General features: G+C 35.1%; 4 protein-coding genes, 1 long non-coding RNA gene and 1 other non-coding gene across 6 annotated transcripts; 2 read left to right on the forward strand and 4 right to left on the reverse strand.

The window, feature by feature from the left end:
• Positions 1-4,511: 4,511 nt before the first annotated feature.
• LOC108325750 (protein MIZU-KUSSEI 1) lies at positions 4,512-5,195 on the reverse strand. The gene has a single exon (XM_017558843.1). It carries the CDS (start codon positions 5,193-5,195, stop codon positions 4,512-4,514), a length of 684 nt encoding a protein of 227 aa, XP_017414332.1.
• A 16,466-nt stretch (positions 5,196-21,661) lies between these two features.
• LOC108324551 (uncharacterized) lies at positions 21,662-27,626 on the forward strand. The gene is made up of 8 exons (XM_017557495.2): positions 21,662-22,102; positions 22,254-22,370; positions 22,669-22,895; positions 23,000-23,211; positions 23,332-23,434; positions 24,487-24,857; positions 25,361-25,847; positions 26,032-27,626. The coding sequence occupies exons 1-8, from the start codon at positions 21,940-21,942 to the stop codon at positions 27,190-27,192; spliced, it is 2,841 nt and encodes a 946-aa protein (XP_017412984.1). The 5' UTR covers positions 21,662-21,939; the 3' UTR covers positions 27,193-27,626.
• A 1,580-nt stretch (positions 27,627-29,206) lies between these two features.
• Positions 29,207-30,698, forward strand: LOC128195019 (uncharacterized). Its single transcript, XR_008246543.1, has 3 exons — positions 29,207-29,279; positions 30,110-30,282; positions 30,380-30,698. It is a non-coding gene; the product is annotated as an uncharacterized LOC128195019 (long non-coding RNA).
• An 8,578-nt stretch (positions 30,699-39,276) lies between these two features.
• Positions 39,277-39,348, reverse strand: TRNAQ-UUG (transfer RNA glutamine (anticodon UUG)). The gene has a single exon. It is a non-coding gene; the product is annotated as a tRNA-Gln (tRNA).
• A 642-nt stretch (positions 39,349-39,990) lies between these two features.
• On the reverse strand, positions 39,991-41,372 carry LOC108335118 (RING-H2 finger protein ATL52). The gene has a single exon (XM_017571061.2). It carries the CDS (start codon positions 41,222-41,224, stop codon positions 40,235-40,237), a length of 990 nt encoding a protein of 329 aa, XP_017426550.1. The 5' UTR covers positions 41,225-41,372; the 3' UTR covers positions 39,991-40,234.
• Positions 41,373-69,517: 28,145 nt separating this feature from the next.
• Positions 69,518-71,401, reverse strand: LOC108325730 (bifunctional riboflavin biosynthesis protein RIBA 1, chloroplastic-like). Its single transcript, XM_052871835.1, has 5 exons — positions 71,085-71,401; positions 70,607-70,929; positions 70,395-70,524; positions 70,034-70,306; positions 69,518-69,730 (listed from the first exon to the last, which is right to left on the reverse strand). The coding sequence occupies exons 1-5, from the start codon at positions 71,253-71,255 to the stop codon at positions 69,686-69,688; spliced, it is 942 nt and encodes a 313-aa protein (XP_052727795.1). The 5' UTR covers positions 71,256-71,401; the 3' UTR covers positions 69,518-69,685.
• Between the last annotated feature and the right edge of the window lie 688 nt (positions 71,402-72,089).

A 72,089-nucleotide genomic window follows, 5' to 3' on the forward strand; every position in this document is an offset into this window, starting at 1 on the left:
TTTGGAGAAATGCTTTAAAATTAAAACTTGTTAGATTACATTGTAAAATAATATTTAAATAAATTATATTAAATTAAAATATTAAAATTTATTTATTATAAAATTTTAGTTAGTGAATTATATCTTAAAATATTTGATAAATAAAATAAAAAATAATATATTATAAAGAAAAAAATCTAAATATAAATATTAAGTAAAGTCTTACAATTTCTAAACACGACTTTATAGATAAATAAGATGAAATGTTACAATAATTTAAATAATTTAATTTAATTATTTTTAAGTGAAATTATAAGTTTAGAAGAATATTTAATTAAATATTATTTTTATTTAAATTTATAAAGAATTTTTTTTTACGTAATTAGTTGAAGTTGGGGGTGGGTGTAAGTACTTTACTACTAAAAAAAAGGTCTATTTTCTTTTTACATAATATGAAGCGTATAATAAAGTACAGTTTCCCAAAAATGCATATATCGTTATGCATCTTGGGAATTCAAAGTTAGTATATTCTTCTGTCCCTGGTTACATGTTATAGTAAACACGTACACTTCAAACTTTATTCTTATCGCGAGGTCCACTCTTAATAATAATAAATAAATGTAATTATTTATTATTGAATTTGTTTGATTAAATTTCTTTACTTTTATCTTTTCCTTAATCCAAATATATTAGACAACAAAAATGATTTGTTTACCATATTTTTCATAATATAGTATAAAATAAAAAGATATTATAATAATAATTAAACATATGGACCAATATATCACTATCACTGATTTAAATAAAAAAAAACCATAAAAAATGAACCAACATATGATTACAAATAAATGAAATACAAAAATAATAAATAAATAAATAAATAAAAATGTCGAGTATGTTACTAACAATAAATTAAAGAACTAAATTTGTTTCTTTTCAAAATTATTATAGAAAATTATTTTTTGTCCTCAAACTATTATAAAAAAAAAATTATGTCTAAATTAAATTACAAAGTATTTTGTAAGAATCTAGAACATTACTTAAGAATAAAGCTGATTTTAATAAAAAAAAGTAAAATTATAATATTTTAATAATAAAATGATTAAACTATAAATAAAATTTTAATAACCAAATCATTTATTTTAAAAAAAACTTCTAAACTTTATTTCTGTCATCTCTTTAAGTTTTTATCTTTACTTTATCATTTTGAAAATTAAGATTTATAAAATCAATTTTGGTAATGAATTCCACGTGTTCATTCGATTAGAAAGTTAAACAAAATAAGTTTTTTTTTGAAGTATTTTAGTTTCTTGGGTTGCATGTTATAGGTTGAAAATTAAGATTTATAAAATCAATTTTGGTAATGAATTCCACGTGTTCATTCGATTAAAAAGTTAAACAAAATAAGATTTATAATTTCACGTGTTCATTTTATATGTATGCTTACAGTTATCGTTAGCTTAACCTCCTTTATTCGTTGGTTGTTTGTATTTTCTTGGTTTAATCATTTTGAACATTTTTGTTTGTGGAGATTTTTCTCAATTAGGTACTCGTATTCTAAAAGTTCTCAATTACATCTTTTTTTTTTGTAAAATTGAGTCAATTTTAATCTTGCCGTTAAATTTATTGGATGACGTTAAAATTTGTGTAGTTTAGTTTGGTTGGCTGACTATGCAATTTTTAATGACGTGGCATAGTGTGGTTGAATTTTTAATAACGTGCTCGGTTACCTCTCACTCTCTCTCGTGTTACATCTTTCACTCTCTCTTGTTACCTCTCTCACTCTCTCTCACTCTCGCAATGTAATTCTCAAAACCCTAATTCCCCTCCATACGCTCTCTCGTCTCTTTCAATTCCTGTGATCAATCGATTGCTTGTCGTTCGTTTGCAGGTAAACAATTTCGGCACAGATGAAAACCAAGCTGATCCGGCAGTTGTGATACCAGGTGGAATCCCAAAGATAGGGGTCGAGATTCTTTTTTTTTCTCACTGTCTTCTTATGTAGTGGTGTTTTTGACTCTCTTTTTTTGTTGACTGAATAATAGATGGTGAGCAAATAAAGGCGGTGAAGCTAGCATTGCACTTGTCTATGGAGAAAGGCCGGGAGTCTGTACATTTGCGGGTGTCCCGGAACCGGGAAATCGTTGTCTATGGAGAAAGCGAAAGAGAAAACAAAGGGAAAAATCTTGAATATGGACAGAAAGTGATGATGGAAAACACTAACTCCCTAGCGTGCACGCAACTGTTAAAGAGAGGAAACCGTTCGTAGAAAAAAAAAATCTGCAGATTGAAATCCTAATTTAAGGAATCAAGGAATTTAATGGAAATCGTCTCACTCCATCCTCGCAGTCGAGGTTGCTGGCCCAGTCCGAGTTTTTAGGAAAGAAGGGTGATGAGGAGGAGGAGGACGATTCGCTTTTGGAAGAAGATCTTCCTGATGAGTTTAAGAAGACTTCTGGGTGAGTTTGATTCTGATCATTGGGTTTTTGATAACCTCCCTTTGCATTCCCTAGAGATATTTTAATTAATTTTTTTTAAATATGCAAATAAAAGAAATTCAACTTAGGCCATGTTAGTAAAATTTGGTAACGTCATTCTGTCACGCACAACAATTTTTAATGCCATCTATCCAAATTAACAGCGAGGATTAAATTGATTCAATTTTACACAATAAAGGACCTAATTAAGACTATTTTGTCATTATTACTTTTGTGGCGTGATATAGATTGATAACTATATCAAAAGTCTTTTATGTTGGATTCATGTATATAAACATATGGTGTACTAATATAGCTTTTTATGTGGTATGAAGAATTGTTGATGAGTTATGTATTTTAAAAAACTTTAAACTCTTCTATACTTATACGTTTTATATTTCTTTCATCCATATGGATAGGTTCTCTTAGTAATTAACTTATATAAATCTAAGATTCTAATAGTATCATATTTGTTTGAGTTATTACATATTTAGTTCTATATGAAAATTATATAAAACATTTTCTATAACAAACAACACAAAGTATTTTAAATAAAGTTTCCCAATGAACTTAATATAATCTCCGACACAATCTTAATGTCTTTATATTTTTCTTGAAATAAATGATCACTTCTATTTTTGTATAAAATTATATACTCAACAAACACAAATTTTGCTAGGATAGATTATAACTCAGGTAGATTTTAAATCTAACTTAATATACACAAAATTTATATATAAGATGAGGTATATACTCACTTTTATAATCTAAATTAACCTATTTCTAATAGTGAGACTCTCAATAAATCTAAATTCTTATCACCGTACATTTAAAACTTTTTTTTCGAAACACGAATAATTAACACCTCAAATTTAAATTCCTCTTCCACGCTTACCAATCCAAATCCTAAAATACTACTTACCTATACTAAAATAAAACGACTGATATCAATGGTAATAAATTAAATAATAATAACATAAAGAAATAAAATGACTAATATTACTAGAAATAACTTTAATATCAGCAATATAAAATAATAACAAAGAATGAAATAAAAAAAACAGTTTATCATTTGAAATAAATTAAATAGAGGAGTATATTGTTAACAATAAATTAAATAGAAATACACCAACTTAAATTCTAAATAATTATTCATTAATTATTACTTCTTCAGCTAATAACTTTATTGTGATAGCTTAAATTTTAAAAAATTATTTAAGTAAGATTTTATTAATAATTATTAGATTATAACAATTTCAGTTTCTCTACCAAATGAATAATTAAATAGCATATAACTATTCATATATATATATATATATATATATATATATATATATATATATATATATATATATATATATATAGAATAAAAAATTTAACTTATAAAACATTATTTTTTTTTCATAACAGTCTAACAGTCACTAATAATTATTCATTATATTCTGTTATAAAAATAGTTCTATAAATATTTTAATTATTACTTTTGTTTAATCCTATTATACTATTTTATTAAAATTTATAGTTCAATTTACTGTGTTTTCAAGACATAACCAAATGAAATACTAAAATTTTAGTATAATAATAATATAAATATAATCATAAAAAATAATTATAATAGTATTTCCTTCTTAGTCTGAATGGTTCAAGCAACTCCATAATAACAGGAATTAAATTAGATTTAGAATAACTTGATCATTAAATATTATATATATCTGTAAAAACATAATTCCCAAAATGGCAACAGTTATGATTAAAATGGAAAAATGCATATATTGTTGAAATTTGATAGAATGACAGATATTCTGCAATTAACAACAGTAAAAGCAAGCACTCAATAGGTTCAGGGAAGGCCAAAAAAACAGTGTATCGAGAATGGCCTTCTCCTCCGAAACCATCACTGGCCAAATATTCAAAAGGAAGTTGGAAGGATAACTAGTTATAATAAAGCCATGCTAGCTAGCTACACGTTCTTGCTCTCTCTGCTCTGCTTCCCCATTATCATCAAACACAGCTCAAGAAGCTAAGCCAAGTGGTGCAAACAAAAAAAACAGAAGTTCACCTGGACCTTAAAAAGAAAACACTAAGCTCCTGATCCATGTCCCCTTCTGGATCATTCAAGTGGAACGATTCACAGTTTTCTGACCCACGAACCCTCTCAAATCTCCCTCTAAGGTACATCACTTCACCATCTTCTTTCTTGCACTTCACCACCCCAGTTCCCACCACAACCGAACGCATCAACCTCAACGCTTCAGAATCACTGTTCGACGGTCTACGCTTAACAGCATACCCCACCTTCCTCCCGTTACAGTGCATAGTCCACAAAGGGGTGGACAAAAGTGTGTTCGTGTTTGTGTTGTTATTATTGTTGTCCTCGCTGTCACCACAACTCTCCAAAGCGATTCTCAGTGTTCCTTCTCTCATTTCCTTGGCCAAGATGGTTGTTGGAACTGCCAACTCCAGGAGGAGAATAGGGTTGGAGTTGGCGTTTGCCTGAATGCAGAACCTCACCTTTCCTCTACGGTATCCGAAGATGGTGCCTGTGATGGTGCTGGAGTTCATCGTGAGTGACGGTGAATAGAATTTGGTGGGATTTTCGAGGCACTCGTTTGTTACATCTTGGTCTTCTATAATGGTGGCACAGTTGCATGTGGGAACTAAGAGTTGCATGAGAGAACGTAGCAGCCTCCATGATCTAACTTGTTTCTCGCAGTCAACTGTAGTGACGCCACTGTCCATGTATATCTAACTTCTTGCTATTGTTTCACTCTAACTCTCCTTGACCCTGGTTTAGGGTTTCTTTATATAATGCATACAGATGATGTAATTAACACACTAAAATAATATCTATCAATGCTATTTTGATAACCAAAAATAATGAATAGTCTGATTCATACATATAAAAAAAGGTATTAATGCCATTAAAGTGGTGGAGATCAAATTTTTACTATTTCAGAATACCAAAAACTCAGGCTCTACTAAAGAACATGCCAGATTGTTTTCTATAAAGGTTGATTCCGACAGATGATACTTATCGATAATGAAAAAGGAAAATATATAGAATATGATGTCTTTTCTTGTTTTTGTTGTTGTTAATATTTAACTGTTGACCTCACAGAGAGATGTTGAAAAGAAACCACAAATTCACGGATCACAGTAACATGTGTCGATTAGTGAGGAGTTAGCCAATGGGGTTGGATATTTTTGGAGTGCCAACTAAAAGGTTTATTTAATGCAACCCCGTTGCTTGATTCTGAAACAACTCATGCACACGCTTTGGATAGTTTTTTTTTTTCTTTTCTCATTCCCTTGTTTATTCTTTGAGGCTTCTTTTCGTTTGAGGACAAAAAACAAGCTGGAGCAGCAGTGTCGGAAAACAATAGTTAATGTGTAAATAATTGAATGTCGTGTTCTTCCTCCATTGTTTTGTGATTAATTAACTTTGATGGAAAAATGCAGGAAGTTTGGGACAGCGATTTCCGTACAGTCATAACACAGCAGTGTGATTCAATGATGAGGGCACTAGATTTCGGACCACAAAACTCCAAACTCATACACACTGTTAAGCTCTTATTTTAACTTAATTTAATCACACACAAGCATCTTTTATGCTTTTGCTCTCGATGACAAGACTTGGCTCACCAAAATAAAATATGTCGGACATATTATAGCACTGAATCTTATTTTCATGTATTATTTGCGTATTGCATGTGAGATGAACTTTGGAGGCAAAGCATGTTGTGTGGAGGCTAAAAAAATGTATATGTTTTTAGCTTTCTAGCCTGGTTGCTCCACTCTTGTCCTCCTCTCTTATTTGTCTGTTACTAAAGAGGCTCACAGGGAAATACTATTCAGTATGAAATTTGATGCAACAAGTAGAAATATTTGGAATTTATCGATGAGTATAAATGCATGATACTTAATAATTTATTCCACCATTGGTGAAACAGTTAGTCAGAACATAAAAATTATTCCTCTATATATGTGGATGAGAATAAACAGCTTTTCTCATGCAAATATATGAAATATATATTAGAAGAATATACTTTCACAAAAATAATTTTTTTTACATTCATTTAATACTATCTTTTCATATTTTTTACCCTTTTACTTTTTTGGAAAAATACAAAAAAATTGTATCCTTATGCTTATAATATGTGTTAAATAAATATAAAAATATATTATTATACCATTATTCTATATATTATATTTGTTCGGTGAGACTTCGTCAAGATTTTATTCATTTTAAAATAAAAAAATTTAAATTATCTTATTTCTTAACTTTTAAACGATTAAGAAATATGGGTTAGAATCAATTATAAATATTTGAATAAGTAATTATCTATTTATGTCAGATGATATGAGTTAAAATTGGCTTAAGTAATTTGACATGAATGATGAGAAGTTTTAAAAGAGAAAATTGAGCGTTAGATGAGGACACAGAAGCAGATACGTGAGATCGTTTACAAAAGAGTGGGGATAGCTTAACACTGCAAAATGACAAATTACGTTCATTTCACTCTGTAAAATAATAATATTTTAATTATAATTTGTATAGTATAAAATATTAACCGAGTGGTTGCAAACAACCAACCGGATATTCAGGTAATCTGTTTATATCTTATTCTGTTTATATTTTATTGGGCTTATATCAGCTTAGGATCCATGAGGTAAATTATAAATACAAAGCCAGGGTCAAAGGCCAGGCACGTTCCACTCACGCATTATTCGATCTACGCTACTCTCAAATACTCAATAGTGAAAATCATTCACAAAACATTCAACTAAGAGCCGAGGCTCCTCAAAATCACACGCCTAACTTGAGCGTCGGAGTACCTTTTGCAGGTACATCCACCCCCGTCCAAAGGAGACCGATCGGCTTGCGTCAACACCGATCGGCCAACAGCTGGAGTTTGGAGGCGAGCGAGCGGCCCAGACGCGTCAGCAGGTTAGTCTCTCGGTCCCCAAAACTTTCCACCGAAACATTTTGGCGCCCACCGTGGGGCCGAGCGTCAAACCCAATGATGACCACGAGGAGCATGGAGAAACAACAAAGCACCAGAGAGATGATTAGAAACCACAAGAAACCAAGACGAGCGTTCGGTCTCGACATCACTATTTCAGATCAACACCAGAAACTTTCGACAATGTAAAAACTACAGTAGATGAATCATCATCTCTACGTGCCACGTCGTCAACAAGATAAGTATTTTTTGAAATATGAATATTTCATAAAATATCTAATTGATAATAGATATTATAACAACTATTTTTATGTTAAATATATAGTATAATCCATAATATATTATATGATATATAATATAGTACATAACTATAAATATAGTTATCTAATTATTATAACCGAAACATTTTTTGGCATGATTAAAATAGTCAAAGAAATTGTTGTGTTAGAGATAATTATCAACAACAATATTATAAAATCTCAAGACGGTTTAGATACCTTGTTTATTATATATGTTATTTATTCGGTGCAATTCATAATATCTGGCAACCGAATCATTTATTATACGGTTATATACCATAATATATATCATCATGAGAATTTTAACAAGACAACATCTTGAAAAAATATATATCAAAATCCACGCCATCAACTATGCGAGTGCAGACTAAGATCTAGTCATAAACGGACTTCATGCTTAAAGCATCATGGAATTCAATTAACGAAGGAGAGGTCTCCTATTGCAAACACTGATTGCCAATTTCGTCAGCAAAGTTCATAATTAACGATCAAGTCCAAGACCGAGCGGACAATCCCTCTCGGGAGAGAGGTAAAGCCCTCTCAAAGCCGAACGGTAAAGCCCGTTCCCTAGGAAGCACTCCTAGGTCGAAGACCGAGCGGTAAATCCCCCTCGGAAGAGAGGTAAAGCCCTCTCAAAGACGAACGGTAAATCCCGTTCACTAGGAAACACTCCTAGGTCAAAGCAGAGGTAAAACCCTCTCAAAGCCGAACGATAAAGCCCGTTCCCTAGGAAGCACTCCTAGGTCGAAGACCGAGCGGTAAATCCCCCTCGGAAGAGAGGTAAAGCCCTCTCAAAGACGAACGGTAAATCCCGTTCACTAGGAAACACTCCTAGATCAAGGCAGAGGTAAAACCCTCTCAAAGCCGAACGGTAAAGCCCGTTCCCTAGGAAACACTCCTAGGTCGAAGACCGAGCGGTAAATCCCCCTCGGGAGAGAGGTAAAGCCCTCTCAACGACGAACGGTAAATCTCGTTCACTAGGAAACACTCCTAGCTCAAAGCAGAGGTAAAACCCTCTCAAAGCCGAACGGTAAAGCCCGTTCCCTAGGAAGCACTCCTAGGTCGAAGACCGAGCGGTAAATCCCCCTCGAGCAAGAGGTAAAGCCCTCTCAACGACAAACGGTAAATCCCGTTCACTAGGAAACACTCCTAGCTCAAAGCAAAGGTAAAACCCTCTCAAAGTCGAACGGTAAAGCCCGTTCCCTAGGAAGCACTCCTAGGTCGAAGACCGAGCGGTAAATCCCTCTCGGGCAAGAGGTAAAGCCCTCTCAACGACGAACGGTAAATCCCGTTCACTAGGAAACACTCCTAGCTCAAAGCAGAGGTAAAACCCTCTCAAAACCGAACGGTAAAGCCCGTTCCCTAGGAAGCACTCCTAGGTCGAAGACCGAGAGGTAAATTCCTCTCAGTTCCGGTTGAAGGACGAGCGGTAAATCCCGCTCGGTTAATGTCGAAGGTCGAGAGGTAAAACCCTCTCGACAAATGTCGAAGACCGAGAGGTAAATTCCTCTCGGTTCCTATTGAAGGACGAGCGGTAAATCCCGCTCGGTTACTTTCGAAGGTCGAGAGGTAAAACCCTCTCGACAAATGTCGAAGACCGAGAGGTAAATTCCTCTCGGTTCCTATTGAAGGACGAGCGGTAAATCCCGCTCGGTTAATGTCGAAGGTCGAGAGGTAAAACCCTCTCGACAAATGTCGAAGACCGAGAGGTAAATTCCTCTCGGTTCCTATTGAAGGACGAGCGGTAAATCCCGCTCGGTTAAATGTCGAAGGTCGAGAGGAAAAACCCTCTCGACAAATGTCGAAGACCGAGAGGTAAATTCCTCTCGGTTCCTATTGAAGGACGAGCGGTAAATCCCGCTCGGTTAAATGTCGAAGGTCGAGAGGTAAAACCCTCTCGACAAATGTCGAAGACCGAGAGGTAAATTCCTCTCGGTTCCTGTTGAAGGACGAGCGGTAAATCCCGCTCGGTTAAATGTCGAAGGTCGAGAGGTAAAACCCTCTCGACAAATGTCGAAGACCGAGAGGTAAATTCCTCTCGGTTCCTGTTGAAGGACGAGCGGTAAATCCCGCTCGGTTAAATGTCGAAGGTCGAGAGGAAAAACCCTTTCGACAAATGTCGAAGACCGAGAGGTAAATTCCTCTCGGTTCCTATTGAAGGACGAGCGGTAAATCCCGCTCGGTTAAATGTCGAAGGTCGAGAGGTAAAACCCTCTCGACAAATGTCGAAGACCGAGAGGTAAATTCCTCTCGGTTCCTGTTGAAGGACGAGCGGTAAATCCCGCTCGGTTAAATGTCGAAGGTCGAGAGGAAAAACCCTCTCGACAAATGTCGAAGACCGAGAGGTAAATTCCTCTCGGTTCCTGTTGAAGGACGAGCGGTAAATCCCGCTCGGTTAAATGTCGAAGGTCGAGAGGAAAAACCCTCTCGACAAATGTCGAAGACCGAGAGGTAAATTCCTCTCGGTTCCTATTGAAGGACGAGCGGTAAATCCCGCTCGGTTAAATGTCGAAGGTCGAGAGGTAAAACCCTCTCGACAAATGTCGAAGACCGAGAGGTAAATTCCTCTCGGTTCCTGTTGAAGGACGAGCGGTAAATCCCGCTCGGTTAAATGTCGAAGGTCGAGAGGAAAAACCCTCTCGACAAATGTCGAAGACCGAGAGGTAAATTCCTCTCGGTTCCTGTTGAAGGACGAGCGGTAAATCCCGCTCGGTTACTTTCGAAGGTCGAGAGGTAAAACCCTCTCGACAAATGTCGAAGACCGAGAGGTAAATTCCTCTCGGTTCTTATTGAAGGACGAGCGGTAAATCCCGCTCGGTTAATGTCGAAGGTCGAGAGGAAAAACCCTTTCGACAAATGTCGAAGACCGAGAGGTAAATTCCTCTCGGTTCCTATTGAAGGACGAGCGGTAAATCCCGCTCGGTTAAATGTCGAAGGTCGAGAGGTAAAACCCTCTCGACAAATGTCGAAGACCGAGAGGTAAATTCCTCTCGGTTCCTGTTGAAGGACGAGCGGTAAATCCCGCTCGGTTAAATGTCGAAGGTCGAGAGGAAAAACCCTCTCGACAAATGTCGAAGACCGAGAGGTAAATTCCTCTCGGTTCCTGTTGAAGGACGAGCGGTAAATCCCGCTCGGTTAAATGTCGAAGGTCGAGAGGAAAAACCCTCTCGACAAATGTCGAAGACCGAGAGGTAAATTCCTCTCGGTTCCTATTGAAGGACGAGCGGTAAATCCCGCTCGGTTAAATGTCGAAGGTCGAGAGGTAAAACCCTCTCGACAAATGTCGAAGACCGAGAGGTAAATTCCTCTCGGTTCCTGTTGAAGGACGAGCGGTAAATCCCGCTCGGTTAAATGTCGAAGGTCGAGAGGAAAAACCCTCTCGACAAATGTCGAAGACCGAGAGGTAAATTCCTCTCGGTTCCTGTTGAAGGACGAGCGGTAAATCCCGCTCGGTTACTTTCGAAGGTCGAGAGGTAAAACCCTCTCGACAAATGTCGAAGACCGAGAGGTAAATTCCTCTCGGTTCTTATTGAAGGACGAGCGGTAAATCCCGCTCGGTTAATGTCGAAGGTCGAGAGGTAAAACCCTCTCGACAAATGTCGAAGACCGAGAGGTAAATTCCTCTCGGTTCCTGTTGAAGGACGAGCGGTAAATCCCGCTCGGTTACTGTCGAAGGTCGAGAGGTAAAACCCTCTCGACAAATGTCGAAGACCGAGCGGTAAATTCCGCTCGGTTACTATTGAAGGTCGAGTGGTAAAACGCTTTCAGTTCCGCCAACGCAGCCTCCCTCAAACTCATCAGTCCTATAGTTAACCACGGCTAAAGCCGACCGCTTAACTCGGTCTTGGGGGGCATAATGTATAGTATAAAATATTAACCGAGTGGTTACAAACAACCAACCGGATATTCAGGTAATCTGTTTATATCTTATTCTGTTTATATTTTATTGGGCTTATATCAGCTTAGGATCCATGAGGTAAATTATAAATACAAAGCCAGGGTCAAAGGCCAGGCACGTTCCACTCACGCATTATTCGATCTACGCTACTCTCAAATACTCAATAGTGAAAATCATTCACAAAACATTCAACTAAGAGCCGAGGCTCCTCAAAATCACAAGCCTAACTTGAGCGTCGGAGTACCTTTTGCAGGTACATCCACCCCCGTCCAAAGGAGACCGATCGGCTTGCGTCAACACCGATCGGCCAACAACTGGAGTTTGGAGGCGAGCGAGCGGCCCAGACGCGTCAGCAGGTTAGTCTCTCGGTCCCCAAAACTTTCCACCGAAACATAATTATATTATTTTTAAAATTATTTTAAAATTATTTTAAAATTATTACTTAATTATTTATAAATTAATTTTATTTTATTTAATAAAATAATTATTATTAATTTTAATTTATGTATTATTATTTAAAGAATAATTAAATTTTTTTTTATAAATATATGAAAACGGATGTGCCACATCCGTTAACGGATGTGGCGACATCCGTTAACGGATGTGGTGACATCCGTTGCCTTTTATGTTTTTTAGTTTTTAGTTTTTTAATTTTTTATATTTTAAATTAATATATAAATATTATTTAATTTTTTAAAAATTATTATTTAATTATTTATAAATTAATTTTATTTTATTTAATAAAATAATTATTATTATTTTAATTTATATATTATTATTTAAATAATAAATAAAAAACTTTTTAAAAATCTATTAAACGGATGTGGCACATCCGTTAACGGATGTGGCCACATCCGTTGAAGGTTTTTTTTTTAAATAAAAATAATAAACTAAAATATAGAATATGTAAATAGATGTTACGGATGTCAACATCCGTTGAAGGTGAAACGGATGTTGACATCCGTTTTATAGAAGGGCAAATAAGGTATGGGGAGGTGCAGGGAGTGGTTGGTGGTGGTGGAGGGAGCAACTCTCATTATTATATTATTAAAAGTACTGTCAAATGAATGTTTTTCTGTCAAAACAAATCTTCTCACTTTCTATATTGGGCCCAACTTTTTTGGAACGATTTGCAAAGAAGTTATGCATAATTTTGTCCACCATTCTTTTCTTTTTTAACTAAAAGATATTCATATTTAAAAAATATATTTAAAACCAATTTTGACATCTATCTATCATACAAATACAAAACCTATCATACAAAATGAAGTAAGAGTCTGGACACGTGCCACAATTTGAAGACACACTTTGGACATGGGACAGCTTTTCAATTTTTCAAAAAATAAACAAAACTATTATTCAAAATTTAGTAACATTTTTATGTTAAATATTAATATTTTCTTAACATAAATCTAGAAAGTTCATATACTTTTTATTAGTAACATTCAGTTTAGAATAACAGTTTTTAGTTATGCATTAAGTATTTTTAACTTTTAAAGTCACATATTAAGGTTTTTGAATTCTAATTTCAATATATTTTACTCTTATAGGTTTTACATGTTTATATATTTGTTTTATAGTTTAAATTTTGACTTGGTTTGGTGAGTCTGTTTTTTTATATCCAGTTTACCTTGATTTTCAGAGTATTTACTCCAAGGTAGTATTTACTACACAAATGCTTTTTTTTATATATATGTTAATTTCATTTTCATTTATATTAATTTATATATATTGTATTTCGTTCTCATTTTTTTAATGTATTTTCATTCCATTACTTGCATATAAAATTCAAGGTTAGATTCAATGACTTTTGTGCCATTTGATAGAAATGTCTCTACATTACTCAAGAAATTATGTGCTGAGGTTTTGGAAGCTAATGATAAGATATATCATTTCCTGAGTTTTTCTACACTTCTGTCCTGAATTTATATTCCAGATTTTGAAATCCACTTCAGTAATGAATTTGATTTTTTGTATATATAGAATACAAATTTTAACAATCTTCTAAAAGAGTTTTGTATCGAATTTACTCACAAGTTCTCAAATGAGTCAAATGATGAAGAAATTCAATGTTTAAGTGTTGACTTGAGTTTTTATGTTACTCTCGCTTCTTTTATGGGAGATGATAAGTACTTTGGATGTCGTAAAACATTATATTAATTAGAAAGAGTATTGAAAAATACTATTAAGATTAAGAAGTGAGTGATTTCAATTCATGATTATTTTAGGATAATCATGAAGTTTGAGAGTATTTAAGAACAATTTATACTGTGATATGCTTATTTATTGCATGTATTTTGTGTTTTGGATTTATGTTCTGCTTAGAATAATATTTTGTTGTTACTTTCAGTTTGAGATTAATTATGAATACATGGTCCTGATCCTGCAATGTTGTTATTGGCATCAAACCATTTTAACTTAAACATTCCATTTCTTATTATCATTACCATTTTACTTTTAATGTTCATGTTAATTTCTTATTAAATTATTAGTTTTTCTTTTTTTTAAAATGGAACATAAACGTTTAATAGAAACAATATATTATATGCCTTATGTATTAGATACTATATACTATATATTATGTAGGCTTAATACCTCTTTTGATTCCTAGAAAGAGGGAGATTGTTCAAAGTGGTCCTACCTTTTTTAAAAAGTTCGAAGTAGTCCCAATCTGTGAAAAATCAGGTCAAGTTAATCTTTTTTGGTTACGGCGTCAAAATTTTCACGGTAGAAGTACCCTCTTGGGCAAAACATAATGAGGTGTCCATTTTTTGTGATTGCGTGGCACTGAAGTTAAATGACGTGTTCAACGAGAGGGAGAGGGAGAGGGAGAGGGAGTGTGCGAGAGGACGGGGACTGGGAGGCTAACGAGCTCTTCGGCGAAGTGAAGAACCCGTTCGGCAACTGTTGCGGAAAGATGATGGAGCTCGTCCTGAGTGGAGATACGCTATGTGTAACCTCCGACGTTGGCAGTGGAATGGATAACAACCTAAATCTTGCAATTTGGGATTAGGGTTTTTGAATTTGGGTTTTTGTTTGATCAGCATTTGGGTTCCTTTGAGAGCTGGAATCCCGGCCGTAGAGCTGTGATCATCGGGGCATGTGGCTACGGTGTCGTAGGCCTTGGCGGCTTCCTCTGAAATGGGCCTCTTTGGGTTGCGGCGGAGCATGGTGAGCAATCGACGGCCATGGGCCACTTGCTTCTGGTAGCATAGGGGGCGATCTTGCCAACAAAGAGAATGACGGAGCCCTCGAAGTGAAAGGAAATCACCATATAGAAATTGCCCATAACCTTCCTGTAAAAGTCACGCATGTGGCGGAGCACGAGAAGACGACACGGAGGAGGTGGCTACGCCACTTGGACCAGGCATTGCGGTGGTAGAGTGGCAGGATACGATGGTAGAGGAGAGGTCGCAGGCACCGCAGCGGGGGACCTCCTCGAGATCGCAGCGGAGAGTCGCATGGCCACCGGGAGGCTTGATCCAGATGTCGCTATGGAGAGCGAGAAGGTGGTTCCCAAGCGCGTTTGATTTCGACGGCGGTGACATCAATGACCGCCATGGCTGTGCGAGATTGAAGATGGAGGTTGGGTTTCCTGATTACACCTGTAATGCTCTTGAGGAGATTCTCCATGGCAAAGTTATCATAAAGCTTGGATCCATGGTCGGGAGCCCCAACGACCTTGATGACCAACCACTGGGGGCTTCTCTTAGCATAGAAGGCCTTGTAATGGACGTCGGGGGAAGCCAACTCTTCGTCAAGCACTACGCCTACATTCAGCAGATTTGGTTTTTGTAGGTTTTCGGTGGATAAGGCTCGATTTGGCCAACCCTTAGTGGTGGTCTGAGGTGTTGACGGCGCCGATCTATGGCTCTAACGTTTCTAGAGATGAAGCTGATGTGGCAAACAATTTGTATTTTTAAAATTCAAAATTGACACGTTATATTCCTCGTATGAGAAAAATAGGACAACTCATTAAGTTTTGGCCAACGAGGCAGCTCTACCGTTAAAATTTTGACGTCGTAACTAAAAAGGATTAACTTGACCCGATTTTTCACAAGTTGGGACCACTTTGAACTTTTTAAAAAAGATAGGACCACTTTGAACAATTCCCCTCTTTCAAGGGACCTAAAGAGGTATTAAGCCTATTATGTATTATATATAATGTATATAAACTTATTGTTTTGATGGTAGCTAATTTGTATGATTAATTGTTTTTTTAATTATTTCAATTGAATTTAATTATATTTTTAAAGTCAAAATATGTATTATTTCATCTTTAAAATGTATATATTAATTGATCGAATTTTACTCAACAATTAATATTAATTAAAAAAACAATTTATTTTTATTGAATTTTTTTATTTTAATCTTTATATGTTAAATATTTACAGAAATTATACATAGTTACATAAACAATATAATATGTATATTATCTATTATCTATTGTTTCGGTAAATATTTTTTGGGACCGAGACACTCACCTTCTGATGCTTGAATTATGTTCTCCACCTGCTTCTTACGCTTAGTCCGTTCAGTTTCTACAGACTGACCCTTCGGTTGGCTTCTGTCTAAGCCGTCCGGTCACGCTGATCCTGTCCGGCCGGTTGTCTGAGGCTAGTTGTTTGGTCTTTGACGCCGACCGATCGGTTTCCTTCTTTGTCGAGAGGGGGGTACCTGCAAAGACACTTCGACGCTCTCAAGTTAGGCGTGTGATAGTGTAGAGGTATCAATATTTGAGTATTGAAGAATGGGTTGAGTATGAGTAGAATGTATTGGATTATGAATTGAGCGTGAATCCAACCTCCCTGGCTTGTGGCCCTAGCTCTCTATTTATAAGTTGTCTCATGGACTTTAAGCTGATATAAGCCCAATAAAATATAAACAGAATATAAACAGACTTACCTTTAGATTCGATCAGTTGCTCGTAAACAACTTATCAATATCTTTAATCAGATGTCTTTGGTTATTTTATTATCTACTGGACTATTGACCCAATAACTTAAATGTTGACCCAATTATGGCCCAACATCCATAGAATCCATTTGACCTCGTTGAGACCTGGTTGACCATTATTATGGAGGTGACCTGGCGGCCTTGAGTGGATGAACCGAACGGTCTTGGATGGTAATCATTCGGTCCTGAATTTATACGATACATTATGCCCCCCAAGTCCGAGTTAATCGTTTGACTTTAGCCATGATTAATTATAGGACTTATGAGTTTTAGGGAGACTGTTTTTGCTGCGTTGGGGAGTGTGCTTATGTTGCTCATCTATGGACCGAACGGTGAGCTTTATGAGTTGGCCTTTTTAAAACTTGTTCCCCTTTGCTCAGACTGATATTATCCAGCTTACCTGTTCTGAGGGAAAACAAAAATCGAATATGGACTGTCAAAAGAATGTAAATCACTAGACTAACCCATTTTATAAGGTCGAACAGCCAATCAGTGGAGACTGCTTGGCTGAAGATGCTCGGATGAGAATGATTGTTCCTCAGCTATTTGTTTTTGGCTTAGGGTTCCTAGTGAACTTCCCAGTAGACGAGATTGACCATCCGTGGCCCAGGAGTTCCTAGAGAACATCTCAGTAGACGAAAGCGACCGTACGTGGCCCAGGAGTTCCTGAAGAACTTCCCAGTAGACGAGAGTGACCGTCCGTGGCCTAGGAGTTCCTGAAGAACTTCTCAGTAGACGAGATTGACCGTCCGTGGCCCAGGAGTTCCTGGAGAACTTCCCAGTAGACGAAAGCGACCGTCCATGGCCCAGGAGTTCCTGAAGAACTTCCCAGTAAACGAGAGTGACCGTCCGTGGCCTAGGAGTTCCTGAAGAACTTCTCAGTAGACGAGAATGACCGTCCGTGGCCCAGGAGTTCATGGACTTTAAGCTAACATAAGCCCAATAAAATATAAACAGAATATAAACATATTTACCTTTAGATTCGGTCAGTTGCTCGTAAATAGCTTAACAATATCTTTAATCAGATATCTTTGGTTATTTTATTATCTGCTAGACTATTGGCCCAATAACTTAAATGTTGACCCAATTATGGCCCAACATCCATAAAATCCATTTGACCTGATTGGGACTTGATTGACCATTATTATGAAAGTGACCTGACGGCCTTGACTGGATGAACCTTGGTAACTGTTCGGTCCTGAATTTATACGATACATCTATTATATACTATATATGTATATGTATATTAGCAATCGATGATATATTAACAATACATGATATCTTAGCATTTATTTAAAAGATAACGCTTTGATTGAATTAAAATTTTGTATTTAAGAATTTATATATTTCTATTTATTGAAAACAAATTATTGTAATAATTAATTAGCATTAGGTATATTTTTATTATTACTAATGTTAGCAGTTATGTGAACAGTTATACAAATTAAATTGTATGTTTAATTATTTCTTTAATTAATTAAATTTAATTACATTTTTTAAAATTCAAACATTAATTACCTTTTTAATATATCATACATTAATTGATAAATTTGATTAATTGTTTAATATTAATTGTTGAATTACTAATTATAATTTAATACATGAATATTAAATTATTAATATTATATATATTTATGAAAAATATGCATTTCAAGACAAATAATATATTATCTATTATATACTATATATTATGTATTAGGTATATATCTTTAATATTATTAATGGTAGTAGTTATACAATTTAATTTGTAGAGTTAATAATTTCTTTAATTATTTCATTTTATATTAATTAACTTTTTCACAATCAAACGTTGTATTGCGTTGATCGAAAAGATAATTATAGTGCTTACAATATTTTAATATTAATATTTCATATATTAATTGATGACACAACCATTAATATTAACTATTCAATTATTAATTCGTATTGAATTTTTAAATTTTATAATATATATATATATATATATATATATATATATATATATTAGATATTTACGAAAATTATACATATTTATACAAACAATATAATATGTATATTATATATATATCCATATATATATATATATATATATATTATTTATTATATACTATGTATTATGTACCTACTATTAATTATATTAATTAAATTTTAAAAGTAAAACGTTATATTGACCTTAATTAGAAAGATAATGATATTAGTTACGTACAAATAATATATTATTCATACAATTTTTTTCTTCATTAAATAATTTTAATTTAAATTTTAACAATAAATGATATCTTAGCATTTATTTAAAAGATAACGCTTGAATTAAAAATTTTTATTTACTAATTTATATTTCTATTTAATGAAAAAAAATTGTTGTAATAATTAATTAGCATTAGGTATATTTTTATTACTGTTAATATTAACAGTTATTTTCGCACGCAGTTATCTATGATTAATTCTTTCTTTAATTAATTAAATTTAATTACATTTTTCAAAAACTAAACATTAGTTATTCTTTTAATATATCATATATTAATTGATAAATTTTTATTCATCATTTAATATTAATGGTTGAATTATTACTAATTATTATTTAATAAATAAATTTGAATCAGTTGAACTAGTACGAACTAAATAAATCCTAAAAGTTATATCCTTAAATCAGCCATTTATGCAAAGGAAAAGGTGTAGGCTAAACACCAAATTGGGGAATCCAATTCTAATATCAGAAGAAAAAAATATAGTGTTTTAATAATTTCTTGGTTTTCATTACTATTACTTCACATTACTATAATTAGATAATTAGATGATAACGGGTCAAGTTGAACACGGATAATGTCTACCTGTAACTCGATTTGACAAAAAAAATCTACTCGCTACCTAATCTGTTACCCGCACAGATATAAAACATACCCGTAAATATTTTAAAACCTATAAATATCCATGGATACTCGCGGATATCCGCAAATATTTTAAAAAATATACTTTTATAAATTATTATAATAAAACTTAAATAAAATTACAAAAAATATATAAAATATAATATATATAAAATTAAATATAAATTAAAATTTATTTTTAATTATATTTAACCTTATAAAATATAAATTAATGTTAGTTTTAATTAAATTTAACTTAATAAAATATAAATTAAATTCTTATTTTAACTTTTGGTGGGTAGCGGATATTTGCGGGTACAAATACTATAATACTTACATCCGACTCGTTTATAAGCGGGTATTAAAAATCTCATTATCTGTAATCCGCGTGTAATAAATATCCACGGATACCAACTATCCGTCGCGGATTTTATCCGCAGATATTCGCGAACGCGTATTTTTTTGTCACCCTTAACTATAATTATGGAGGAGAATGATAGTCAAAGTAAAAAGAAAAAGGTAATTTTTTACCAAAAGATAATTAGGATTAAGAAGAAAGATTATTCTTTCTTTGTTAAAACAAGTATATTCACTCATCTTTCAAAGCTAACATCTTGCAATTGCTTTTGAAAGAATAGTGACTGATGCATTTGTACCTATATATATACATTAAGAGATAATCACACTTCATATTATGTGTCAATACGATTTTAAACTAATCTTAAATACAATCATTATTTATTATATTCATTATTTAATTATTGTTTTATATTATCTTAATGGAATATTTAATTATTTATTATATACAAATACTGTTTACATAGGTTTCAAATGGTTATATTAATTGATTAATTGATTCTTTGATTTTTTTTTAATTATTTTATATGGAATAATAAGAATAATATTTAAAGTTTACATAACTTTTCGTTCAAGTTAATATTGGTATTAAATTTATAATTAACTTTAAAGGAAATTTAAAACGTTGATTATCTAGAAACATTTTATTTTTCAAACCATTCAACTGTATTTAAATGTGTTCCTTTCTAACAGTAATATTTAAAAAAAAAAATATCTTTCCTCTTAAAAACCTTTTTCATAATAATACTACATTACCAAAAACAAAAATAATTCATAAAAGTAGGCTTATTAAATTTTTTGACAGTCTAATATTTGATTGGGTCACAGCATCACTCCTTATGCTTGGCTGCTTCTTCTTGCACCCGTTTTTCCTTTCTTCACTTCATAAAATTTAAAATTCCCATTAAGCTTATACTAAAAAGATCCTAAAATGCTAAAACCTTCGCCTACTCACACTGCTACACCTCCCTCCTTCATTTTCTCTTCATTCTTTCTTCAAGCTTCTTCCTCCAATAGCTCTTTCTGTGCACCCATAACATGCCTATGTCAACCTCTGTGTTTCCTTCGCTCCCTCCAAGCGGTTCTCCCTCGACCGCTTCATCTCCGGTCGCGCCGCGAACCGCCGCGTCCAGACAGGATAGTATTAACCCGCACCAATAGAAGCAGATGTGTACGTGCTCGCCTCAGGCACCGGCGCCGTACCCGCCAAACCGTCTCATCACGTGCAAATCCGCGATGACAAACTCGCTCTTGAAATTTATGGTGTTGAGGGAGAACCTTAACCCTATGTCGTTGTATTGAGGGAAGTGTGTGGTAAATTTATGGTTGGTCGAAAGTATATGATCCATGCTGCAATGGAGTTATAGAATCTAATCATTTTCTTTCTAATGCTTCTTCCTCCAGTCAATTCTTCTTCAACGCATTAGACTCAATCCGGAAGGAGAACCCAGTCTGGAAACATCTTCTAGATTCATCATTCTGCCAAGATTTTTAAATAATATTTCGAAAAATATTTTTAAATCCAGAACTACTTTTCAAAATATTTCGCTGGATATTGGAGAAAGAAGAAGGGGTGTAAGATGATGGAGAAAAAATTGGAGTAAGGTTCTATATATTCTAAAATATTATTTCCTTGAAATTCTTTCATAATTGTAATTTTAAAAGATGTTTCAAAAAATTAAAAGAAAAATATATATTTAACCTATTTTTTATCTCGACTTTTGAGCTATATGAAATTATTAGATGTTCTAGAAAAATGTTAAAAAAATTGAATTAATCTATTTTATCATTATGAAATACTTGCTAAAATAATAGAAAGAGACAAAATGTCAGCTAATAATATGTGAAGTAGAATTTGGAATATATGGAAATGGGGATGAAATTATTTTTGAAAGAGTAATGTTTGATAAGGCTATGTGCATGCATTGGTTACCCTACTGATTCATGTGAAAGAAAGAAAACACTAAGGTGACTCACCTAACTGTCATCCTTGTTTCGTTAGTTAGAGGCATGCCCGGGAAGTAACACAAGGTGGACAAAATTTGCATACTCTCTTCACCTTCTATTCAAACAAATCTCCTTACATGTACATGCAAATGCTTCTCTCTCTTTTTCTCTCAACTCTCACCTCTTCTCTTTCTCTCCCATCATTTCAATGCTCTCATGGGAAAAACCAAAATTTCCAATCTCTTTTCCAATGGCACCAGTCATTACATTCTTCCTAAATCCAATACTATAAGGCAAACACTTGTAGACAGACCAAGTTCCCACAAAGATCGCTTTCCCTTTTCACTCTTTGGATTCTTTCGCCGCTTCATTCCTTCAAGTATTCCTTACCATGCTTTCTCAATTCCATTTTCCCTTCCTTTTATTCACACTCTCTCTATCAAGTTACTACTAATTAGTAGCTACTGTTATATCACATACCAAGGTATTACTTTTGTTCTTCTGCTTATATGGGGTGAGTTTAATTGTAGGAAAAGTTGATGGAGGCTCAAAAACCGAGGACGAGAAGAAAGTCTACTCTTGGTTATACACTTTGGCTCAGACTGACAAGAACTTGGTCTTTGAGTACGTTAGGTCCACTGAAAGAGGCAAGTGTCTTCACACTATGCTTACTTTGTGAATTGTACATTCTTTTGTATGTGTAAATTGATTTTACTAATGTTTGAACTATCCAAACCCTGCTAATTAGTTTGATTACCTGCTGGGTCCAGTGTTTTCGTTGTTATGGTTATTGAATTTGTTTGAAAATCGTTTTAACATCCATCATTTCTAACTCAGTCTTTGTTGCAGTCTTTTCTTTTTGTTCCCTCAATTGCTACCTGGAGATGATGATTTAGTCCATCATTAATTACAGATATGGTTTAAATAGTTGTGTCATATTGGCAGGCTTAAGTTTCACAGAAGCAGAGAGGAGACTTCGGGAAAATGGGCCAAATGTTCCTCTTGAGTATTCCTTTCCAAGATGGTGGAATCTTCTACGGAACGCACTTTTCCACCCTTTTAATATCATTCTGATTATTCTGTCAGTTATGTCATTCATTGCCCGTGACAGTCCAAATGGATTTATCATGCTCGTGTTGGTTTTCATCAGTGTCACCCTCCGTTTCTATCAGGTTTTTCACGTTTTTCTTCATTAGTTTGTTGCATTGAAGTAGTGGTATAATGGAGTTTTCTCTTCCTTTCACTCTAACCTTGGACCTTTGTTTGCGCATATTAGGAATACAGCAGCTCAAAAGCAGCAATGAAGCTTTCAGAATTTGTAAAATGTCCAATAAAAGTTCAAAGATGCGCTGGTAGAGTTGTTCAGAAAGAACTTATTGTTCAAGTTGATCATAGGGATGTAGTTCCAGGAGACATTGTAATTTTTGAACCTGGAGACCTCTTTCCTGGAGATATCAGATTGTTATCTTCTAAACAACTTGTTGTAAGGTATGTTATGTCAATTGGAAAATCTGCTTGTTTAGTAAATGACAGTGGATACTTGTATTCTACCCTTTGCCATTTTAGATAACTAAATAACAAATGGTGTTTTTCATACCTTGTTAACAGTCAGGCCTCACTAACTGGGGAATCTTGGACAACTGACAAAGCTTCTGATATCAGAGAAGACTACAATACTCCTTTATTGGATTTAAAAAACATCTGTTTCATGGTGAGTGAGTTAATAACACATCCCTGTCTGTATTTTGTTTCAATGCAAGTTATAGCTTCAGTTTACAGAACATAATTTGGTGGAACTTGAATACTCCATAAAATTGGAATGGACCAAAGCCTTCGATTATGTTTTGGTCAAGTGCTCAAATCAAAGAGACACATCCAAATGCAACTTCATAACCAGTACAACTCCAATATCAAGTCCAAGCCCAAAGGAAAAAACCAATTTTCTGTGTACTAACTCTCTTTTGTTCTTTTTCATCGTACTTCTTCAAACACCATGAAATTTGTTTTTATCTTAAGAAGAAAGTAAAGCGTAACATTGCCCTATATATTTTTAAAGCACAAGAGAAGGAGACTATGTGAATGTTGTTTAGCTGTGAAATATTTAACGGCATTAGAGCTCGGCTTGGATGCCTCTGCAAGACTGAAACTGTAGAAAAAGTAGATAGTGAGAAGTTTAAAGATGCTTGAGGCTAAAGAGTGTTTTTTCCCGTTCAGATGTCTACATAATGCAGATTGCTTCTTTACTGTTAGGCTAAAGGGAATCAATCCCTTCGAACCAGAGAAGAGCCATGAACTATCAGTGAATGTTTCTGTGTGTAAACTACTAAATTGTTTCAATGATAGATGAAACAGGGAACACCGTACCAATCTTCCATCAAGGGTCTAAACAATGACCCTTTATCTGAGGTTACATTTTTTCCCAATTCAAATTCCTCACTAAAATATAACAAGTTTATCCCTATTATTTGACAAAGATAAATTTTGCCGGACCTTAGAAAAGCCATAAACAGGCCATCTTATTTTTCTGATGTGTTCAATAATTTATGTCTCGTATTTTGCATTAAGAAACTCAAATCATTAATACTGTTGATGTACTTAACTCAAATTAGTGTCTCAGATTCACTAATTGCCTATTTTACAATTTCGTAATTTCCTATATCTTTAAGATGTTTTGTAGCCCTCAAAAGTATTAAATTTAGGATCAGAGATTGTCTGATTGATTGGTGAATTTTGCTGAGAAATGATTAGTTATTAACATCACAGGGCACAAACGTGGTATCAGGTACTGGAACAGGCCTAGTGGTTTCAACTGGATCCAAGACTTACATGAGCACCATGTTTTCAAAAGTTGGGAAGAAGAAGCCACCAGATGATTTTGAAAAGGGTCTCAGATGGATATTTTACTTGATTATTTCTGTTATGCTAGTAGTTGTTACCATCCTGTTTGTGGTAAATTACTTGACATCTCTTGATTTGACCCAAAGTGTTCTTTTTGCCATCTCTGTTGCATCTGTTCTGAATCCTCAGATGCTTCCCCTCATCATTAACACATGCCTTGCAAAAGGAGCACTTGCTATGGCTAAAGACAGGTGTATAGTAAAGAGTTTAACATCTATACGCGATATGGGATCAATGTAAGTATTAATTCATTCACAGAAGAACTCAATTGATTGATGACTTGGACACTAAATTTTGATGCCGTTGAACTAATGATGCACCGATACTTCAATTTGATCATGTATCTGACACGTATTTATGTTCAATATTTTAGAATATTTTATCCATACTTATTAATGAAGTATTTAATGTACAAAATAATAGTACTTTTATGATAACAATAATTTATAATTTTTTATGTTGAAAATATTTAATACATACAATTATAATTTGGATTCACATAATAACAATCTTATATTTATATGATTTTAGGAATTTATGTACACTTTGCAATATGCATATATCACCTATCATATCCTATTATTTTAAAAATAAACGTATACATGTATCGGATACATATCGTATAGTATCCATGCATTATAGAGTTGCAAACAATTGAACTAACTTATATTAAAATATGATTCAACTTTCCATTTTTCTAGCTAATTCTTTTCCATGTACTTTTTTTTTAATGTTGCAGGGATATTCTTTGTATTGACAAGACAGGCTCCCTTACAATGAATCATGCAGTCATGGTTAATCATCTTGATTACAGGGGTTTACCCCAAGAAAACGTTTTACGCTATGCCTTCCTCAACTCTTACTTTAAGACTGATCAGAAGTATCCTCTGGATGATGCTATTCTTGCATTTGTATATTCAAATGGATTCAGGTTTCGGCCATCACTGTGGAGGAAGATAGATGAGATTCCTTTTGACTTCAGAAGAAGAAGAGTATCTGTCATCTTAGAAACAGAAGACAGACACTCAGAATTCTTTGGCAGGTTCATGGTAACAAAAGGAGCACTATTAGAAGTATTAAAAGTTTGTTCTTTCATTGAGAATTTCGAACAAGATGAAGTTTCCCCCTTCTCTTTCGATGATTATCAGCGTATTTTAAATCTTTCAGAAGATATTAGCAATGAAGGGTTAAGGATTCTAGGAGTAGCTATAAGGAAGCTGGAAATGGTGTGTCTTTTCTTCTTTTCAATCTTTATTTTTATACGAATGACATTGATTTTTCATCAAACACTTCTTGAGTCTTGTTTAAATTTCTCTTCTTATTTAGATAGGAAAAGTTCACTAAAAGCACTATCAAAACTATTCTCATAGGAGCACCTCTGACTATTTCAGATTACATGTGACATTGCAGCCGCAAACATGTGAAACAAGTAATGGAAGCAAGAGAGAAGACGAGGATATCGAAAAAGACATGGTGTTCCTTGGCCTCATAACATTTTTCGACCCACCTAAGGACACAGCAAAGCAAGCACTGTGGCGTTTGTGTGAGAAGGGAGTGAAAGCAAAGGTTTTAACTGGTGATTCCCTCTCCCTGACAACAAGGGTATGCAGAGAAGTTGGCATAAGCACCGATCATGTAATAACAGGTCCTGAACTAGAGCTACTTGACCAAGACACGTTCCATGAGACAGTTAAAAGAGCCACAGTACTAGCACGTCTTACTCCAATTCAGAAACTCCATGTGGTGCAATCCTTGCAAACAGTTGGAAACCATGTTGTTGGGTTCTTAGGAGATGGAGTGAATGATTCACTGGCTTTAGATGCTGCGAATGTAAGCATTTCTGTGGATTCAGGAGTAGCCATTGCAAAAGATATGGCAGATATTATCTTACTTGAGAAAGACCTGAACGTGCTTGTTGCGGGAGTGGAGCATGGTAGACTCACTTTTGGCAACACAATGAAGTATGTTAAGATGTCAGTGATTGCTAACTTGGGAAGTGTCATTTCACTCCTCATAGCAACACTGGTATTCAAGTATGAGCCCTTAACTTCTACACAGCTTCTGACACAGAATTTCATCTACAGTGTGGGACAGATTGCCATCGCCTGGGACAAGATGGATGAAGAGTATGTGAAGACACCTCACAAATCCTCAGAAAGAGGCTTGTCCATGTTCATACTGTGGAATGGATCAGTGTGCACTCTGTGTGATGTGGCAACACTCATGCTTCTTTGGTTTTATTACAAGGCTTACACTGATGTGACTCAGAAGTTTTTCCATTCAGCTTGGTTCATTGAAGGTCTTCTCTTGCAGACCCTCATCATCCACTTGATCAGGACTGAAAAAATCCCTTTCATGCAGGAGGTTGCATCTTGGCCTGTGATTTTCTCTACTGTTTTGACTTCTGCAATTGGAATTGCTCTTCCTTTCACACCCATTGGGAAGGTCATGGGATTCTCCCTTCTGCCCCTCTCATATTTCGGATTTTTGTTTATTCTTTTTCTTGGCTATTTTATAGTTGGCCATGTGGTTAAGAGACTTTACATATTGGTTTATAAGAGGTGGCTTTGAATATCAATCTTTTTCATCCCAGTTTTGTTTCCATATAGCGTTGAGTATATAGGTGGTCATGATTCCACATATAGACTTTGTGAGAGATGTGTTTGTGAATGCTTTGTTGAAAAAATTCATGGGTCATTTGTCTTGGAATAGTACAATCTCTAATCCTTTTCTCTAAGTGTTTCATTTTATGGAAAAAGACTTGGGAAAAATCAAGCATCACCAATACTAATAGCTTTATGCAACTGTCTAAAGGCATCTTGGCTGTCTTGAGTCAACTCAAAATTTCCTTTTTGTGATAGGGTTGCCAAAGGTTTGGTTATTTTGCCATAATTTCGTATAAAACGTGTTGTTAGACCAAAAACCCTTCCACAACCTTTTGGTCTTCCAAATAGGTCATTGCTATAATCTTCAATTTTTTGTGGGTCCATGAAAACTCCTTGTTGAGAAATAACATGCCTTAAAAATCCAATCTTTTGCATTGCAAGGAAACTTTTTTCTTGTTAGATACAAAACACTCTTGTTGTTGGGTGTCCAAATACCTCACCAGAACCATTTATAACCAAGTTTGTGTTGTATTTATTCATGGGAAAATGATACTTGAACAACATCTTTTAACAACATTTTGACTCCGTTAACGTGTCGTATTCTGATTCGTCCATGTGGAAAAAATTAAAATAACTTTAAATGACATGGAAATGCAAGGTTTGGGGTTGTAGAAGTTTTCATTTCGCGGCTTTCATTTTTTTAAGGGTTTCTTCAAACCTTGCAGATCTCATTTGGGAGAGAGAACCCACGAGAGAGAGAACGCCCCCCACCCACCCACAAACCTCCCTTGACCACAATCGACCGTTCACCGACAAAGGATCGTTCACCGAACTGCCGCCGTTCACCGGAGTTGTGTCCGCCATCATTCTGCCCGAAGGTTCCATCATTTCGAAGCACCGTTCAATGCCGAAACCACCATTGACATGAGTTTTAAAGTTTCCCTTTGTTTGTTTCGCTACAACCTCCGTTTGGAAGCACTGTCGTTGGTGAAAACCACCATTGAAGACGAAAAAACATAGTTTGTAAGTTTCCGTGGTTCGTTTTGATTTCCTTTTCTTGTTGTTGTTCGGTGATTTTCACTTATTTTAAATATTTGAATTTTTTTATCATTTCGGGATTGTTGTATTTTTTGGGTGCAAAGTTATAAAAATTTTACACACGAAATACTTTTAATTGTTATGCAGGTGATCTCAATGAAACATACTTTGTAGGAAATGTTGATGAAGATTCTCGCCAAGTAGTAAAATACACTTATGAGTTCTTGGAGAAGGAAATATTCATTGGTATATATCCATTTGATATCAATTATAGCAGTCATAAATTTCTTGCTTGTTATGTCTGATGTGTATCATAAATTTTCTTATTCATAAATAAAAACTACATATGATCTTAAAATTGTTGATTTAGCCATTCTCTTAAATCCCAAATTTTAAGGTAATAAAGCACCCTGTCATTAACATAATCAATTAGGACATAAGAACATGTTGAGTAAGTAGTGAATCATACCATATGAGCTACTCGGTATGTTGTAGATAAGTATGTATTGAAACTATTAATAGTTGATGTTTATGGATGACCATACAAGTATGCATTTTGCATTCGGATTATATTGTGCTTATTTGGTTTGAAATACTTTTATAATTAAAATGTATATATATTCACTTCAAATTGAAGCTCAAGTGAAGAGGAAGAAAAGGAAATATCAAAAAGTTTGAGGCACAATGGGAGCCACAAAGCTTATTCTGACTGCATAGCTGCTTCTTGGGAAGAAGAGCAAAAGACCAAGTGTTGTTTAAGGTAACACACACAACCTTTCAATATATTGTATCTCTAATACATTCTTTGTAAACCATTTTCCAAATTATAAACAAGTGAACTGAATATTGAAATGCATAAGTAAATTATGTGATTTCTAATAAATTTGTTAATATTTTCTTTATGTTGTTTACATCTAATAATGTGTGTGTAGGTATCAGATAGAAGAAGCAAAAATCCGAGCTTGAGTAAACCTCCAAAGTGCTAAAGCAAAGGCCAGGTCAAGAAAGCTCGAGGTATTTCATTGTCATTAATAAACTATATGTTGTGTAACTAGTATGAAGAGAATACTATAAAAAAGGATAATAAAAATACTATAAAAAGGATGAAGAGCATAAAATTAATGGATAATAAAAAAGGATGAAGAGAAAAAAATACTATAAAAAGTGCTTAATTAATAAATAACTAGTATGAAAATGATATTCTAAGCCATAGATGTACTACTACCATAATATAAGTAGTATGAAAAAGGTATCTTAAGCCATAATTGTAATAGCTGAATTGTTGAATGCTAAACCAAATGAGTTTAATTCCACTCCTCCTAAATTTATTATTAGTAGTACATGTTAAACTTCAATCTCGACATAAAGTCCAATTAAACTTTTTACGGTTAATATTAATCATATTTTCTTTGCATACTGAACAAAATCTGATTTTAGCTTTATAAAGGTATTTCTAGAATGTATTTTTCCAAACTTCTAAACCAAAGCATTTAGTTTTGTGTTTTTATATGATATTTGTTAATTGTTTGTGTTTAAAGGTTATTATGTGGCACCTACTGCTGTCTGATATCATGTCATGTGAGACTCTCAATTTTTTAATCTAAAAAAGATGTTATTTATTTGTCCTAAATAGAATGTTAGAGATTAAACATCATTTTATTTCTTGGAGGGATAAGAATGAAAAATACACTCAAATTTTTTGAAATGAAAGCTACATTTGTTATAACTTTGCACGTGTTCATTGTGGTTAATGTTTATCCTATATCACGTATAATTATATAATTATTTTTTGAATAACATTACCCTTAGGTAGTTACCACATGGATTGAATTATAATGTTATAGGGAGATTAATGAAGAAGCATATGAGCAAAGAAGCACATGAGCAAACTTTATCGGCTGTTGTTACATGGATTAATGAAGAAGCACATGAGCAAACTTTATCTACTGTTGTTACATGCACGATATTGGCAACTGCAGGACCTCGACGATCCTATGTTCTTCCTACTCTATACAAGGTGATTGCTTCACTCATTAAATATTTTAAAAGTCATGTTTGCAAAGGTCAAATTTCATCAACAATGCTCAAAGTTGAAGATTTATCCAATATTGCAGAAGGTATTTGTTGGAAGTTGGTCTACTGCTTCAACAACAATGAAGAATGAAACAAGCAGAAGCCATTTTCATGTTCAAGGATGTGCTTACCTGTTGCATGTAGATGTTTGTTAAGTAATTGTTAATGAAAGACAATGATTTGTTATTGTTTTTTTTTTATCATTTTTGATGTGAATGTTGTACTAATTTAAACTTGCAAGTTTGGTTTTGACACCATTTTGTGACATCAAACTCAACGTACAACACCCGGGTAACAAAATTCCCAAGGTTGTTGAATTGGATTGATATGAATATCAGGAGAAGTTAATCAAAAGTGCTTTGGCTAAGGCATCGGTGAGTTGTTGGTGATTTGATGAATGTGTTGGTGCCATGTATTTTATATTTGGTGTTTTATGTAATGAAATTTGTTAATGACATTGCAGGTTGTTGTTGATGTTGGTGTGTCCAAAGAAGAGCTTTGTTATGATATGGTTGATTTGGTACTTCCTTTGTTGAAATGAATAGATTATCGATTTGGTACTTCATTTTTGAAGACCGCAATTGATTACAAAGGCATTAAATTGGATTAAATTATTCGTGATACAACATCGTTGCATGACCAAGGAACAATATTTATTAAAACTCATGGTGCAGAAACAATAATGGTAGCAAAGACAAAATAAGTGGGTACTTCAGGCAAATATTTTGTACAAGGAGGTCAACTATGAAGATGACACTCACTTTGGAGTGCCTAATTCATTTCTAATCATTTTTTCAACTTAAAACTGATGTGGAACCAATTATTATGCCATTTATATAGAGTTGCATGACCAAGGAATAATATTTATTAAAACTCATGGTGCAGAAACAACAATGGTAGCAAAGACAAAATAAGTGAGTACTTTAGGCAAAGATTTTGTACAAGGACGTCAACTACGAAGATGACACTCACTTTGGAGTGCCTAATTCATTTCAAATCATTTTTTCAACTTAAAACTGATGTGGAACCAATTACTATGCCATTTATATAGAGTTGCATGGCCAAGGAACAATATTTATTAAAACTCATGGTGCAGAAACAACAATGGTAGCAAAGACAAAATAAGTGGGTATTTCAGGCAAATATTTTGTACAAGGAGGTCAACTAGGAAGATGACACTCACTTTGGAGTACCTAATTCATTTATAATCATTTTTTCAACTTAAAACTGATGTGGAACTAATTATTATGCCATTTATATAGAGTTGCATGGCCAAGGAACAATATTTATTAAAACTCATGGTGCAGAAACAACAATGGTAGCAAAGACAAAATAAGTGGGTACTTCAGGCAAATATTTTGTACAAGGAGGTCAACTACGAAGATGACACTCACTTTGGAGTGCCTAATTCATTTCTAATCATTTTTTCAACTTAAAACTGATGTGAAACCAATTACTATGCCATTTATATAGAGTTTCATGGCCAAGGAACAATATTTATTAAAACTCATGGTGCAAAAACAACAATGGTAGCAAAGACAAAATAAGTGGGTACTTCAGGCAAATATTTTGTACAAGGAGGTCAACTACGAAGATGACACTAACTTTGGAGTGCCTAATTCATTTCTAATCATTTTTTCAACTTAAAACTGATGTGGAACCAAATACTATGTCATTTATATAGAGTTTCATGGCCAAGGAACAATATTTATTAAAACTCATGGTGCAGAAACAACAATGGTAGCAAAGACAAAATAAGTGAGTACTTCAGGCAAATATTTTGTGCAAGGAGGTCAACTACGAAGATGACACTCACTTTGGAGTGCCTAATTTATTTCTAATCATTTTTTCAACTTAAAATTGATGTGGAACCAATTACTATGCCATTTATATAGAGTTTCATGGCCAAGGAACAATATTTATTAAAACTCATGGTGCAGAAACAACAATGATAGCAAAGGCAAAATAAGTGGGTACTTCAGGCAAAGATTTTGCACTGGGAGGTGAACTATGAAGATGACACCCATTTGGAGTGCCTAATTTATATCTAATCATTTTTGCAACTTAAAACTGATGTGGAATCAATTATTATTTCAGGCAAAGGTTTATTCTTCGAACTTAATGGACATCCAACTCATGTTAATGCAATCATTGACATTTAACCCAATTTATTTTCATCATTTTTTTCTACATAAAACCTGTACATAAAAGATTTCATAAATACTCACATCCAAATTTAGTCGGGATTGCAATATAAACATTTAAAACATTGATCATTTTGATCTTCAAATTTCATGAACAATAAATGTAACCACTCATTTTCTTTCAACATTTTTAACAACAAATATATACATTCAGTCCTCATTAATACATATCGAAAAAGTTCTAAACAAACCATTAATAAAGTTGCAAAAATCCCTATTCAGCAACATCTACTCAATGCCTAAATCCTGCAACACTTCATCCCTGCGCACATTGTGCACATCCAAAATCTAATCACAAACATATTTCTCCCTAACCTGTTACAGTTCCTCCTGCAAAGAAAAAAATGCACAACATATCAATAAAATGCACAATTTCAATCAAAGCTCCAAAACATTATCATTTTTAAAATGTGATCCATCACTGCCAAACCAAACATAATACAAAACCATAATAAAATTAACCCAACAACAACTCAAAAAACCAAACATAATACAAAACCATAGTCTAAATAACCCAATATCAACCACAAACCCCATGAATTCCTACTTTCCAACAAAAATCCGCATGAACCGTTAAATGTTTTATACACCTTCATGTCACACTAAACCATACGAGGAAAAACACTCAAATAATACAACAATCCATAAATGCCTAAAATAATTTAAACACCGAACACAAAAAATGCATTACCCAAAAGAACAGAGCCAACCTTCAAAAAACACCTTCAATGGCAGTTTCCAACTTCGATGGTTCCTTGACGCGTAAAGGCGGCGCCTACAAAGTTGCCTTCACCAATGACAGTCCGACCAACTTCAACGACGACAGTCCAACCACACTTCAATGAAGACGAACGCTTCTAGGTGGCTGAGATAGAAAATGCTACAACAAACACGTGAACAATGACACTCCGACAAACAAAGGACCACGACACTTCATTGAAGGTTGCTCTAAAGCAACAGAACAGGCAAGTGAATTAAACAATATGGTCCTCAAAGATACAATAACAAGAAACTATACAAATTTACACAAAAAATATAGTTTATTAATGACAATTAAATACCTCGACCTTTCTTGACCTGGCCTCTGCTTTAGCACTTTGGAGGTTTACTCAAGTTCGAATTTTTGCTTCTTCTATCTGATACCTACAAACACATTATCATATGTAAACAACATAAAGAAAATATTAACAAATTTATTAGAAATAAAAAAATTTACTTATGCATTTCAATATTTAGTTCACTTGTTCATCATTTGCTCCCAAAAAATACAACAATCCCGAAATGATAAAAAAAATTAAAATATTTAAAATAAGTGAAAATCACTCAACAACAACAAGAAAAGAAAATCAAAACGAACCACGAAAACTTACAAACTATGTTTTTTCGTCTTCAATGGTGGTTTTCACCAACGATAGTGCTTCCAAACGGAGGTTGTAGCGAAACAAACGACGGGAAGCTTTAAAACCCATGTCAATGGTGGTTTCGGCGTTGAACGGTGCTTCGAAATGGCGAAACCTTCGGGCAGAACGATGGCGGACACAACTCCGGTGAACAGCGGCAGTTCGGTGAACAGTCCTTTGTCGGTGAATGGTCGATTGTGGTCAAGGGAGGTTTGTGGGTGGGTGGGGGGCGTTCTCTCTCTCGTGGGTTCTCTCTCCCAAATGAGACCTGCAAGGTTTGAAACCCTTAAAAAAATGAAAGCCGCGAAATGAAAACTTCTGCAACCCCAAACCTTGCATTTCCATGTCATTTAAAGTTATTTTAATTTTTTCCAATGAACGAATCAGAATGCGACACGTTAGTAGAGTCAAAATGTTGTTAAAAGATGTTGTTCAAGTATTATTTCCCTTATTCATGAAACCGTTTTATTGAATTTGGTACTAAAAACCCATTTGACTATTATAGTTGCTTGTGTTGAAGTTTGTCTACAAGCTCCCCAGTGTGATTTTTTCAATTGTCGTTAGATCTCTCTTCGTATAATTTATCTATTTGTCATTTTGTCCTTGCTTCAAATTTTGCAAGTTCTAAGATGACCATAGTGCATATTTTATAAATCTTAGATATAAATCTTGTATCTTTGACAGGAATGTCATGTTCATAATTGAAGAATTGTGAGATTTTCGGCAACTGCTTATTCATTTAATCCTCTGAACTCCATTAATGATCTTTCATGACAACTCTACTCGAGATTTTTATTTCATTTTTGTGGTTGAACATTTCTACGAGCATTGGAAGTGTTCTTGTATCCAATGAGAACACAAAGTGTATTTGCCTATTTTAACCTATGGCATACAACTTAAACAAACACAACCAATGATTTTAGATTTTTTTTAAGTTTGATTGGTACTTACTAGCCTTAAAATTGACCTTCTTTTGTTCAAAATTACGGTAGGAAGTCTCTTCAACCACCATACATTAGTGTTTATTGTCTTTACTCATAACTTCTTTGACGAGTCCCTTTTATGCAACATATACCTTGCATCTTTTTGTAACGCAACATACATACCTTTTACGTTGATTGACGGGGTGCATGGTTTAGAAATAAAACTAAATGAAATAAAAAAATTGATTTGATAGAAAATAATAAGAGGAGAGTGACTTTTTTCCAAGAAAAGTCATGTTACTTTGCTTTATTTTTAAATGATTTTCAAATTACTCAATCCGTTCCAAAAAGAGTAATGATATCATGACACATTTTTACATTCATTTGACACATACTACAAAGCTAAAATGATCATAAAAGTGTAAACTTTTGTATTGTTTCAAGAAAGAAGAGAGTAAAAAATAAGTAAGGGTAATGTCAAATTAATGTAAAAAATTTAGGTGTGTCAAAGAATCATTACTCAGTTCCAAAAAATAATGCATTTGAGTAAAAAATTTATTAGTATGTGTGATTGATTTAATGGAATTAATGAAGGTGAGAGCTAGATTTTACTTTAATGTTAAAATTGTCATTTGACATATTTTTTAAAATATATTTTTGTATTAAAAGGTCAAATAAATAGAATTATTTCAAAAAATAAATATTAAATATAAAAATAAATCTTCATAAACTTTTTCTGCATCTCACGATTCGTCATTTCTTTCAAAATTCATCATATTGGATCTTCACATTGTATATTGGATGTGATTTGTTTCTTATCCCAAGTTCGTTCATATCTAAGGTTAATCATCATATATATTTAAAGTATTATCTATTTTGGATATTAGAGCTACGTAATGATTTTGTCCTAAAAGATATCTAAGGGGAATGATTGATCATCCTCAATAGAGAACTTAAGAGACTCATGATTCGTTTCAAAACCTTATAATCAGCCTCATGATGGGCTTTAATGTTCCGATCCCAAGTTTATCGAGTGATATCGTCAAGATCAATCATCATGCATTTGAGGTATTGTATGCTTTAAAGACTAGAGTCTCATTACAGTTTTGTCCTTGAAAGATACCTTAAAGGATGAAAGAAAAAATAAGTATTTAAACTATCTTAAGCCTCGACTTCTAAGCAATGTTGAACTATTAGGTGCAGTAAGAACATAAGCTCCAAATTGAGGTATAAGAGAAATGACTAGTCACCCCCAATGGGCTTAAGAGACTAATGATTTTTTTTAAAGCCTAGTTATTTGTCCCACGATAGGACACCGCATTGTGATCTTACCAAGATCTTGAGTGTGAATTTACGAACAGGTGGAAAGGTCCTAGTGGTGGCTTGAATGCTCTTGATGGCCGAAATTCAATACTTTATTCAAGTCAATAAGAGAGTTTGGATCCTTATGAATATAGTAGTGAATATAAGTGACTACGTCAATATTCATTTAGGAATACTAGTTGTATTTATAGAATTCACATGGGTTGTGAACCTATGCTAATACTTAGGTTTAATCATTCGTCAAATCATTTTTTTGGCTTGGAATATCAAATAAGTCTCCTACTTATTTTTCATCTTAATTTTTGCAAAATTGGTACAATTAGAACCTTGCCGTTAAATTGGAGTAACGTCGTTAAATTAACGTATAAGTGGCATGCTGATGGTGGCGTAAGTAATATGATTAGTAGGAGATTGTGACATGTAAATTAATATTTTTTAATTAAAAAAATTGGAGAAATTGTAATTAAACGCAGCCCATCTCTTCGAATTAAAAAATTGAGAAAACAAATTTGGGAAAACTGTGAGTGCTTCATCTTCTATTTCTCTGGTTTGGTTATTATTTGGCAGATAGGGGAGGCACTCTCTTCTTCTTTCTTTTCTAGTTCTATTTCGATTTCACAAGGAGGGAAAGGCATCCTTCTTCTTCCTCTCTTTCAATATGGTTCGTGTTCGCGTCGTAGGGAGAGTAGACTCATTTTCTTTCCTCTGTTTTCTGATTATTCTTGTAGGAGGGTTTTGTTTCCGGCGTCTCAATAGTGTGAGGAGCTCGTTTCGTTAGCGTTCTTGTGGTGGTGGAGATCGTGGAAGCTCCCTCTTTCAAAGCAAACTGCAACAACAACAGAATGAGCTGCAACTTTCATTTCGCGTTTCAGATTAGGGTTTTGTGTTGGGAATTTTAGGGTTTTGTTTCTTGTGTTCTTGATTATTTTCTGCACATTTGGTTTCACAATTTAGTGTTAGGGTTCCTACGGTTGGTTTTTCCTGTGATGTTGTGATTTGAGGTTTTCGTTTTCGATTTAGATTTTTGCTTGTGAATCTGACTTTTGTAATGAGGGATTTTGAGTGTTTCTTCTCTGTTTTGTGATTGAACAAAAGCTTTTACATATATCTCTGATTAATTCTCATTTTTTTGTCAATGAGCCCTAATTGAAAGAAAGAACTTTGACTTTCAAAAAGAACTGAGTTTGTGAACCCTAAATTCTCAAAGAGCGATTCCATTGAAAGAAGCCAAATCTCAAATCTCTTAATTATGCCAATATGAAGTACGAATGAACTCTAATCTCCCAAAATGAATTTCCAAATTTTGAAATTGATTCCCAATTTTTATGAACCCTAAACTCTGAGTTTCTTTTCCCAATCCATAATTCGAAGAAACTATTTAGTTTAATTCACTTTTGCAAAATTCTTTAAATTAAAAAAAAAAAGAAAATACACGTCAGAATCACCTAGAATAAATAACAAATTCCACGATTTAAAACACCAATATCAGCATGTCACGTATACGTTAGTCTAATGATGTTACTCCAATTTAACAATAGGGCTTTAATTGTACCAATTTTGCAAAAATTAGGATCCAATTGAGACGAAAAATAAGCAGGTGGCTTATTTGAGATTCTAAGCAAAAAATGACTTGTTGAATGATTAAACATAATACTTACCTTACTTATGTGAATATTGCCTCAATAGACGTAGGTTTGGACAATTTCAAAGTGGAGAAACTTAATGAGCTTTGTTGGACAATACTTTTTAGTATATCTATTAGACGGGATAAGAACAATTTTCTTGTTTGATTATAAGTTTTTTAGAAAAAATAATTACATTTTAAAATATTGTTTGATATTTATACAAAATAATTAATTTTCTTTTTTAAAATGAGTTAAACCTAACATGTATTGAATTGTTGCTATCATTAGTGTTTGGGTGTGGGGCCGAAGTTAATAGTTTGATGTTGTACTTAGTCATTAGGGATCCAAATGTTCGTTCTCACGTTATTATTCGTCATTGTCGTTTGTCCCTACTATACTTGGAGGTTATCTATAGGTTCTGATGCCAAAGTCAGTAAAGATTCAACAATTTAAGCTATTAATACATATTAAATGTCATCACCTACTTTTTTACCTCAAACCTGTATTTGTAAACTTTGATATGAGTTTTGGATTAATGACGACCTAATTGGTAATAATTATACTTTATCTTAAATTGATCAGTATTAAAGGTAATCTCTTTATAGACAGATCGTTCGGCCTATTGATCATAATCGTTTCTCATAGAAATAGTGCATTGTCATAGTTGTGACGTGAGTAATCGTTTAAACAATCCGATCTGAAATTATTTGATTGTATCTTTTTTCAACCTTCACTAATAATTAATATCATAGTTTCATACTAAACTTTTCATGAGGAAAAAAAAAACTAATAGTTACTCTATAATTTATCCAGTACCATCCAAACTGATTACGTGTCCCATGGTTTAGAACATCACATCTATTTAAACCATCACATCTATTTAGTTAGCATAAGACCTATGCCATATTAAATGTGTGCAAGTGAAGATTTAGTCTACAATTATTTTTTATCCATATAAAATTTAGTATATGAATACAACTTTTAATTTTTAACTTTTTAGTATGTTTTTGAAATTTTAAAATTTTTATATACTTATAAAAAGAAATTGATACCTCCACGATATTTTCTCAGTATCCATCCCCGTTATGATGATAGAAATTTCCTTGAATTGATAGAAAGGGAATGAGTCGTGTGAGGTTGAAGTTTGCTACTCACTCTACTGACCAAGTCAAACCATCTTTATCCCTTTCAATTTCTATGCAAGTGGAATCTTTCCTTTAGTACTAAAAAACATTAATTTTATACGATTAAAAAACATACCCCAAGTTCTGATAAATATCAAATTGTAACATAATTTTTTATTTACTTGATTTTTTAAAACTTTTTAAAACTACTCCTTCAATTTGTTCACCTAATATTAGAAAATATTTATTATTGATGATAAAAATATATTATTTAATTACAACCTCAATAGAAGAAAATAAACCTTGGATGAAACACAGGAACTGTAAAACTTTCAAAATAGGTCCTACCGGGAGTCGAACCCAGGTCGCAGGATTCAAAGTCCTGAGTGCTAACCACTACACCATAGAACCGCTTGTTGGTGTCCTTCATAATAATATAGATAAAATCATTTCTCTTCAGAGAGAAAATGAAATGTAAAAGTAATAAAATGTTGAATAAAACAATTTGTTTAAAACTATTCAATCAAAAATTTGACTAATTTCTCTTCACTGTAAAAGTAATAAAATGACTTTTGAATTGTGTCAGATAATAATTTATAGTTTCATATCTTTTGAATAAAAGAATTTGTTTAAAACTATTCAATCAAAATTGAATTAACACCACATAATAACCGTAAAATTTTGCCTTACAAGATATTAATGATAGATAATGTGTTTTTCATTTTATTATTTTTATTTTTACCATATTTATATATTACACTGTTTATTTTAACTATTATATTACTTAGTATAATTTTACTTTTGTTACATTAGAGAAATATTAATACATTGTCTTTTATTTTCAAACATTACACTGGTTCTTTAATCATCACACTAGTTAAAAATAATAAAACTTAACGATTATTTAAATGGAAGCATATAAAAATAATATAGTGCGGCTTCACCAAAACAGGAAATCACGCGGGGAAGGTTTCATGTGAAATTTCATTTTACAGAATAAAAGAGAGAGCATGTATAGATGACAGGAGCCTCATGTAGCATCAGACAAAACAGTGGTCAAAACTCTGAAACTTTTTCGTATAATGTTTTGTATCACTATACTTCCATAGCAGCCGTATACGTTTAGCACATTCATAAGGGTAAATCTGAAGCATAGTTTTGTCTGTAAAGGAACACAGACAGACATGTATGGAGGAATAACGTTCATCTTCCTCCATCAACGTTCATTACACACCACAAAATCCCTTGATCTTTCAAACTTCACCTTACAATGCAGATGGATGCAGTGTTAAACTCATTACAATGGAAGAGTAGAACTCTGACTCCTATAGTGTGTGGAGAACAAAAATTTCCTGTTATGTGAGAACGATCTTCCCATGGAGACTGGTCCCTTTTGCAACGCACGTCCAAATGAAGCCAACTTGTTAATGGTAGTTGAACTTGAACTCGAACTCGAACTCGAACTCCCACTTCCATGTTTCTCTACAATATTACTCGTATGAATCTTACTGGAACTCACTTTTTCCCCATAAGGGGTGTCTATATCCATTGAATTTGAAGCAGAAGAAACATCCATCGAAACCGATCTCCTCAGAGGCTGCGTTTCTCTTTCGCCGGAGGACTCACCAGAACCACCACCGTCTTCTAATCCAGCCCCATCATCAGAATCCTCCACCCGAACATCATAATTCTGATTCTGATGATCAGACAGAGACACGCTTGAATCGATCTGAACATTCTGATCAACTGCTCCAGTTTCATCGCGGACCACCGGCGCGCGACAGAGGGGGCAGTTTTTGTGGGACCGGAGCCAGGTGTCAATGCAAGGCACGTGGAAGGCGTGGCTGCACTTGGGCAACAACCTGAGAGTTTCGTCGTCTTGGAACTCTCCGAGGCACACGGAACATTCGGAGCTGTCTATGATTCCTTCATTTTTTCTGTATTTGAAGACGGTGATGGAGTCTATGAGCGACTGTTGGAGACCGACGGTGCGGATGTACCAGACGTGGTGGACAGGCGGCAAGTCGTCTTGGTCCGCCACGTCATCATCGTTGTTCGAAGTGGGAGCATCTCCGTTCAAATCGAACAATATGGGTGTGTCTCTTCTTCCATTTGGGGTGCGATTATATCTCCTGGAGTAAAAGTACCTTATGAGAGTGGAGACGATGAAGAGAAACATGAACACGCCGACTATGCATGTCGTCACAACCAACGCTAGTTGAACAACATGCTTATGATGTTTGATTAACTCAGCATGTTCAGCGACATCGAGTTTAGGAGGAGGCATTGGTGGAAGAGAAGGGAAGGTAGTGTTCTATGGATGTGGAAAATTTGGCATTTGTTTAGGCAAAGAGTGTGGCATGATTAAATGCTGCAATGAGAAAATGGGGCATTGTTTTGATGGGACCATTTCGTTTTGTAGGGGAGACTTGGACTCCGGAATTTACTTGGTGCTTTCTTATATATATATATATCCAAATCAATCAACCTTTTTTTATGGTTTCCGCGTTAACTTTAATGGTGGTGGGACATTATACCTTGTAATATATTACACAATCCTTTTCAAAAAGTAAACTTTCTTTTTTCCACTAAAAATATTGGACCCCTTTTTTCTTGCTTTATTAATGATGCCAATATTCCTCATTCTTACGATAAAAATGTAAAAGATTTTCTCTTCTAATTACAAATTTACTCTTTCTGTTAATTTTTTTTATGTTAAAGACAGAAAAGATTAATAATTATGTCACATTTATCGTTTCCAATAAAAAAGAAAAGAGAAACTGGCGCGTTTTATGGTAAGAGAGGTGTCCTGACAACAGCAACCAATAACTATGTGACATGTGGCTCGTACTAAGCCAATGAAATTACGCTTAAGTTCCTTCTATTCTTTGATCTTTCTTACCTATTTGAAACCCTACACATTAAAAAGTGTGGAAATAATAGCAAAGGCAAAGACGCAAGGTCACGAAGGTCATATTCCACCTTCATTCTTCCCTTATTGTCTTGTCATCGATATTTACTTGTTTCTTTTTATTATTCATCTTCTTTCTTTATTCACGCTGAATCTTTACTATAGAGTAACATCACAAAAGGGATTGTGTATTTAATGTTTGAGTGGGGATATTTCTTTTATTAAATTATTTATTATGTGAATGAAACAAGTTGTGGAAGGATTTTCTGCAATGAAGATAATATAATAATAATAATAAACATCGATTAATTTATGATTAATAGATTATGTTTAAATGCATAACATATAACCTGTAATCTATACATACATAATTTTTTAAATTAGAAAATTGTTGTATGTGGATATATTAAGGTTGGCAACGCAAGCCTATTTATCTCATTTTTGTTTTTATCGTAAAAAAAGAAGATAAAATCAAACTAATTCATTTTATATTTAATCTAAAAAAGTGAGTTGGATTAGTCCGATCCATCCTGTATAAGAAATGCAAGTTAATTTTTGTAACATGCTCACATAATATCTAGTATGATTGTAACAAGCACAATATATTGCATCTACGGAGAAGAAAAAAAACTCTTATGATAAAATATTTGTTCAAAACAAAATAACAATTATACTTTTGAATCTTGATTTTTCCTGTTGTGGCTATTAAGATTTTTTTTATTGAAATTAGAAATTATGATTGTTATTAATAACAATAGTTAGGTTGAGACATTTATCTAAATGCTTAATTAATAACTATTAAATACTAAGAAAATGGTAAAAGTAGTAGTGACTTTTAAAAAGTGACACTCAATTAGTTTATTATTTAAAACGTTATATTATAAATAACATTTTTATTAATTGAATTTTATTTTATAAAATCATCATCTCTCTAAACTTTTTTTTCTAAGAATCTTTCTACCTTTTCTTTGATTTTTGACCTAATCTTTCGTTTGTTTGAAGATTCAAAACCGTAGGAAGGATTCCTGCAAAAAAAAACTTTACACATCCAACTATCTGATTCAAAACCGAGTAAGTTCACATTTTGTTCATTTTTTAGTTGGTGTATTGTTTTGAGTTGCATGTGGCCGTGCATGTATTCATTTGTGACCATGAGGATATATTATGATTTTTGATAGAGATTTTATTTGTTTAGTTAGGTCATTTTATGAAAAATAGAGCTCTAAAGAGCAACTTTGAGTTAGATATTTTTCTACTCCAAATAAGGAAAGCTAGTAATAATCAATGATTGTTGTAATTATTTTTTATTTGAATGTTTATACTTGATAAGATATGATAAATTGGTATGAGTTTGCTTGATTTAATTTAATTTGTGAAGAACCTTGGTGAGTAAACTATGTTTATTGATAACTGTGATGAACTGTGGTGTGGTATGATTGTTAAATTGATGTCTAAATTGTGAAATGATTTAGAATGTATGATTTTGAACAATTAACTTCTAATGGTTCATTTTGAACTAAACTAATATTGTAAAATATTATTATTTTATTGCAATTGAAAGTTGTGCAACGTTCATAAACTACTTTTGCAACGTTAATATTTTATTAATTAATAACAATCAAATTTTTAAGTGCTGCAACGGTCAAATTATTTTTATTGATTTTATTCTTCCCTAGCTCTATAAATAAAGAGTTCTTCCCCCATTTCAAAACACACCAAAAGCAGTCTTTTCTAATTCTCCTTTCTTCTTTTCCTCTCCTAAAATTATTCTGGGTTTATTTTATATTCTTTTTAGAGATCCTCGCTAGTTCTGAGATCCTCAGAGATATTTTGGGAAGTTCCTGTTGTATCCTGGGGGACTTGCGCAATACACCGCGGATAAGTCCTTAAGGACAGTGAATCTACATGCCTCAGGAAATATTGTTCGTGATTATGTCAGCTTTTATACAACAATCTTAAGGACTTATGGCTGACATCAAAAACTCAATCCTGAAGGATCAAAACTTTGTTTTTAGAACTCAGACGATGTTTGCGAAACCCATAACTTTCGAAGGCTGCCAAGGTGCTCGCAGCAACGATGACTTTTGGTCGCATTTGTAAGGACCGCGGATGAGGACGAAGAAGATGAGGTACTTGAGTAAACTTTCGTATACTTTACCTACAAAGAGAAAAGCAGAACCAATATTTTCTCGTTTATCAATCTTAAATATTTTAAAATTGTGGGGATGTAGGTAGTTTTACTTAATTACTCGAAAAAATAAATTTTGGCTTTTCACCTAATGATATTGATAGTATTCTAAATTTGAAAATGGTGATTGTGTCATTATATGTTTGTATGTGGATGACATGTTAAATTTTGGTACACGCAATGAGATTGTCGCTAGAACTAAATTGTGTCTAGGACCAAAATTTGAAATGAAAGACATGGGTGAAGTCAATGTGACTTTAGGTATTAGAATCATAAGGAAGGGAGATAGTATATTACTATCTCAAGAACAATACATTGAGAAACTTCTTAAGAAGTTTGGCTTTTATGACTTAAAATCAGTGAGTACCCCTTATGATGCTAATTCTAAATTAATGAAAAATAGAGAAGAATCATTATCTCAGCCTCAGTATCCTAGATAATTGGGAGCTTACTACACTTGGTGAGCTTTTCTAGACCTGATCTTGCTTATGCAGTAGGTAGACTGAGTAGGTACACTCAATGTCCAAATCAGAAACATTGGGATGCACTTGCTAGGCTTATGAGATACTTAAGAGGTTCAATGGATTATGCCATTGAATACAATGGATTTCCAGCTGTACTAGAAGGGTACAATGATGCTAACTAGATCTCTGATTCAGATGAGACAAAATCCACTAGTGGTTATGTATTCACACTTGGAGTGGTGTGATTACATGGAGATCAGCCAGGCAAACAATTATTGCAAGATCAACAATGAAATATGAGTTTGTTGCTCTTGAGATGGCTGGTAATGAGGCTAAGTGGTTGAAAAACTTCTTAGAGAGAATTCCATTAGGAATGAAACCAACCCCATCGGTATCAATACACTGTGATTGCCAATCGGCAATAACTATAGCTAAAAACAAGAATTACAATGGAAAGAATATAGACACAATTTGGTGAAGCAGTTGCTAAAGAACTATTTCTATTGATTATGTGAAGTCAGAACGAAATCTAGCGGATCCTTTGACAAAACCCCTAGGAAGACAAACGATATTAGAAACATGAAGGGAATGAGACTTAAGCCACTTGCAAACAAACAAGTGATGGTAACCCAACCTTTGTGATTGGAGATCCCATGAATAAGGTTCATATGTGTAAAAACAAGTCACTTGTTAGTTCTGATAGCACTAAATTGATTTTAATCAATTGTGTCCATTCCTATGGTGTGTGAAAGTGCTAGAGACTGCATTATTGAGAGGCTAAACTTTGTTATTAAAATTCTATGTGGTGAAAGAATTTTAGTTTTGTTAGAATTATTGTTAGAATGATTAGTGTGAGCTGTGTGTGTGCTGTCAAGCATGAGCTGTGTGTGTGTGAGTTGTGTTCCAACCAAAGTGAGTTGGAAAGGAAATGGGTAGTTACTTTCTTTCCCTATAAATGTAATGCTAATGTAAGAGGAGAGGCAAGCCTTCTCACTCAATAATATGTCTTTATGATTTCTGTGTTTATTCAATATGGTATCAGAGCGGGTCGATCCCGCTCTGGTTTTTTCTTTCCTCAGTTGAGCTATCAGATATAGCTCCACCATTATCACTCATCATCTACCATAATCATATATCAACCTCTTTTTTTTTCTCAAACTTTATTCACTGCTTGGCACACCCATCACCACATATCGCCACCTTTCTCTGCCGTCCGCCGCTGTCCGCCGCCGTCCGCCGCCGTCCGCCGCCGTCGGTCAACCCAGTTTCGTCCGGCGACCAGCAGATCTGGAGCGCCTCTCCGAGCGACAGATAACCCCGCCGGAATCAGTCCAAGCGTCCTCTCCACGCGCCTCCACGCGCCACCTTTCCCCGGCTGAGCTTGGGCGCGTACTGTTCACGCGCCGCCGTGCCGACGTCGGAATCACTTCGTGCTGCTTCCAATCGACTCGCCGGACCTTCCTCTCTCTGTTCTGTCCCTCCATAGCAGCCATTACAGTCATTTCTGAGTTGGGTATACAAAAGGCTTCATTTTCTCTTTCTCACTGCATTGCTGCTTTCTTTTTTTTTAGAGTTCAGATTATAGACACCGTACAATGGCAACTGGCAGCATTATCTCATTGTCAGGAAGTCCCAATATCACTTCTGAAAAACTGAATGGGAAAAATTATTTATCTTGGTCCGCTGCTGTTGAAATGTGGTTTCTTGGCCACGGATGTTATGATCATCTTGAGCAAGATGGAACACACGTACCAGCTGAAAAAGCAGATCAATGGAAACAAGCAGATTTTCAACTGTGTGCTTTGTTGTGGCAATCCGTAGAACCACAAATCTTCATATCCCTTAGAGCATTCAAGACATGTTACTCTTTTTGGAAGAAAGCTCAAAGCATTTATGCCAATGACATTCAACGTCTGTATGACACGGTGAATAAACTTGCATCCCTTAAAATGGAGAATCATGATATGATATCCTTTATGGCTGAAGCCCAATCCGCTACTGAAGAATTGCGGATGTTTTTAGAAGCATGATCTTCTGAAGATATCAAAACAAGGTTAGACAAGTATTATATGGTAATGATTCTACGAGCTCTGCATCCCGACCTTGCTCATATCCGAGATCAACTTCTCACCAGTCATGAAGTTCCCTCCATGGAATCCTTGACCACACGTCTTCTTCGGGTTCCGATGCCACACCCTCAAGAAACTTTTGGGGCAGTAGAGCAATCTGCCATGATTATTGCCCGCAGAAGAGGACACAGTACTAGAGGAGGAGGACGTGGAGGACGTGGAGGTCGAGGGCGAGGTCCGTGTACATATTGCAAAAGGATGGGTCATACCCAAGAGAATTGCTACTTATTGCATGGTTTTCCTCCAAAAACCGCTAATATCTCTCAGTCTAACCCTTCAGATTCAAAATTTACTGAAGATGAATATCAGGAGTACCTACGGTTAAAATCCAATAGTATGGCACAAACATCTTCAAGTACAGCGTGCATTTCTCAATCTCCCAAAGATCAAACTTCATGGGTAATTGATTCGGGTGCTTCTGATCATATCTCCGGTAATACCTCTTTGTTCTCAACCCTTTCTTTTCAAGAAAAATCTCATTTAATAACCCTTGCAAATGGTTCAAAAGTCTCATCAAAGGGCATTGGTCATGTCTCCCTGTCTCCATCCTTAAATCTCCAATCGGTTCTATTTGTTCCTAACTGTCCTTTCAATTTGATTTCCTTGAGTCAGTTAACCAAATCATTGAATTAATCAATAACCTTTGATAACAACTCCTTTGTTATACAGGAGCGTGGGACAGGGAAACGGATTGGAGAAGGATATGAAGCAGGAGGATTATACCATTTTGGATCTCATCCCCATGTGTCATGTGTTGCAGCTCCTACTCCTAAACTATTACACGATCGGTTTGGTCATCCTCATTTATTAAAATTAAAAAAAAATGTTCCCTGAACTTGGTAATGTCAATAGTTTAGAATGTGAGTCATGTCAACTTGGAAAACACGTTCGGTCTTCCTTTCCTAAAAGGTCACAAACAACGTGTGATTCTAGTTTTTCCATTATCCATTCTGATATTTGGGGACCTAGTCGTGTCTCGTCCTTTGGTTTTCGGTATTTTGTTACTTTCATTGATGAATATTCAAGATGTACTTGGGTTTATCTTATGAAAGATCGTTCTGAATTGTTATCCATCTTTACCTCCTTTTTAAATGAAATCAAAAATCAATTTGGCCAAGTTATCAAAATTCTAAGAAGTGACAATGCCAAAGAATACTTCTGTTCCAATTTCTCTGCAGTTTTAAGCTCTCATGGTATACTACATCAGTCTACTTGTCCTCATACACCACAACAAAATGGTATAGCAGAAAGAAAAAACCGACACTTGATTGAAACTGCCCGTACTCTTCTGCTTAGTGCCCATATTCCCACTCATCACTGGGGCGATGCCATTCTCACTGCATGTTATCTTATTAATAGGATGCCCTCTTCTTCTCTTCATCATAAAACTCCTTTTTCCATTCTTTTTCCCAACCAACCTCTCTTTCACACCTCTCCTCGCATCTTTGGTTGCGTATGTTTTGTTCATGACATGTCTCCTGGACTAGATAAACTTTCTGCTCGTGCAATCAAATGTGTCTTCTTGGGATATTCACGACTTCAAAAAGGTTATAGGTGTTACTCTCCTGAAACTAAGAAGTACTTTATGTCTGCAAATGTTACCTTTTTTGAACAAACTCCCTACTTCACTTCATCTAAACAAGAGATTGAGGGTATCCAACAGGTCCTTCCTCTTCCCATGATTGCGTCAAATATTCCTCCTGTGTCTACAACTCAGCGTCCCAATTCCCCTGAACCATCATCTCCCAATGTTACACAGGTAGAACATCCAGAAAATGGTGAATCCTCTCCTTCAAATTCTTCCTCACCGTCACTTACTCCCACGACTCCCGAAGATGATTCAGGTTGGCCCATTGCTCTTCGGAAAGGTACTCGTTCCACTCGCAACCCACACCCAATCTATAACTTTCTTAGTTATCACAGATTATCTCCTTCCTATTGTGCACTTATATCTTCAGTGTCTTCAGTTGATATACCTAAAAATATGGAAGAAGCACTTGCTCATCCTGGTTGGCGAGAGGCAATGATTGAAGAAATCCGAGCTCTCGAACAAAATAAAACTTGGGAGTTGGTACCTCTTCCACAGGGTAAAAAGGCAGTTGGTTGTCGATGGGTGTATACAGTTAAAGTTGATTCAAAAGGCAACATTGATCGTCTCAAAGCTCGTTTAGTTGCCAAAGGATACACTCAAGTTTATGGCATTGATTATTGTGAGACCTTCTCTCCTGTGGCCAAGATGACTACTATTCGTCTATTCTTTGCAATGGTAGCAATTCGTCACTGGCCACTTCATCAACTCGATATAAAAAATGCCTTCCTTCATGGTGATCTTGAGGACGAAGTTTATATGGAGCAACCTCCAGGGTTTGTTGCTCAGGGGGAGTGTGGAATGGTATGCAAATTGCATCGCTCTCTATATGGTCTCAAGCAATCACCACGTGCTTGGTTTGGAAAGTTTAGCTCTATTGTTCAACAATTTGGCTTGAAACGAAGTGAAGCAGATCATTCAGTTTTTTATTGTACTACATCTCTTGGGAAATGTGTTTATCTAATAGTATATGTTGATGATATAGTCATCACAGGAAATGATGTTGTTGGAATATCTCAACTGAAGAAACACTTATGCAAACATTTCCAAACCAAAGATCTTGGAAGCCTCAAATACTTCTTGGGCATTGAAGTAGCTCGGTCAAAAGATGGAATTGTAGTCTCTCAGAGGAAATATGCTCTTGATATATTACATGAGACAGGAATGATTGATTGTAGACCAATAGACAGTCCTATGGACCCAAATCAAAAATTAGCTTCAAGCGAAGGTGATTTGTTCTCCGATCCAGAAAGATACAGAAGACTTGTTGGAAAACTGATTTATCTCACTATTACAAGACCGGACCTATCTTTTGCAGTTGGAGTGGTCAGTCAATTCATGCAGGCTCCATGTCTTGGCCATTGGAATGCTATCATTCGTATTCTAAGATACCTAAAAAAGGCTCCTGGACAAGGGTTGTTATATGAAGATAAAGGAAGCATTCAAGTCTCTGGATACTGTGATGCAGATTGGGCAGGTTCGCCTATTGATAGACGGTCTACTACTGGATATTGTGTTCTCCTTGGGGGAAATATCATTTCATGGAAAAGTAAGAAACAAAATGTAGTAGCCCGATCAACAGCTGAAGCTGAATATAGGGCTATGGCATCACTAACAAGTGAACTTATATGGGTGAAGCAATTTCTTCAAGAGCTCAACTTCTGTAACATTCAAACCATGAAGATGTATTGCGATAATCAAGCTGCTCTCCACATTGCATCAAACCCAGTGTTTCACGAGAGGACCAAACATATAGAGATTGACTGCCATTTTGTTAGGGAAAAATTGTTGTCCAAAGAAATTTGTACTGAGTTTGTTGGGTCAAATGATCAACTTGCAGATATGTTAACTAAGTCCTTAAGAGGACCTAGAATTGAATTTATTGGTTCCAAGCTTGGTACATACAATTTGTATGCTCCAGCTTGAGGGGGAGTGTTAGAATTATTGTTAGAATGATTAGTGTGAGCTGTGTGTGTGCTGTCAAGCATGAGCTGTGTGTGTGTGAGTTGTGTTCCAACCAAAGTGAGTTGGAAAGGAAATGGGTAGTTACTTTCTTTCCCTATAAATGTAATGCTAATGTAAGAGGAGAGGCAAGCCTTCTCACTCAATAATATGTCTTTATGATTTCTGTGTTTATTCAATATAGTTTAAACAAAGTTTTTAATGATTTTCATATCCCTTATGGGTGGTGTATGATTTGCAGCATACACTTGATGAAATCACTTATATGAGTGTCGAGTGTGGCCGCTTGCATGAGATCTTTGCATGATCTCTAGAGCACTCATGAATACCGGGCACGCGCATTGCCTATTAAGCGCAACACAACGATAACAGCAAGGATTGTGGTGGTGTATTGTGATTGAGAAACCTCTAACACACGTCAAGTGTCTTTGGTTCATATAGCTTGCTATACCAACTACATTGTGTGTTAAGTATCTCAATCTAAGACTGGTTCATATAGCTTGTTATACCAGCTCTGATGCATTACATCCTATGAGACCTAGGATAAAAGTTTCTTTTCTTTTCTCTCAACTTTCTTTTGCAATAAGTGGGAGATTGTTGTAAAATATTATTATTTTATTGCAATTGAAAGTTGTGCAACGTCCATAAACTTTCACAACGTTAATATTTTATTAATTAGCAACAGTCAAATTTTTAAGTGCTGCAACGGTCAAATTATTTATTGCTTTTATTATCTTTTATTGATTTTATTCTTCCCTAGCTCTATAAATAGAGAGCTCTATAAATAGAGAGCTCTTCCCCCATTCCAAAACATCCCAAGTCAGTCTTTTCTGATTCTCCTTTCTTCTTTTCCTCTCCTAAAATTATTCTGGTTTTATTTTATACTCTTTTTTAGAGATCCTCGCTAGTTCTGAGATCCTCAGAGATATTCTGGGAAGTTCCTGTTGTATCCTGGGGGACTTGCGCAATACATCGCGGATAAGTCCTTAAGGACAGTGAATCTACATGCCTTAGAAAATATTGTTCGTGATTATGTCAGCTTTTATACAACAACTAATACCAATTAGGACCTATAAAAAAAGGATAAAAACATCAATTAGAGTTAATTGAGCAAACTAATATGCCAATTCGTATCTGATTTTTGACATGGTGTTGGGCAGTGAGATGGTACCATTGGACGAAACTCTGAAATTTGAAGCAGTGGTCTACGATGTTGGATGCTAGTTTGAGATTGTTGGGCACCATTTGACTTTAAATTTTAGGGAGCTATATAGGTTAATAACGCTAGGTGCTAATTAGGTCTCGTTAATTGGAATTTAAATTCTACCATACTTCAAGGGCTTGAGGCGTTGGGCACCAGACTCACCGCTAGGTACAAGACAACTTGTTGGACGAAAATATAACCATTATGTGCACGTTTAAAATTTTCTCCCATGGAGCTCTCAATTGATAGCGTTGGTCGCCTATTTGTATCTTGTTAACTGGTTTCGGTGAATTATTGATTTAGGTGTTGGAGATGTGATATTACATAAATGGTTTTGATGATGGATGAATACTTTCTAGATGTTCAATATGATTTGCTAATGGAATAATTAGATTGAAATATTATGAGAATTGTGTGTATTTTATAAATAGGGTTTTTCCTAAGGAGGAATACCATAGTAGGAATACCAAAGGTACGATCATCCTAACTCTAGTAAGGATGAAAGTTGGAGGAGGTCCTATGGAGGGATTTGGTATAAAGAGCCCATTTTTGGCAATGCCAAAGTAAACTAACCTTGCCATGGGGGATTGTTAGACTTGGTGAATTTGGGCTAATCTTGATTTTATGCAACATCGTTACATGATAATTATAAGATTAGATGTGTACTCAACTCATTGCACATGTATTTTGAAACTAGGTCTAGAGTAGGTATATTTGGAGTCTACAATAATGCGATTGAACTGGAATAGGGGTGTATGAATAGCTTGAGTTGTTAGTAAATTACATAGTCTACAAATTTACAGATTTTTAGTTATTTGAAATTATCACTACCTTACTTTTTTCTAGTTATTATTTGTGTTTCTCTTGGTATGAAAGACCCATATGACACATGTAGTCGAAAGCTGCTCACAGGCATTGGAAAACAGGAAAACTAGAGAAAAAAACATAAAATAACTTACTTTTTTGCAAGAACTGATCATACAAACTTGAAGATCTCGTCACAAGGATCACTTAATGTCTCTGATCTTCAAACAGATGAACAGAGATTTAGAAAACTTAGAGAGATGGTAGAGAACTTTTAGAGATCGCGTTTTAGAGAGATAATATGTTTTTGGATAAGGAAACTCGTTAACTTAAATTCTATTTATACTTTGAACTTTTAATATTAAAATAAGCTAGTCTCATTATTTTGAGCACACTCACTAGTGCAAAAATAGTGTATAACGTCACGCATTCAATGTCCAACCACTAAATAGTCAATGTTAAAAATGACCGGTGACATTTTTGTAAATAAATGCAATTATTAGACGTCGTTTATAATTGTAATTCGACGTCAATTTGTTATATTGGGTAAATTTTGCAAAAATATGTGGCACGAAAGGTGAAAATGTATTTATGTATGACGTCGAGTTTCCTAAAATTAGATGTGAAAAGGATATAAAGCATCGAATGTCTCAGCGTTAGACATTAAAAGGTTAGTGAATTCAATAAAAATTTGAGCGGCAGATTGAAAATTCATTCACTTTATCTTAGCCCGCGATACTCTCTTCTCTGCTCAAACTTTTCTGGAACGAAGTTTGACGACCATCACATGTAATCTTTCTTTCATTTGTTACAAATGCATGTTAATTAACTACATTAGGTATGATTTTCGTTTGTTTTGAACGATTATTTTTGTGTTCTTATCCTTTATAGGCACATTCTGTTTTCTCTCTTATTAGTGGCAATACTTTATTTTGACGAACCCACTTTTGAATGTTAGTTTTCATTTTCGTTTCGAAGAACTTATTTGTTGAACTTGTTTGTTGTTGTGATTGTTTGATTGAACTTGTTTGTTGTTATTGTTTTTTATTGATACCACACTACACGTTCATAGTTCATGCTTTATAAAATATTAAAAACTGAAACTTGTTGTTCCTAGAGTTGTAAAAATGATCATAATTAATTAAAAAAACAAAAAAACTAATTAACGTCGAATATTGACAAAATTCGACGTTAATTTGCTTGACTGTGAATGTCGAATTATTCTATGTTGGACGTCAATTTAACGTCTTCTGATATGATGTCGATATCGAATTCGACGTGAAAGGCTGAAAAACAACGACGTTATACCGTATTTTCGTACTAGTGACTATTACTTCTAATACATTGTTTTCTAGATTTTTACACTAATAATTTTTTTGTTCTAATAAAAAAAATAAACACATGTGTATGATCTTATGCTTGAACCAATAATAATAATACTATTTTTATTATTATTATTATTATATGAAAGATAGTGATGATTGTGAAAATGATAACAATGGTATAATATTAATGGTAACAATGATAACAATAATATTATTGATGATGATAATAATGGTACTGATATTAAAAATGGCGATGATAATAATGGTAATGTTATTAGTGACTATGATAATAATGATATGTAGTGAAAATGTATGAAATTAATATTTCTTGTGTTGAATATATATATATATATATATATATATATATATATATATATATATATATATATATATATATATATATATATATATATATATATATAATCAACCGTAACTATCGCCATAATAATAATAAATAACGGTGGTAATTATGAAAATAATGAAGTTAATAAAAATGATAATGATTATGATAATAATAAAATGATGACATTTGATAAAAATAATGATGATGATTGTTATTAAAACGAGGAGAGGATGATAATAGTAAGATGATAATAAGATAAGGATGATGACACAAATAATGATAACAACAATGATAATATTAACTGTAATTAAAATGATATTGATGTGATTAGTATTATAATACAGATAATAAAATTAATAATTTTTATAATATTGTTCGATTTATTTTGGACTTTTCATTATCTATTCATATTTTTGTTAAGTTAATATATATATATATATATAATATTAAAAAATTAGACAACCACTATTTAAAAAAGAATATTTAGTTATTTTCAAATAAAAAATATATTTAATTATTCATTTAATTAAATAAATAATTAAATAGATAATTTTTTATTTATTAAAATTATTTTTTCTAATTAAAAGATAACATGAAATGGTGTATTTTCTTTATATAATGTTAGATTATTAATATATTTTGTAATAAATATTAAGGATTAATAAACATATATTATGGCAATACTGCAAAAGTTTGGAAAGTATGTAAAAACTTATTTAGTTGCTTACTATAATAAACATATTAATTATAAGATATTTAGTTAGATGATGGGATAGTAGGAATTTAATAATTAATTTCTATTTATATGAAGGTTGACACGTTATTCCAAGGTTTATCAATAATTTTCTATTACATAAAAAATTATTAAAAATAAAAAATAAAAAAATATATAAAATATAAAATTAACATTAAATTCATGATAAAATTTATATTTCAAAAATATAATAAATTATCTATTATAAAGATAATTTAAATAAATACATAAAAATAAAATATTAAATCATTTATATTAATTTTTAAGAAGAAACTCATAAAAAACACGAATGTCACAATATTAAATCAAAAACTCATAAATATTAAATCATTTATATTTATTTTAATTAATTTATTGTGAGAATCTGAATAATTAAGCATTTAAATCCACACTCTGATCACCATTTATTACACCTTGCCACGTCAAAACCCACTCACTTCCACTCTGCATGCGCCTGCCATGTGTCACTGAGGGAACGTTCCAAAAATGTTAGTGGAAAACAAGTGTCATGCAGAGAACGGACGTTCGTCCTGTGTGGGAAGGGAAAACACCCTCTGCATGCGCTGACGCCATCTGTCACGTCAGAAGCTTCTAAAAGCTGTAGTGGAAACCAGGTGGCGGTACGTGAATGCATGGCCGTTTGACGTGGGAGAGAAATGATTTCTCTGAAAAACACTTTCCATCAACTCTGCATTTCACCTTCTTCCTCACGGAACTCTTGCTCTTCTTTCCTCCAACATCTCTCTAAACCTTCTTCATCTTCTCTCTAAGATAACTCACCATCAACACCTCTGTTCTCGTTTCAGAAACCGTAGGATCGTTCATGGTGTCGTGAGCTTTCATTTGAACCGAACACATTAGGATTTGGTGACTGGTAAGTTCTCGTCCCTGAACGTTCTCCCCTTTTGTTTCTGCGAACCAATTTCTGGTTGCCTTAATGAGTTATAGGTCTTAACTGTATATGATTTTGGTATCTTAGATTAAGTGAAGATTGTGGAGTGATTCTATGAGTAGAAAGCTGTGAGAGAACGAGTAAAACCCTAGAAACTGGAAGTGCACTGCTAGACCAGGTAAGGGAAGCTTTAGTAATTTAATTTAATACTTGTTTGATGTGTATGAAAGCAATGAAGTGTACTGGATGTCTGAAATGCATGAAATATTTGATGTTTAGTTATACATGAACGAGCATGGCTGCACTGGATGTATGTGATGAATATTGTTTGAACTGTATGTTGAGAATGAAATGTATGATTTGGAATATGATTAAATTTCTGTATGGTTTGGGAGGATAATATGAATTTTGTAATGTATGAGATTTATGGTGGAGAGAGATTTTAAGTTATGAATCGTATGAAAACTGTAAAGTTATTGTAAAATGAAAAATCTGGAAAATATCATATTCTCTGCTTGATAAAATACGCTCGTCCTTGTACGGTCATATACCGTTCGGTTTCTCTAAAATTAATTTAGAATGAAATTCTTTCATTTGGAAAGGATTCTGTCTTAGAACGAGCGTCCCTATTTGAAATGCTAATTGAGCGTTCGTCTTAAGTAGCGCTCGGTCTTATGTCGAGCGTTCGTCTTAATAGTGTTCAGTCATTAACTGAACGTTCGTCCAAATGGATTCTCGGTCTTGTATCGAGCGTTCGTCCTAAGTGGCGCTCGGTCTTAGACCGAACGCTCGTCCAAGAAGGTAAATGATAAGTAGCGCTCGGTCCTATACCGAACGCTCGTTCTTTCCGTACATTTTATCTAGCGAGAAATAGCGTTCGTTTTGATCTTAAATAGCGTTCGTTCTGATCTTAAATAGCGTTCGTCCTGATCTTAAATAACGTTCGTCTTGATCTTAAATAGCGTTCGTTCTGATCTTAAATAGCGTTCGTCCATACAGTTAATTAACGTTCGTCTTTTAGAGAAGTGTAACTAAGAATGAAAATATGATATTGAGGGAATTATAAAATGTGCGAACCATATATGAGATGAAATTATGATTTTGGAATTTGAACGAGCGTTCCAAGGAGGAACGTCTCTCTATGATTTGATTATGATGAGTTGTATAATATGACCATGGTAAAATCGCTGATGGCTGTTCATCCTGATATTCCGTGAGTGCTCGTCCTCACTTAGAGGGGAGTAGGTCATGTGTGGGAATGGTAGGAGGCCCTAGCCCTATTGAGTACTTTGAGGCTGATAGGGTTAACCTCGGTTGGCAGCTTATGAGTGTTCCAGTTACTACACCAACCGAGTGAACGAACGCCTGCGGTTACATGGATTCATACAGTCCGGACGGTCGTCATTTATGAGAGTTGGATAATTTATTCTATTCTGATTCATTGATGTATGTCTTGTGTGCTAATTTCTTATGATAAATTGTATGTGAGATGTATGAATTAAATTACCTAAGCTTACCCTTGCAATTCCTTGTGTTGTCTACTGGTTATGTACGTCCGTCTTGTCAATGCAATGATCATCCGTTGTGGATGTGAGCAGATGGAGAGGCGCCACTTGAAGAAATGCTGGAAGAAGAAAATTTGGAAGACGCCAACCTTGTTGAAGCTGAGGTTAAAGCCGAGCCCTAGAGCGCTCGTCCAGTAGTAGCTGTTAGGGTTTCGGGATTGTATTTTGGGACGTTCGGTTATTTAGTTTTGAAAAGCCGTTCGTTCAGAGCTTAGTATGTTGTATATATATTCCGAACCTGGTATCCGTTTAGCGTTCGGTTTTTTAATAGCTGATTTTAGTTAAGACTGCACTGTTTAACTCTGTAAATGTGATTAGTTCTAATTAATGGTAATTACTATTTATTGGGATGTTACATTTAGTGGTATCAGAGCAGTTTTGTTCTTTTAAGGACGTATAGGTTATGAGTACACTATGCTTTGCTGTGTGCTTAATGTGTGTTTGAATGAGTATTTCTCAACTCTTTGAACATTACTAACGTTCGTTTTCTCTGTGTCCAGAGAATACATGGCTCCTAGACTTCCTCCCCCACCTCAACCTAATGAACCGGATACTTCCAGCAGCGCTAGGTTGTTGGAGACGGTGATCGACAGACTCCAACAGCAGAATACCACCCTTATGGAGCAGAACGCCACCCTGATGCAGCAAAATCAGGCAGCTATGCAGAGTCTGGAAGCTTCTCGATCCAACTCTGAGGCGACGCAGCGGCAGTTAATGGAGATATTGGCTGCAACTAGGGGCGCGGCTGGAGCGTCCTCTTCTAACGCTGCCCCTCCTACTACTGAGTGGAGTTTGGAGAGTTTTCTCCAACACCATCCGGCCAAGTTCAATGGGAAGGGTCTTCCGGATGAAGCGGATCAGTGGCTCAGAGATATGGAGCGGATTTACAATGCTAAGAGGTGCCCGGACGACAACCGCTTAGCATTTACTGAATACTTGCTGACTGGTGAAGCAAGTCACTGGTGGACGAGCATGAGGGCGATTTTGACGGACGCTCATAGTCCTGTGAATTGGGCAGTTTTCAGGACGAAATTCTACGAAGAGTACTTCCCGGACAGCGTACGTTATGCTAAAGAAGTGGAGTTTTTACAGTTGGTGCAAGGGGGAATGTCGGTATCAGAATATACTAATAGGTTCAAGCATTTGGTCCGTTTTAATACCATGGCTACGAGCGAAGAATGGCAATGCAGGAAGTTCGAAAACGGGCTGAGGAGCGACTTGAAGGTATTGATATCCAGCCTGTGCATTAGATCATTTCCCGCCATGGTTGAGAGAGCAAAGGTACTGGAGAAGAACGTTGCTGAGGCCGAGCAACAGAAGAAGCATCAGTTGAGCAGGGGGCCGGTGTTAGCAAGAAACAATTCTACTGTAAGACGACCCCCGTACGTTCGTCATGGCCAATCCTCTGGTGGATCGCAAGCTGTGGCTACTGTCGGCCAGTCTGGACAGTCAAGAAGTTTGGCATGTTTCCAGTGTGGAGGACCGCATCTTAGGTGGGCTTGTCCTCAACTGAATGGGGGAAAATACTGCACTAAATGCAGAAGGAGTGGACACTCGGATCAGGAGTGTAATATGGGAGGCCGTGCGGTATCAAGACCGCCGAACGCTGGAAGAGCCCAACAAGGAAGAGGTGGACGTGCGCAAGCTACAGGGAGAGTTTATGCAATTACTGGTGCTGAAGCTGCTCGTTCAGGTACACTCATCACCAGCACTTGCTTATTGTTTGGGAAGCCGTGTGGTGTGTTGTATGATTCGGGGGCAACTCATTCCTTCATCTCGAAGGCGTGCGTTGAGAAGCTGGGGTTAGTGGAGAGTGAATTACAGTTCGACTTGGTGGTGTCAACCCCAGCGGCTGGTGGGATCAAGACGTCTACAGTTTGTGTAAGATGTCCTATAGAAGTTGAGGGGCGTAGATATAAGGTCAATCTCATTTGCTTACCCCTTCAAGACTTAGAAGTAATTTTAGGGATGGATTGGTTGGCTACCAATCGGATTCTCATTAATTGTGGGAAGAAGGAGTTAGTCTTCCCAGGTGAAGAAGAGGAGGAGTTATTTGTTGATCGCGGTCAGTTGAAGGAGGACATCATGGAAGGAGCGAGCTGTTTTCTGATCATGACGTATGAAGACAACGAAGTGGAGCGTTCGTCCAATGATGAGAACAGTGGAGGACGAACGGTAATGGATGACTTTCCGGACGTCTTTCCGGATGAAGTCCCTGGTCTACCTCCCGTTCGTGAGGTCGAATTCACGATCGACCTGGTGACAACTGCTGCACCCATCTCGGTTCAACCTTATAGGATGGCACCAGCCGAGTTGGCCGAGCTAAAAATGCAGATTGAAGAATTGATGGATAAGAAGTTCATCAGGCCGAGCGTTTCACCATGGGGAGCACCTGTGTTGCTGGTCAAGAAGAAGGATGGCAGCTCTCGGCTCTGCATTGATTATAGGCAACTTAATAAGCTGACTATCAAGAACAAGTATCCACTGCCAAGGATAGACGACCTACTGGATCAGTTGCAAGGTGCGTGCGTATTTTCAAAGATTGATCTACGTTCGGGCTATCATCAAATTAGAGTGAAGGAGGGAGATATTCATAAGACTGCATTTCGGTCTCGTTATGGTCATTATGAATACGTGGTGATGCCCTTTGGAGTGACGAACGCACCTACAATCTTCATGGATTACATGAACAAAATTTTTAGACCGTACCTGGATAAGTTTGTTGTAGTATTCATTGACGACATCCTCATTTACTCCAAGAGCTTTAACGAACATGACGACCACTTGAGGATCGTCTTAAGCGTGTTGAGGGAAAAAGAATTGTATGCCAAGCGTTCGAAGTGTGAATTCTGGATGAAGGAAATCCAATTTTTGGGGCACGTTGTTTCTGCTGGTGGCATTTCGGTGGATCCAGCCAAGGTGAAAGCAGTGCTGGATTGGGAGAGCCCACGTTCGGTCATAGAGGTTAGGAGCTTCGTGGGGCTTGCGGGCTACTATAGGCGGTTCATTGAGGGATTCTCTAAGATAGTAGCCCCTCTGACGTATCTCACCAGGAAAGACCAGCCGTTCGCATGGACCGATCGTTGTGAGGAGAGCTTCCAGGAATTGAAGAAGAAACTAACGAGCGCCCCAGTGTTGGTCATTCCAGACACGGCCAAACCTTTTGAGGTGTATTGTGATGCGTCGTATCAAGGTTTGGGCTGCGTATTGATGCAGGAGAGGAAGGTGGTGGCTTACGCTTCTAGGCAGTTGAAGATCCATGAGAAGAATTACCCCACCCACGACTTAGAATTGGCAGCAGTCGTGTTTGCACTAAAAATCTGGAGGCATCATCTGTATGGAGCAACGTTTCAAGTCTTTAGTGATCACAAGATTCTTAAGTATCTCTTTGATCAAAAGGAGCTGAATATGAGGCAAAGGAGGTGGCTAGAATTTTTGAAAGATTATGAATTTGAGTTACTTTACCATCCGGGAAAGGCTAACGTAGTTGTGGACGCGCTAAGCAGGAAGTCAGTTCATGTTTCAACTATGATGGTGAAAGAACTCAATCTGGTGGAAAGCTTTAGAGATTTAAGGTTGCAGTTCGAGTTGGAGCCGAACAGTATCAAATGCTGCACCTTTAGAATAACAAGTGATGTGTTCGACCGAATCTGGATGAAGCAACGTGAGGATGATGAGCTGGTGAAGATTTTAAACGCGCTTGGTACGGATCAAGCTAAGCAGTTCAATGCGGGAACGGACGGTATGTTGCGTTACTTGGGTAGGACGTGCGTTCCTAATGATGGCGAGCTGAAGCGAATCATATTGGAGGAAGCACATCATAGTCGTCTTAGCATTCATCCTGGTATGACTAAGATGTACCAAGATCTTCGGAGTTCGTTCTGGTGGCCTGGAATGAAGAGTGATGTCGCACGTTTTGTGGCATCATGTTTAACCTGTCAACGTGCCAAAGCGGAGTATCAAAGACCGGGCGGCTTACTACAACCTTTGGAGATTCCCGAATGGAAGTGGGACAGCATTTCAATGGACTTCGTGACTCACTTGCCTCGCACGGTCAAGAATCACGATTCTATTTGGGTAGTAGTGGATCGTCTAACAAAGAGTGCTCACTTCCTAGCGGTCAACTTGAAGATGTCTATGACCAACTTGGCCAAGCTCTACATCAAAGAGATCGTTCGTCTACATGGAGTACCGTCCAGCATCATTTCAGACCGAGACACGAGATTCACATCTCGTTTTTGGCAATCGTTGCAAGGAGAATTGGGAAGCAAGTTGCGAATGAGTTCTGCCTATCACCCTCAGACGGACGGCCAATCTGAGCGAACCATCCAGACGCTCGAGGACTTGTTGAGGACGTGCGTCCTAGATCATATGGGAGTATGGGATGAAGTTCTACCGCTCGTTGAATTCACTTATAACAATAGTTTTCAAGCAAGCATAGGAATGGCGCCGTTTGAAGCTCTTTATGGAAGGAAGTGTCGAACACCATTGTGTTGGTTCCAAGAAGGCGAGAATGTATTAACAGGACCAGAATTAATCCAGCAAACAACCGAGAAGGTGAAACTGATTCAAGAACGATTGAAGACGTCTCAAAGCAGGCAGAAATCTTATGCTGATAAGAGAAGAAGACCCTTAGAGTTCGCTACTGGAGATCACGTGTTTCTCAGGTTGAATCCAATCACTGGAGTGGGAAGAGTCCTTCGTCCAAAGAAGCTTTCACCCAAATTCGTAGGGCCTTATCAAATTCTGAAGAAGATTGGATCAGTGGCGTATGAGCTAGCTTTACCACCTCAACTGTCCAATCTCCATCCAGTCTTTCACGTTTCTCAGCTCCGGAAGTATGTAGCTGATCCATCACACGTACTGGAGTTGGAAGACGTCCAACTTCGCCCAGACCGAACGCTGGAGATGCAACCAGTCTGCATTGAAGACAGCCGCACCAGACTCTACAAAGGAAAGGACGTTCGTCTTGTGAAAGTGGTGTGGGACGCGAAGACTGGTGATTAAACATGGGAGGTTGAAGAGGCTGTGAAGGAATTATACCCGCACCTATTTCCTGGTAAGCTTTAGAATTTTCGAGGACGAAAATTTTTGTAGTTAGGGGGAATGTGAGAACCTGAATAATTAAGCATTTAAATCCACACTCTGATCACCATTTATTACACCTTGCCACGTCAAAACCCACTCACTTCCACTCTGCATGCGCCTGCCATGTGTCACTGAGGGAACGTTCCAAAAATGTTAGTGGAAAACAAGTGTCATGCAGAGAACGGACGTTCGTCCTGTGTGGGAAGGGAAAACACCCTCTGCATGCGCTGACGCCATCTGTCACGTCAGAAGCTTCTAAAAGCTGTAGTGGAAACCAGGTGGCGGTACGTGAATGCATGGCCGTTTGACGTGGGAGAGAAATGATTTCTCTGAAAAACACTTTCCATCAACTCTGCATTTCACCTTCTTCCTCACGGAACTCTTGCTCTTCTTTCCTCCAACATCTCTCTAAACCTTCTTCATCTTCTCTCTAAGATAACTCACCATCAACACCTCTGTTCTCGTTTCAGAAACCGTAGGATCGTTCACGGTGTCGTGAGCTTTCATTTGAACCGAACACATTAGGATTTGGTGACTGGTAAGTTCTCGTCCCTGAACGTTCTCCCCTTTTGTTTCTGCGAACCAATTTCTGGTTGCCTGAATGAGTTATAGGTCTTAACTGTATATGATTTTGGTATCTTAGATTAAGTGAAGATTGTGGAGTGATTCTGTGAGTAGAAAGCTGTGAGAGAACGAGTAAAACCCTAGAAACTGGAAGTGCACTGCTAGACCAGGTAAGGGAAGCTTTAGTAATTTAATTTAATACTTGTTTGATGTGTATGAAAGCAATGAAGTGTACTGGATGTCTGAAATGCATGAAATATTTGATGTTTAGTTATACATGAACGAGCATGGCTGCACTAGATGTATGTGATGAATATTGTTTGAACTGTATGTTGAGAATGAAATGTATGATTTGGAATATGATTAAATTTCTGTATGGTTTGGGAGGATAATATGAATTTTGTAATGTATGAGATTTATGGTGGAGAGAGATTTTAAGTTATGAATCGTATGAAAACTGTAAAGTTATTGTAAAATGAAAAATCTGGAAAATATCATATTCTCTGCTTGATAAAATACGCTCGTCCTTGTACGGTCATATACCGTTCGGTTTCTCTAAAATTGATTTAGAATGAAATTCTTTCATTTGGAAAGGATTCTGTCTTAGAACGAGCGTCCCTATTTGAAATGCTAATTGAGCGTTCGTCTTAAGTAGCGCTCGGTCTTATGTCGAGCGTTCGTCTTAATAGTGTTCAGTCATTAACTGAACGTTCGTCCAAATGGATTCTCGGTCTTGTATCGAGCGTTCGTCCTAAGTGGCGCTCGGTCTTAGACCGAACGCTCGTCCAAGAAGGTAAATGATAAGTAGCGCTCGGTCCTATACCGAACGCTCGTTCTTTCCGTACATTTTATCTAGCGAGAAATAGCGTTCGTTTTGATCTTAAATAGCGTTCGTTCTGATCTTAAATAGCGTTCGTCCTGATCTTAAATAACGTTCGTCTTGATCTTAAATAGCGTTCGTTCTGATCTTAAATAGCGTTCGTCCATACAGTTAATTAACGTTCGTCTTTTAGAGAAGTGTAACTAAGAATGAAAATATGATATTGAGGGAATTATAAAATGTGCGAACCATATATGAGATGAAATTATGATTTTGGAATTTGAACGAGCGTTCCAAGGAGGAACGTCTCTCTATGATTTGATTATGATGAGTTGTATAATATGACCATGGTAAAATCGCTGATGGCTGTTCATCCTGATATTCCGTGAGTGCTCGTCCTCACTTAGAGGGGAGTAGGTCATGTGTGGGAATGGCAGGAGGCCCTAGCCCTATTGAGTACTTTGAGGCTGATAGGGTTAACCTCGGTTGGCAGCTTATGAGTGTTCCAGTTACTACACCAACCGAGTGAACGAACGCCTGCGGTTACATGGATTCATACAGTCCGGACGGTCGTCATTTATGAGAGTTGGATAATTTATTCTATTCTGATTCATTGATGTATGTCTTGTGTGCTAATTTCTTATGATAAATTGTATGTGAGCTGTATGAATTAAATTACCTAAGCTTACCCTTGCAATTCCTTGTGTTGTCTACTGGTTATGTACGTCCGTCTTGTCAATGCAATGATCATCCGTTGTGGATGTGAGCAGATGGAGAGGCGCCACTTGAAGAAATGCTGGAAGAAGAAAATTTGGAAGACGCCAACCTTGTTGAAGCTGAGGTTAAAGCCGAGCCCTAGAGCGCTCGTCCAGTAGTAGCTGTTAGGGTTTCGGGATTGTATTTTGGGACGTTCGGTTATTTAGTTTTGAAAAGCCGTTCGTTCAGAGCTTAGTATGTTGTATATATATTCCGAACCTGGTATCCGTTTAGCGTTCGGTTTTTTAATAGCTGATTTTAGTTAAGACTGCACTGTTTAACTCTATAAATGTGATTAGTTCTAATTAATGGTAATTACTATTTATTGGGATGTTACATTTAGTGGTATCAGAGCAGTTTTGTTCTTTTAAGGACGTATAGGTTATGAGTACACTATGCTTTGTTGTGTGCTTAATGTGTGTTTGAATGAGTATTTCTCAACTCTTTGAACATTACTAACGTTCGTTTTCTCTGTGTCCAGAGAATACATGACTCCTAGACTTCCTTCCCCACCTCAACCTAATAAAACTTTTGAAAAAGTTAGAAGTGTAGGATCAGTTGTCAGAAGGTCAAAAGTGAAATTTTTAGAGGTGCAAGATGAAGGGTTGGAGGTGTAGGATGAATCACCCTATTTTATTTCTTACTCTATTCGGTATTAATTTGGGTCCTGAGAAGTCCGTTTCCGTGGGCTGTATTGATTTAATCCATGTATAAAAAAAGGTTTTTATTATTTAATTTTTGAATAAAAATTATAAATAAATATTTTAGCATAATATAAAATTGCTTTTTATTTGTACAAAAACTATTCCACTTTCTATTATTATTCATATAAATAATCATGATGGAGACGGAATGTGATTATTTATGTAAACTAAAAAACACTGATTTTCCCGCTAGAGATAATAGATTAAATTCTTAATGCTCCACTTCTCAAACATCCATTATATCTAGGGAGATAATAGGTCGGGTCGAGTATGGATAGTGTCCACCCGTAACTCGGCTCGCTGGATAAAATTGTATCCGTTATCCGTCCCACTACTTGTTGGATACTCTCCTTAAAAAAGTCCGCGGATTTTTTTCAACTCGCGGGTATCCGTTGGATACCCGTTTTCAACCCGCGAGTATTTAAAAAAAATATTTTATAATGAGAATTAAATGAAAAAATCCAAATTAAATTGCAAAAAAAATGCAAATAATATTTAAAACATATAGCAAGTAAAGTCAATAGATAAGTAAATAAAAGTTAAAACTTAGATTCAAATTAATACAAATTAATAGTAAAAATAATTCAAATTAATACAAATTAAATCAAATTAGTACAAATTAAAACTTAAATTCAAATAATTGTTCTAAAAATAACACTACAAGATTCATGTTTGTTCTTCTACATCTTCATTTTGACCACTTAATTCCTGAAACAAATAAATACAAATAAAATCATCAATCAATGACAAAGTGACACTATTAATAAAATTAGATTAAAATATTATAAACTAAACTACTAACATTATCATCAATTATCTCCTTTAGTATTGTATTAAGCTTCATGTTATCCACTTTCAATTTTGAAGAACCTGAAAAAGAAAAATAAATTCATTTGTCATAGCCAATCATTTGAATAAATATAAATATGTAATTTGAATTTTCATTTAATTATCTTGTATGTTACTCCATAGCCAATCTTGAACACACATCAATGCCTCTAAAGTGTCTGGGTGTAATCTACTCCGATGTGGAGTAAGAAATCGACCACCAGTGCTAAAAGAAGACTCAGAAACAACTGTTGAGATAGGAATGGCTAGAAAATCTCTTGCAATCATTTGCAAGATTGGTTATTTTAATCCATTAGTCTTCCACCAAATTAAAATGTCAAATTCTTCATCTGAATCCGGTAGTGTCGATTCCTCCAAGTAATAATCAAGTTCTAACTTATAATTTGATGGTTCATTTTTCTTTGCAATATGATGTTTTGCAAAATCTCTCCTCCAAGCATCTTTTCTTCCATCAACAATTTGGCCTACATTTATGTTCGGATTTTGACATGGAGAAACTGACTTCTTACCTTTCATGTACATTTCATACTCTCTTATCAAGTCCTTCAAAAGAATCTTCACCTTTTCATTTCACAATCAGATTCATTGCCATATATTTGAGGGAAAAAATAATCCAACAAATCAATTTTGTACCTGGGATCTAAGACAATACCTATAGAAAGGTCAAATCAATGTCATAAAAAAACAAAAGAACTCTAGAATATTGTGAAACATTTACTTTAATAGTTCTTTGTTTGGGAAAATAAAAGGGAGTCACGAGACATTTTTAATACACAATGTGTTTAGATTTGCTGAGATATTTTCAAAAGATAGAATAGAGAAGAAGATAGAAGTTTTGATGTAGTAGAGAAAGAGAGGAAATGTAAAATTGTATGTTCTATGTGTATTAAAATGTGAAAATATACAAGTGGCTTTATATGCACAGTGAATGGAAATAGATGTAGAGTTGTTATTAAGACAGTTGTCCACTTAATGTTGTGTTGATGGAACATATGAAACACGGTGACAGGGAAGATGAAAGTTGCAAATCCACTGAGTAGTAGACTTGTGTGGGAAATATGTTTGAGTAAGTTTAAATCCTTGGGGAAGATTGCAGTGAGGCTTATTTTTCAGCACGCAACTTCATGTGGGTTTAAGAGTAATTGATCTTTTATGAGGAAATTTTCAACTAATAAACAGTTAAGAGCTGCCTTGGAGAGGGCTCAGAAAATGATATACATTGCAACTCATGCCAAGCTTGAAAGGAGAGACTTTTCCAGTGAGGAAGAGAAGGATGCAAAGCTGTTTGCCATGTCTGGTAGTGAGGATGGCATGCTGGTTGAAGTTTATGCTGATGCTCCTTTAGTGTAATATGCTTTTTTTTTTACTCTTATAGAATTGTGTAATTTTAGGATTTATCAGATTCTTTCCACAACTCTTCTATTATTCCCTCACATCTAGTTGAAAATTTTTCATGACTTTGGGGTTGAAACAAAAGGAATATTAGAAGGGACCAAAAAAACCATGTTGTTAGTGACCGTGTTATGATCAGCTTTGATTTTAATGAATCATCAATCTTGCTCTTTTATCAGCATAACAGCAATCCAGGAAAGGAGCAAGACGAATGTCATGTCCCAAAATTTTTACGGGATTTTCTGTAATGGGAATGATTATTGAATCCTAGTTCTAATATCAATCTTCGAGATATCAGTTCAAAGACATTTACTTTTCGAGGCTTCTAGCTAAGTTCAAAGACATTTACTTTTCTCTAAATGATAAATCTAGATTATGAACTACAAGAGGACGTACCTGAGGTTAAGTAATCAGCAACAACAAAATCAAACGAAAATCGTAAAAATCTCCTCTTGTGCTTCCTTGGATGCTAGGAGGCCAGCAGCAAACAAAACATCAATTTTTTTCTCTACGAAACCCCAAACTGATTCTCTGCTTCTTCTAGCTTTACAACTGCAACGTGAAATGGCATTACGAACCCACCCAAACACAAAGTAACCTAAACTACCAAACAAACCAAACACAGAAATTGATCTCATCCCCAAACCCAAAACCCTAGCGAAAAGAGGTAATAGAAGAGATTTAGAAGTGCATTACACTGTGCATCCCTGGTCGAGAGAAATATTTTGAATATCTTCTTTGGAGCTGCAAAGAGGCACGGTTCACGCTTGGAGCTACAAAGAGAAGAGGCACGACACGACACGCACGTGGATGGAGTATGAGGAAAGAAATAGAACACATTCATAAAACCTAATTTAAACTAAGGATAAAGATGTAATTTCAACTTCTAAACGGGTAACGGATACCCGCAAGTACGGATAATGCAATACCCGAACCCAACCCGATAACAAGCGGGTATTAAAAAACCCGCGGGTACCTATTACCCGAGGGTATCAACTATCCACAACGGGTTTAATCCGCGGATACCCGCGGGCACGAGTTTTTTTGCCATCCGTAATTATACTTAATTAAACTGATATAGAAAACAAACTTATTTTGATAAAGAGTTATTTCTTAATAAAAAAAATATAAATAACGTGTAAATTAGTAATACAAATATAATGTCAAGTTATTGCGATTCAAAATTTAATAAAAATAAATAAAATTATAATTACCTAAAATGATATTCTTATCTAAAATATATGATTTATATTAAAAAACATATAAATATATTTTTTATATTTTTTCTAATTAATGTGGCAATTAATTTCACCAAATATTTCTTATAAAACAAAGTATGGCTTATTTAATTTTGTAGAAGGAGTTAAAAGAAGATTGAAAATATTATTATTAATATATATTTATTAAATTAATTATAAAATTATCCTTGAAAACTTAATAAAAAATATTATAAGTAACTGTCAATTTTTATGGATACTAAAAATGATATTTAATTAGTAAATAAATTTTTAAGATAAATTGTAATTTTGTTTAAGAAAAATACATTTAATCGTTTTTTTTCTTTTACTAATTAACTTTGATTTCTATTTTTTTTTCATGACTTCTCATATACTTATTCTTTATTTTCTTTTTTGACATTGTTTTAGTAGTTCAATTTGACAAGTTAGTAAATACTTATTAGTTTATCTTCATCTTTTATGCATTGTACATCTCTTTCATTATTTATATTTCAAGTGATAGGAAAGCTAGTTAACATTTATTTACGATAGTGTGTCATGATAAAAGGTTAAAGAAAAAAAATTAAAAGATTAAATATATTTCTAGTCTCTTGAAATTAATTAAAATTCTTATTATTTAAACTTTGGTATATTTTGATGCTCAAACTTAAAAAATAATGGATATACTTTCCTTAACTCAACGGCATTCATTTTATATGTGTTAAACTCATTTTAGAAAGACTTTTTTTTTCACAATTTTAATATGTTTTAGTTCAGATATCAATTTGAAATACGAATTCAAAAAATTAATGTTATTAAGCTAAAATGATTATATCTGTTACTTTTAAGTTTGGATATAAAATTTATCAAAATTTTAAAAAAATATATATAATTTTACATGTAAGTTCATAAACTAAAAAGATAATTAACCCAAATTTAAAACTTGTTACTGCTATCATTTACTTTATCTGTGAACCTTAAACCGATCCTGATTTTATGTTTGTTTATCAAATTATAGTTGCCTCTGTTCATTCAGTAAAATTGACGCAAAATTTACTAACTTACACAAGATAAAATGTTGTGTTATATTGATGAAATCCAAAACCAATCAAAAGTATCAATCTTAAATGCTTAATCTAGGATGTCTGGTTAGTGGTCTCAAAAGAGGAACCTTTCCTCCAAGCGTTAAAGCCATAACCTTTGGGAACTTCGTACTCAGCACCATTCTTTTATGTCATCAAGCATACTGTATGAACCCCTAGATCTCGTAGTATCTGCCATAGATATGTATCATTCAATTAGTTTTAAGATAAAGTCTGATATGGTATAGTAGAGCCTACAACCTATTTTTAATCTTTAAGATAAAATCTAACAGGTTTTAATAGGTTGCTGATCTCAAATTTTACTTTACCGATTTATCTGGTTTCTTGAATCTTGCATATTTGGAATAGATCATCACTTTCTATTCTTTCAAACACTGATTCAAGCTGTAGAATGACTTATATCTCCTAAGAAGTTGATTAATAAAACATGCTAATGTAAAATAAAACATGGTAAACAGAAAACCAGAACAATACCTGTGCTCCAATACGGTGCTCAGTAGAATCAACAGGTACATGCAATTCCTCGTACTTGTCATCTTCAGAGTGACAATCATGTAAAATGTGGTCTAAGCCAAGACCTTCGTGTCCTCGAAGATACACCAAGACACCCCTACCTGCTGCTTCTATTTGCTTCAATGCAACCACTAACTGGTTTCCACATTGACACCTTGTGGCCCCAAAAATGTCACCAATCACACATTCTGAATGTACTCTAACAAGTACCTCCTTCCCATCACCTATCTCACCCTGTTCATATCAACCGTGTTATTACTGTCACCAACACAGTAGCAATTCAAGATGCTGTTCAGATTACAAATATTGGTGAGTTCCTTACTTTGACCATCGCTATATGTTCAATCCCATCGAGACATGACCGATAGCAATAAGCTTTGAAAGGTCCCCACAGGGTGAATACCAGTGCAGCTGAAGCACACTCTACCAACTTCTCCCTCTTCATTCTGTATCTGATATTTCAAACCATGCATATATTAGAAATCGCCATCAAATTTTATATGATTCTGTAACTGGTGATTTCTTAGAAATTACCTTATTAAATCAGCAATGGAAATGATTTTCAGGTTTTCTTGCTTTGCCATTTGTCGAAGCTTTGGTAACCGGGCCATTGAACCATCATCATCTACTATCTCACATAAAACTGCAGCAGGTTCCAAGCCAGCCAACACAACAAGATCAACTGAAGCTTCCGTGTGCCCAGGTCTCTTTAGAACCCCTCCTTCCCTGTACTTCAGAGGAAATATATGACCTGGCCGACTGAAATCATCAGGCCTCGAATTTCTTGATGCAAGTTTCAAGATTGTTGTTGCTCTATCTTCAGCAGACACTCCTGTTCTAGTGCCTTGCTTTGCATCCTATAATACGATGCAGTTCTTTTGGTATCAGATAACAAATCAAGTCAATGTTATATTTAAAAATAAGAGAGAAAAATGTGCTTAAATATCATTATTCTAGTTTTTTCTTCCAAGAGCATTATCAATCAAGAATCAAGAATGAAAAACCTATGTACCACTGTCACTGTGAATGCGGTGCAGAGTTTTTCTTCATTATTCTTCTGCGTCACCATCAATGGGAGTTGCAACCTCTCCAAGTCTTGTTCTTTCATGCTCGCACACACTATCCCAGTTCCATGCTTCACAATAAATGCAACTGCTTTTGGTGTTACCATTGATGCTGCCATTATTAGATCACCCTCGTTTTCTCTGTCTTCATCATCTACAACAATAACTAACTACAAATTTGTTCCAAATGAGTGAAATTTTTTAACATAGTGCTCTTGGTTAGAGAATTGATCAACAAATCTACAGACTAATTATCAACCTTTCCTTGACGAATATCTTCAATGGCCTCTGGGATAGAAGAAAACCCTTGTGTAGGACAATCCAGTTCATGTTCATTTCTATCAGCAAAGAAACCATCGATTGTAGGATTTATCTCATCAGAGACAGTTTCAAACGCAAATGTATCAAGTTGTGGGCTAATTCTGGTAGGTTCTTCTACCAATTTGTCAAGTAAGTCATATTGTCTCGGACTAGTGCAATTAGGATGAGATACCAGATCTCCTTCACCAGATATTATAGCCCTCACTTTATCAACCTTGAAACTGAACTTCACTTTTCTAATTGGATAATCCAACATGAAATCAGATTTACATCGGAGTGGAGGCACGCCACTTGCAATGCACTTCCTTCTAAACAAAAGAAGCAACCATCCAATTACCGAAGTGGAAGTAGCAGAACAAAGTAACAACAATTTTCAAAGGACCTTAGAATGAATAAATTTGCAATAAGTAAAAAAGCTGCGTATGCATATAGATACTTGGCTGAGCAAGAGTTGTTTTCTACATAGAAACCTGCTAGTGATGCCAACCTCTAGCCTGGGAATTTGTGCAGTGTGATGAATTATTGCACTCTGTTGCATTGCAAAAATCGCCACCTTATCTACATATCTTGCCTAAGGACAGGGTCACCTTAAACATGACCCCTGGGATTAACGTATTCAAATAATGACAAGC

The sequence above is a fragment of the Vigna angularis genome, chromosome 1 (genome assembly GCF_016808095.1).
Source record: "Vigna angularis cultivar LongXiaoDou No.4 chromosome 1, ASM1680809v1, whole genome shotgun sequence".
In the NCBI taxonomy this organism is placed as follows: Eukaryota; Viridiplantae; Streptophyta; class Magnoliopsida; order Fabales; family Fabaceae; genus Vigna; species Vigna angularis.

Bases quoted from the DNA above. Each gene is read 5' to 3' on its own strand.
- LOC108325750 (XM_017558843.1), bottom strand. From the start codon at position 5,195: ATGGACAGTGGCGTCACTACAGTTGACTGCGAGAAACAAGTTAGATCA.
- LOC108324551 (XM_017557495.2), top strand. From the start codon at position 21,940: ATGGGAAAAACCAAAATTTCCAATCTCTTTTCCAATGGCACCAGTCAT. The intron at 22,103-22,253 runs GTATTCCTTACC...GTTTAATTGTAG, and splicing joins TCGCCGCTTCATTCCTTCAA to GAAAAGTTGATGGAGGCTCA. The intron at 22,896-22,999 runs GTTTTTCACGTT...TGCGCATATTAG, and splicing joins TCACCCTCCGTTTCTATCAG to GAATACAGCAGCTCAAAAGC.
- LOC108335118 (XM_017571061.2), bottom strand. From the start codon at position 41,224: ATGCCTCCTCCTAAACTCGATGTCGCTGAACATGCTGAGTTAATCAAA.
- LOC108325730 (XM_052871835.1), bottom strand. From the start codon at position 71,255: ATGGCAGCATCAATGGTAACACCAAAAGCAGTTGCATTTATTGTGAAG. The intron at 70,525-70,606 runs GTAATTTCTAAG...TTGAAATATCAG, and splicing joins TCCATTGCTGATTTAATAAG to ATACAGAATGAAGAGGGAGA. The intron at 69,731-70,033 runs GTATTGTTCTGG...TATCTATGGCAG, and splicing joins AGCACCGTATTGGAGCACAG to ATACTACGAGATCTAGGGGT.